At 47.1% G+C, this 72,089-nt stretch overlaps 1 protein-coding gene across 1 annotated transcript; it reads right to left on the bottom strand.

The window, feature by feature from the left end:
* Window positions 1–19,263: 19,263 nt before the first annotated feature.
* LOC147124754 (leucine-rich melanocyte differentiation-associated protein) lies at window positions 19,264–52,138 on the bottom strand. Its single transcript, XM_086003307.1, has 4 exons — window positions 51,991–52,138; window positions 46,796–46,978; window positions 38,328–38,405; window positions 19,264–20,336 (listed from the first exon to the last, which is right to left on the bottom strand). Exons 1-4 carry the CDS (start codon window positions 52,110–52,112, stop codon window positions 20,171–20,173), a joined length of 549 nt encoding a protein of 182 aa, XP_085859433.1. The 5' UTR covers window positions 52,113–52,138; the 3' UTR covers window positions 19,264–20,170.
* Between the last annotated feature and the right edge of the window lie 19,951 nt (window positions 52,139–72,089).

The raw sequence follows: 72,089 nt of genomic DNA, 5'->3' as shown, positions 1-72,089 counted from the left end.
TGGCGGCGCCATGTAGGTTTCGCGCGCTTCTCCTGCGCTGCTGCCAACGCCGCTCTCGGCGGTCCTCGTGGCAATGGCGGCGCCTCGCGGGTTTCTGTACGTCTCTCTCTCCCTCTCTCCAACGCTGCTCGGCCCCTGAACACCGGCTGCGCCTTGTGCGCTCTGCCCTCTCTCTCTCTCCCTCTATTCGACGCTGCTCGGCCCCTGAACACCGGCTGCACCCTATGCGCACTGCCCTCTCTCTCTCTGCCCCGTCGACGCTGTTCGGCCCTTTGCTGTGCCGCTCGGTCGGGCTCTAGCCCGCCGCTGTCCGGGAAGGGTCTGCGCACTACCTGTTGCCAGCCCGTTTTGCTGGACCGCCTCGACTGGAAAGCCAAGCCTGGCTCTCGACAGCCTCCCCCGCAATTCTCGAGTCTCTGCTGGATGACTGGACGGTTGCCCGTGGTTGACGCCCGAGTCTCTGGCCTTGACCTCCAATCCACTGATCTCCAGGAATGAATCCCCGGGAGGTGATGCAGAGTTGCAGGTAGGTTCGAACTTGCCTCGTCGCCAATGTGGTGTCCGTGTATAATAAGATACAGACTGCAGGAGAAACGGTTCAACAGGTGTTTACTCAACGTGGCTCACAGTGGAACTGATCTGTACAGATTACTACTCAGTGCTATATACAGGTGTGGTCACTGCCGGTACTGCAGTATACATGAGCTGTAAAAGATAGTTCCCCTTAAAGGTATATACATTACAGGAACCACCGTTCCCTCCTAAAAACACAAGAGACTATCCAAGAGCAAATCGATGACAATGCCGCAACTGAATCTTGTCACTCACCACCAGAACAATCTAACACAAACACACATACAGGCTCTCATGAAAACACATCAGACTTACCTGTGCTGAGAAGATCCACACGTGAAGTAAAAAAGCCTGATAGACTTAATCTTTGAGTACAAAGAAAACTATATTGAAAATGTATTGACTGTTGTGAAGATGTTTATTTCGTTATGATTGATTGATATTGATTGATACTGATTTTGTTTAACCTCAAAGAAAGGGGGATGTAATGATCAGTAACATGTCATTCTAGAATGGTACACTAGGTGGAGCTATATGTATATAAGAGTGGGGCTACCCACGAGGCACTAGGTTACCCACAAGGCAGTAGTCAAGATGGATGCCTGCACACGAAGTCCACATGGCTGAATAAAGTGACTAGCTCAAGCTAGCTGTTCATAATGATAATGTCTATTTATTTATGAACATAACATAACTCATGCCTTTACTCCCCCATAGGACCATCGAGAGCCCCCCTTCCCACTGTCCAGGAGGAAGAGCCGGACGACTCCTCAGAGGAACCTGGAGCCTCTGAGGGAGCAGCATCACCAGAAATCAACGCACCCAGCTCCAGCGCAGATACGCACACCTCGGTGGGTCCTTCGCGACATAGAGTAGTGTTGTCATCTCATGTATCACAGCTCACAAGTAAGCATCAGCAGATGGTGGAGACAGGGACAGCAGTGGAGAGTCCTCGTCGGAGGGCGTGGGATGCTCCTAGCTCTGCTCAGCTGCATGTGGACGCTGTGCCTCTGGGGCCATCCAGAAAGAGACTGGTGCTGGAACTCCTCTGATGGGGTTTGCATCCACGGCAACTGCGAGTGTGCAGGGAATGGAGGAGTCCATCTCAAACATGAGCAATGCCGTGCTGCACGCAATGGCAAATGTAGATGCCGCCATGGAAAGGATGGCAACCTCCATGGAGGACATAAATCGCCAGACTCAAATGAGCATGGGGACTCTTCTAAATAAATGATCTGATATGGAGGATAGATGAGCATCTATTGAGGAGAGGAACCAGAGGTACATGGACGTCGCCGTAATAAGGGCTGTCAGTACAGAGACGGGTCCTCATGGCCCCACTGATGTGCAGCAAGGTGCTCTCCAGCTACTTGCTAGCAGTGAAGTGCAGGCGACCCATGAGAGGGATGTTGGTGGTCGACAACCAGGAAGTGTGGGCTCCTCTCCAAGCGCTCACACTCCCATGCCACTGCGGAGCCCTCGGTCAGAGCCCCAGCTTCCTCACCCAACTGAGATGGCCGTCTCAGCCCGTGCACAGCCACAGAGGAGCAGACTGTTGCCGAGCCCTCCCAGGCTCCCAAACCCAGAGGATGCCCGCCAAAGGCGTCTAAGCAGGCGCAGCATAGAAGTGAGCAAGTTGCCTCTACATGCTGAAGCCACAGGGGAAGAACCATGTAGAAGCATGCGTAAGAGAAAGTTAACACACAAATAGTCACAAGGGTAGTCACTTGGGTGTTTTCATCTGATACAAACATTTGTCATCGTTATTATTAATGTATTGAAGAAAAGCAATGGCAAAGATTCAACCTATGTGTGCTCAGAAATGGAAAGTAAGAAAGACTTGCATTTATATAGCGCCATTCATGACCACCGGACATCTCAAAGCACTTTACAACCAATGAAATACTGTTTGAAGTGGAGTCACTGTTGTAATGTGGGAAACACAGCAGCCACTTTGCACACAGCAAGCTCCCACAAGCAGCAATGCGATAATGACTAGATAATCTGTTTTTTTGATCGAAGGATAAATATTGGCCAGGACACCTGCTCTTCTTCGAAATAGTGCCTTCGGATCATTCACGTCCACCTGAGAGAGCGGATGGGGCCTCAGTTTAACGTCTCATCTGAAAGACGGTACCTCCAAAAATGCAGCACTCCCTCAGTACTGCACTGGAGTGTTCAAGTCTCTGGAGCGGGATTTGAACCCACAACCTTCTGACCCAAAGGTGAGTGTGCTACCGACTGTGCCACAGCTGACTCAGCTGAAGTTGCATAGTGAGGGGTCAGGGTGCCTTTCATCTATAATGATGGTGGTGAGAGTGACAGAAAACCACAATTTATTGCACAGATGCTGTATGGTGTATTAAGAAGGTCAGCTAGACATTCATTTCCATGCGCCAGCCATATGTGGTTGATGCGTCACACCACGCGAATCTGGCATGGACAAGTGCATCCCTTGCCTCATGGCCAGCAATGTGTTCGCATGCTGGTGGAATTGGCACATCCGCCCCCGAAAGGTGTCCCTCATCTGCCGCCTCCTCCTCCTCTTCCGAGAAGGCTGTGCGCTGAGCCACTTGTTCCTCAGGCAGTACTAAGCCACGCTGCTGTGTGATGTTGTGCAGGGCACAGCAGACCACGATGATTCTGGAGACCCTGGCTGGTGAGTACTGTTGGTTTCCACCAGATCTGTCGAGGCATATGAATCATGCTTTGAGCAAGCCGATGGTTTGCTCTATGATGCATCTGGTGGAAATGTGGCTCACATTGTAGCGCTCCTCAACTTCGTTTGATGGCCTCCTCATCGGTGTCATTAGCCACTTTTTCAGGGGATAGCCCTTGTCTCCAAGTAGCCATCCAGAAAGTTGTCTTGGTGGATTGAAGAGCTGAGGCACAGTAGACTGCCGAAGGATGAATGATTCACGACAACTGCCAGGGAACTTGGCGCAAACATGCATAATGTTCTTCCTGTGGTTACACAGCAGCTGGATGCTAAGGGAGTGGAAGCCCTTGCGGTTCACAAATACAGCTGGGTTGTGATGGGGGGCCCTAATGGCCACGTGTGTGTAGTCTACGATGCCCTGCACCCTTGGGAAACCTGCCAGATTTGCAAAGCCATCCGCACCGCGCAGTTACACTTGCTTCATCCGTGGAGAAGTGGATGTAATTGTGCACCTTTGCAAAGAGGGCATCGGTAAGCTACGGCAAGTGTGTGCAGCCGACTGGGGGATGCCGTTGATGTCTGTTGATGATCCCTGGAAGAACCCTGAAGCAAAGAAGTTGAGTGTGGTGGTGACTTTGACAGCCACTGGTAGGAAGTGGCCACCCACTCCTCTGGGTTCCAGGTGTTGGTGCAGCATAGTGCAGATGTCAGCGACGACCTCTCGCGAAAGTCTCAGCCTCCTTTGGCACTGCTGCTCACTCATGTTGAGGAAGCTCATCCTCTGCCTGTAAACCCTGTGTTGGGGTATCTCCTGCGGCGAGGTGCAGCCCTGCGCTGACGTCCTCTGCCCTGTGCAGCATCAAGTGAATGAGGAGAAGATTGACGCTCCTGTTGTTGTTGCTGCTGTTGTGGCCGGTTCTACTGCTGTTGTGGCTGCTCTTCCTCCAATTCTAACGACCAGGATGAGAGGATGTAAATGGTTCCTATCCAGCTGGTATATATCTCAGTTGAGGAAGAGATGTTATAAGTGCTCAGTCAATGTGGCCAGAGAGTCTTCCAAGGAGGTCACACTGCATATGGATCTCAGCTTAAATGCTCACAAGCTCAAAATACATGCAAAATGTGTTCCAAAACCTCAAAGCACAAAGTTCTGTCATCTGAAAGTCAGCCATGTTGCCCGGCCGCTCTTATGCTGCAGGAACAGCTGTCAACAATTTAGCTACTTGTTGAACCCGGCACAATCAGCTGGCGTGTTTGTCACACAACGGGCAACATGCTGAAAATTTCTTGAAACGGGAAGAGCCAGCTAAAAAGGCATTATGTAGGCAGTTAACAAGCTGATCGGGACTCGCAGACCCGACACTTTGCAAAGTTACGCGGAGGCGGGATGGCGGCGGGTTAGCAGCCCACCATCAATCATTTTGATTTTTACTCCCGGCCCCCGTCCAAACCCGCCCTCTGAACGCCGGCAAATTCGCGGGCATAGTTTCTGAGCGCCGGCAAATTGGAACATAAAGACCTGCTAGGGGGTCTTTAAAATTATGAAGGTGTTTGATGTTTCCACTTGTGGGGGAGTCCAAAACTAGGGGACACAAATATAAGATAGTCACTAATAAATCCAATAGAGAATTCAGGAGAAAATTCAGAGAGTGGTGAGAATGTGGAACTCGCTACCACATGGAGTGGTCGAGGCGAGTAGCATGGGTGCACTTAAGGGGAAGCTAGATGGATCCCACAAGTGGAAACATCTTCTCTACGTCTACCCTATCAAACACCTTCATCATTTTAAAGACCTCTATCAGGTCTTTATGTTCCAATTTGCCAGACCAAATACTTGAGATGAGAGCATAGAAATTGATCTTGGCAACGTTGTGCGTGTGTGAAGCAAGGTTCAGATAAAATTGAAGAGAGCACAAAATGTATCCCTTTTGTTTTTCAGGTGGTGACCTTTCACAGAATGTTCAGAGAACACAGTTAAACAAACAGAAAGTACTGCAGCTATAAAAAAAAACTTCAAATTTAAGACCAGAATTCTTAGTTAATACGAGACGTTACACACTGGGGGAGGGAAATTTGTCTCGGCCTGTTTCCAGGCCTGAAGGAGCTGGCGTGCTCCTCGGGCCAAAACCCATCCGAAATTGGGCCTCAGGCCTCATCAACATATGGCCGGTGAGCTGCGAATGTCAACCGGGCATCCAGAGGCAGCTCACCAGCTCTATGAAGGTATAGTTGGGCCTAGGGATTGCCAACTCTAGTTGGACATATTCCTGGAGATTTTACAACATGACCTGCCACCTCCAGCTGCCCCGCCCCCACACGCTCCCGCCATTGGTTGCCTGACATGTCCATCCTTGCCACGACCCGCCTTCCCACGGACAATTGGACAGCGAACTGACTCTTCGTTACCCAATTGGATGATTCTTGACTGTCAGTTAAACAGCCTTTTTTCCCCATCTCCAATATTGAAAGAAAAAAGAAAGACTTGCATTTATACAGCGCCTTTTACGACCTCAGGACATCCCAAAGCGCTTTACAGCCAGTGAAGTACTTTTGAAGTGTAGTCACTGTTGTAATGTAGGCAGTGCGGCAGCCAATATGAGCACAACAAGCTCCCACAAACAGTAATCTGATAATGACCAGACTACAGGTACGGTAGCATAGTGGTTATGTTCATAGAATCATAGAATGGTTACAGCACAGAACTTACTGGACTAATGATCCAGAGACATGAGTTCAAAGCCCATCACGGCAGCTGGGGAATTTAAATTCAGTTAATTAAATAAATCTAGAATAAAAAGCTAGTATCAGTAATAATGACTGTATAACTATCGGATTGTCACAAATACCCATCTGGTTCACTAATGGCCTTTAGGGAAGGAAATCTGCCACCCTTACCCGGTCTGGCCTATATGTGACTCCAGACCCACAGCAATGTGGTTGACTCTCAACTGCCCTCTGAAATGGCCCAGCAAGCCACGCCGTTGCACCAAACTGCTGTGACAAAGTATAATCCACATGGACTACAGTGGTTCAAGACCTTCTCAAGGGCAATTACAGGTGGGAAATAAATGCTGGCCTTGCCAGCACCACCCACATCTTGTGAATGAATAAAAAAACAGATGTTTTAATAATGTTGATTGAAGGTTGGGCCAGGACACCGGGGACAACTCCCGTGCTCTTCTTCGAAATAGTGCCATGGGAACTTTTACGTGCACCTGAAAGAGCAGACAGGGCCTCGGTTTAACACCTCATCCGAAAGGCAGCACCTCCGACAGTGCAGCACTCACTCAGTACTGCACTGGGAGTGTCAACCTGGATTTTGTGCTGGAGTGGGACTTGAACCCATGACCTTCTGACTGAAGGTGAGAGTGTTACCGACTGCTGACATTATTTTTCTAAGTAATAAATGGAAGTGTTCAAAGAAAATGAAATAAATACACTTTTTAAAAAGGTTGGCCATCTAATTTTTCTCCCGGGTGTTCAGCTCCGCAGTATCCTGGAGATTAATCTAGAATTCCTGGAGACTCCAGGGCTATCTTGGAGGGTTGGCAACCTTGGCTGCCTCCATGTCAGCAGCCATCGGTAGGGGAAGGGGGGCGGGGGACAGGAAAACGGGTAGGGGGAGGTGAGGTGGGGGGGACGTGATCGTGGGCCGCAGCAGTCTTCAGTAACGCTGTGGATCTGGGAGGAGCACACCTCCTCTCTTCGGCTCCCGACCTCATTACAGCCTTGGTCCAAACATGGACAAAGGAGCTGAATTCCAGAGGTGAGGTGAGAGTGACTGCCCTTGACATCAAGGCAGCATTTGACTGAGTGTGGCATCAAGGAGCCCTAGTAAAACTGAAGTCAATGGGAATCGGGGGGAAAACTCTCCACTGGCTGGAGCACAAAGGAAGACGGTTGTGGTGGTTGAAGGTCAATCATCACAGCCCCAGGACATCGCTTCAGGAGTTCCTCAGGGCAGTGTCCTAGACCCAACCATCTTCAGCTGCTTCATCAATGACCTTCCCTCCAACATAAGGTCAGAAATGGGGATGTTCGCTGATTACTGCACAATGTTCAGCGCCATTCACAACTCCTCAGATAATGAAGCAGTCCATGCCCGCATGCAACAAGACCTGGACAATGTTCAGGCTTGGGCTGATAAGTGGCAGGTAACACTCGCGCCACAGAAGTGCCAGGCAATGACTATCTCCAACAAGCGAGAGTCTAACCACCTCCCCTTGACATTCAATGGCATTACCATCACCGAATCCCCCACCATCAACATCCTGGGGGTCACCATTGACCAGAAACTTAACTGGACCAGCCACATAAATACTGTGGGAACAAAAGCAGGTCAGGTGCTAGGTATTCTGCGGCAAGTGTCTTACCTCCTGACTCCCCCCAGCCTTTCCACCATCTATAAGGCACAAGTAAAGAGTGTGATGGAATACTTTCCACTTGCCTGGATGAGTGCAGCTCCAACAACACTCTATAAGCTCGACACCATCCAGGACAAAGCAGCCCGCTTGATTGGCACCCCATCCACCACCTGAAACATTCACTCCCTCCATCACCAGCGTACCGTGGCTGCAGTGTGTACCATCTACAAGATGCACTGCAGCAACTCACCAAGGCTTCTTCGGCAGCACCTCCCAAACCCGCGACCTCTACCATCTAGAAGGACAAGGGAAGCAGGCGCATGGGAACACCACCACCTCTAAGTTCCCCTCCAAGTCACACACCATCCTGACTAAGAAGTATATCGCCGTTCCTTCATCGTCGCTGGGTCAAAATCCTGGAACTCCCTCCCTAACAGCACTGTGGGAGTACCTTCACCACACGGACTGCAGCGGTTCAAGAAGGTGGCTCACCACCACCTTTTCAAGGGCAATTAGGGATGGGCAATAAATGCTGGCCTTGCCAGCGACGCCCGCATCCCATAAACGAATAAAAAAAAAGTTAAGCTTTTAGAAAATGCACTTAGCTTGAGGCCGCGTGTAGAACCAATTTCACTGTAAAGTCCTAAAACAGGCGTTCGGCCCATCTTCTGGGGGCCCAACACTTGCTTTAGGCATCCGCTTGGGATGCCTTAAAAAACGGACCCCACAGATTTAGCAGTGGGACCAACGCCTGAGCAGATTGGGCACAGGCTGTCCCAGTGCTAAATTGGTGTGCTTTGCACCCGTTTTACGCCTGCACCAATTTCTACCCCTGGTGCACTTACTTAAACTGAAAGGGGGGTTACCAGATTTTAAAATGTTCCAGAAAACCCCAAAGATTCTCTAACCACGTTTACTGACGTGGACTCTGCGCTGTACAATTTAACTTACATTCATTTAATTTGAAACACCATAAAGAACTCACCTTAAACATCTGTCAATCTGCTGAGCTGGCAAAGTAGGCTGGGGCTCTCTTCCCTTGGCGTACACTGTCCTGTATCAGTAGCACTTACACTTTAAAGACTCAGCTCGGAGGAACACGGCCCTTTCCTAGCCAATTGGTAAGTAACGTTATCAGCTCAATTCGCTAGGACTTTGCTCAGATTGGCTGAAAACTGAACGGGATATCATCAGATGAGTAGACCATCAACCTCCTCCTGTATGAATGAACTGAGCAGCTTTTGGACCGGGCTGCCTGGACTGCAGCCAATGTAACGACTGCAGCCTTCATATACGCACAACTATATAGCAAACAACAAATTCCTTTTCTCGTTTCCAGTCTCAGGAGGATGAAGGACCCATGGGTTGTAGTTCTTCTCTCCACTTAAAGGGAGCTTAAAAGCAGCCAAAATGAATCCTTTTTAAAGGGCCTTCATTTTTGTTTAAGCTGTTTGGTTAATAACTTTTATTTTTTTGAGGAAGCCTGTGTCACTTTCACCGCAAGGGTGTCAAGTACAAGTAGCGCGGGTACGCATTTTTACCTCACTCACAACATGAACGAAAGAGGGGAAGGAAGGAAAGACAGTCAGACAGACTGACTTACTTGAATTTATATCACGCCTTTCACAACCTCAGGATGTCCCAAAACAATTTAAAAACAATGATGTACTTTTGAAGTGTGGTCACTGTTGTAATGTAGGAAACGCGGCAGCCAATTTGCACACAGCAAAATCCCACAAACGGCAATGTGATTATCACCAGATAATCTCTTTTTAGTGGTGTTGGTTGAGGGATATTGGCCAGGGCACCAGGATGAACTCCCCTGCTCTTCTTCAAAATAGAGGCTGTGGGATCTTTTACATCCACCTGAGAGGGTAGACGGGGCCTCGGTTTAAAGTCTCATCCAAAACTCAGCACCTCCGACAGTACAGCACTCCCTCAGTATTGACTCTCCGACAGTGCAGCACTCCCTCAATACTGACCCTCTGACAGTGCAGCACTCCCTCAGTATTGACTCTCCGACAGTGCAGCACTCCCTCAGTATTGACTCTCCGACAGTGCAGCGCTCCCTCAGTATTGACTCTCCGACAGTGCAGCGCTCCCTCAGTATTGACCCTCCGACAGTGCAGCACTCCCTCAGTATTGACCCTCCGACAGTGCAGCACTCCCTCAGTATTGACTCTCCGACAGTGCAGCACTCCCTCAGTATTGATTCTCTGACAGTGCAGCACTCCCTCAGTATTGATTCTCCGACAGTGCAGCGCTCCCTCAGTACTGCCCCTCCGACAGTGCAGCGCTCCCTCAGTACTGACCCTCCGACAGTGCAGCACTCCCTCAGTACTGACCCTCCGACAGTGCAGCGCTCCCTCAGTACTGCCCCTCTGACAGTGCAGCACTCCCTCAGTACTGACCCTCCGACAGTGCAGCACTCCCTCAGTATTGACCCTCTGACAGTGCAGCACTCCCTCAGTATTGACCCTCCGACAGTGCAGCACTCCCTCAGTATTGCCCCTCCGACAGTGCAGCACTCCCTCAGTATTGACCCTCCGACAGTGCAGCACTCCCTCAGTACTGCCCCTCTGACAGTGCAGCACTCCCTCAGTATTGACCCTCCGACAGTGCAGCACTCCCTCAGTACTGCCCCTCCGACAGTGCAGCACTCCCTCAGTATTGACTCTCCGACAGTGCAGCACACCCTCAGTATTGACTCTCCGACAGTGCAGCACTCCCTCAGTACTGACCCTCTAACAGTGCAACACTCTCTCAGTATTGACCCTCTGACAGTGCAGCACTCCCTCAGTATTGCCCCTCTGACAGTGCAGCACTCCCTCAGTACTGCCCTTTCGACGGTGCAGCACTCCCTCAGTGCTGACCCTTAGGCAGTGCAGCGCTCCATCAGTATTGACTCTCCGACAGTGCAGCACTCCCTCAGTATTGATTCTCTGACAGTGCAGCACTCCCTCAGTATTGACTCTCCGACAGTGCCGTGCTCCCTCAGTACTGACCCTCTGACAGTGCAGCGCTCCCTCAGTATTGACTCTCCGACATTGCAGCACTCCCTCAGTATTGACCCTCCGACAGTGCAGCACTCCCTCAGTATTGATTCTCTGACAGTGCAGCACTCCCTCAGTATTGAACCTCCGACAGTGCAGCACTCCCTCAGTATTGATTCTCTGACAGTGCAGCGCTCCCTCAGTATTGATTCTCTGACAGTGCAGTACTCCCTCAGTATTGATTCTCTGACAGTGCAGCGCTCCCTCAGTACTGACCCTCCGACAGTGCAGCACTCCCTCAGTTTAGACCCTCCAACAGTGCAGCACTCCCTCAGTTTAGACTCTCCGACAGTGCAGCACTCCCTCAGTATTGATTCTCTGACAGTGCAGCACTCCCTCAGTACTGACCCTCTGACAGTGCAGCACTCCCTCAGTATTGACTCTCCGACAGTGTAGCACTCTCTCAGTATTGACTCTCCGACAGTGCAGCACTCCCTCAGTACTGACCCTCCAACAGTGCAGCGCTCCCTCAGTACGGACCCTCTGACAGTGCAGCGCTCCCTCAGTATTGACTCCCCGACAGTGCAGCACTCCCTCAGTATTGACTCTCCGACAGTGCAGCACTCCCTCAGTATTGACTCTCCGACAGTGCAGCGCTCCCTCAGTATTGACTCCCCGACAGTGCAGCGCTCCCTCAGTATTGACTCCCCGACAGTGCAGCACTCCCTCAGTATTGACTCTCCGACAGTGCAGCGCTCCCTCAGTATTGACTCCCCGACAGTGCAGCGCTCCCTCAGTATTGACTCCCCGACAGTGCAGCACTCCCTCAGTATTGACTCTCCGACAGTGCAGCGCTCCCTCAGTATTGACTCCCCGACAGTGCAGCGCTCCCTCAGTATTGACTCCCCGACAGTGCAGCGCTCCCTCAGTATTGACTCCCCGACAGTGCAGCACTCCCTCAGTATTGACTCTCCGACAGTGCAGCACTCCCTCAGTATTGACTCTCCGACAGTGCAGCGCTCCCTCGGTATTGACTCTCCGACAGTGCAGCGCTCCCTCGGTATTGACTCTCCGACAGTGCAACACTCCATCCCACTGATGCACTTTTAACCCTGAAGAATGTTGAAGGGCTGTAAGTTCCTGACATTTGGAGCTTTTACTGTTGGGTTTGGTGGTCTTTGTTGCTATCTTGTTTATGCCGTTGCCAGATTTATTTCTGATTGTAGGTCAAGAATCTTTGCGCACCATTTAGGGATGCTATGTGTGGGGTATTTAGAGAATCACTCAGTGTTCCCAAACTTTTCTGACCTGGATTCCTCTGTGTGCAGTGACACTAAATCAGCACTAGTGTGGACAGACTGCATATGTTTCTATGGGCAATAATGCATTTATGGTCATTGACAACATTATCTGGCTGCATTTGCAAAAAGAAACAAATAGTTTATAAGTGTAACCCTTTGTCAAAACTGAAAGATAAGCAAGCATTTTAGTACATTGTTGAAAAATAAAAGTTATACCCATCAGGAAAGATTGAACAGGCTAGAGCTCTTTTCTCTAAAAAAAGAACTTGCATTTATATAGCGTCTATCACAACCTCAGGATGTCCCTGTGCTTTACAGCCAACAAAATACTTCTGAAGTGTAGTCACTATTGTAATGTAGGTAACGTGGCTGCCAATTTGGCACAGCATGCTCCCACAAACAGAAATGTGATAATGACCAGATAATGGCCCAAAATTTGCAATCGGAGGCTTCCCGCGGGTGGATGCCTCCGACCTGTAAAAAATCTACGCATTTACCTGGTGGCCCGGGAGGTACGGAGGCTTACGATCCTGGGCCTCTCCAGGTACGCACGGGCAGACGCCCACGTATCCCAGGGACGCAGGCAGTTCGCAAGCACCCCAGGGATCACGTGGGTCCGCCCAACCAGTAAAAGAAGGGAATCCCCATTCATACTTATGGGAGTTCCGTACTTAAAAAATACTTGAACAAAATAAATAAATGGAAAAAAAATTACATATTTAAAATGAATTAAAATGCCACTTAATTAAATATTTTAAACTAAAATGTAATTGTTTGAAAAAAAAATGGGGGAAAATTAGCTCACACCCCCTTTGGGGCGCTAACTTCGCCCGGGCGCTACTTTTAGCACCCTGAAAAATTTAGCGCCCCCGCACCCAAAATTTAATGGCAGCGCCCCAAGCAGGAGTCGGGGTGCTACTGGAAGCACTCCCCCTCCCCCTTGGGGTGCTCTCATTGAATATCGCAATTGAATATCGCAGCGCTACATGCAGCAGCGCCACGCACGTCGGCACGTAGCACCGCAGTACCGCAGGCCTCCCTCCCCTGATTAAAGGAGAGGGGCCTAGCGCAGCATACACCGGGACCCTGCTGGACCACCGGGGAGCAGGGTGCCGGCAAAAGAGCCCGGCACTCAAGAGGAGTGCCGGGCTGAAGGCACCCCGCAGGAGGAGGCCAGAGGGGGCAGGTGGTGGTGGGCGGCCCAAAAAAAATGGCCGCCCGGCACCTGCCCTTTAATTATCGTCGCTCCGGCTGCAAAAATGTCACACTGACCCTGTTGGACGTTTTTAATGTATAAATGAGTGATAAAATTTTATTTTTCTATTTTTTAAAACTCTTATTCTGGTAAAAGCAAGCCTTACGCCTGCTTTTACTAGGCTTAAGAATTTCACAGGCATTCAGCAGGTGCAAGTTAGGCAAATAGCGCAACTCTCCACCCGCAGAGGCCCATCTCCTGGGGATGTGGAGGATCTGTCAACAGAATTCTTGACAGATCGCAAGTTCTGGGTTTTAGCGCATGCACTTCGCATGCCTAAACCCAGAGCTTGTGCGGCCCCTATGGGCGCGTACGCACCTCGTACGCACCCGTAGGGGTCGCAAAATATGGCCCAATCTGTTTTTCAGCAATGTTTATTGGGCAGGACACCAGGGCGAACTCCCCTGCTCTTCTTCAAAATAGTGCCATGGGATCTTTTACGTCCACCTGAGAGGGCAGACGATGCCTCGGTTTAATGTCTCATCTGAAAGATGGCTGAGGGGTGATCTGATAGAGGTCTTTCAAATTATGAAAGGGTTTGATTGGGTAGACATAGAGAAGATGTTTCCACTGTGGACACCACTGGCAAGGCCAGTATTTATTGCCCATCCCTAGTTGCCCTCGAGAACGTGGTATTGATACAACTGAGTGGCTTGCTGGGCCACTTCAGAGGGTAGTTAAGACTTAATCGCGTTGATGTGGGGCTGGAGTTACGTATAGCCCAGACTACGCAAGAACGGCAATATCCTTCAGGGAAGGAAACCTAAGTTATACAGCACCTTATCACATATGTCACCACTTCACCTTTAATTACTTTAAGTGCAGTGACCGTTAAGTAAACAGGCAGTTTGTACACATTAGGATAGAATGGTTTTAGGGATTCCATTCGGCCCAACTAGTTCATGCCAGTGTTTAGGCTCCACAGGAGCCTCCTCTCACTCAGCTGTGGCTCAGTTGGTAGCACACTTGCCTCTGAATCAGAAGATTCAAATCCCACTCCAGGGACTTGAGCACATAAAGTGACTATACTTCAAAAGTACTACATTGGCTGTAACGTGCTTTGGGTCAACCTGAGGTTGTGAAAGGCGTTATATAAATGCAAGTCTTTCTTTTACAGGAGTAGCACGTAATGTTCCCTGTAATTTTTTTTGTGCGTGGGCCCTTTAACTGGCTGCGTGGCCCATTCAATTTTTCGCGCATGCACGGTTATTTCCATTGTAAAGCTGGTGAGCGACCTGCGCGGGACCTCCCGATCGCGGCATGGCCACGCAGCCGCGTAGCTTAGCGGAAACGTTGGTAGTGTGATATTGAATAATCGCTATTGAATAAACTAAAGAAGATTGTATGGAGTGCAATAACTTTATTTAAACCACAGCTTCTTAAAAAATCAAAAACATGTGTTAAAAAATGTTAAACGGTAAAAAGGTTATGAAAATAATGAGTTCTGTATTAAAAATGATAGGAAGCCACTGCCACGCGCATTCTGAAAACAGCGGAGTGGTGGCCTCCTCCCCATCAGTACTCTCGACTTTCCTTTTACTGTTTGGATTGACATTCTGCTGCCATTGGCCGTACAGCTCTTCATGCTGTTTCAGCAAGTCCAAGATGGTAGATTATGGAAGACCGAGGGGCTGTGTCGGGTCGCGCTGGCTCATCTTGGGGCAGCTGGTCGAGTTTGTTCAGGAGGTCGAATTTTAGTGCTGTGATTCATGGCTTTCCTCTTTCTAGTCATGTTCGCTATGTCTGAGTATAGTGACGTCGCTATTCCCGGTCGGAATGGAGATGATGGGATAATTTTTCCCCTGTCAATCACGCCTGGAAACCGCTGTAAGTGACTGGGATTGATTTTACGCACATGATTTGTATTATGTAACTATCATAAGAACATAAGAACATAAGAAATAGGAGCAGGAATAGGAAACCTGGCCTCTCGAGCCTGCTCCGCCATTCAATAAGATTATGGCTGATCTTGGGCTCAAAGCCACTTCCCTGCCCGCTTCCCATAACCCTTCACTCCCATATCCTCCACTCACTGCAATTTACTGGAGAAATCACCCTGCTTTTATCGGGAGAAGTTGCTGCAGTTTCAATCACGAGTTCTGTTTGCTGTAGTTCGTGCAGACTCTTTTTAAATAGACTCTTTAAATAGACGTTGTTTGCTCTGCTATTTGCTTTGCTGTTTGCTGTAAAATGCACCGTTTGCCATAAGTCCCGTCCCCACCTCCAACTCATTGGCTGTCACAGTGGTGTCAATAGTCACTCCGGTTTGCTACTGCAGTCAATGCTGAGTTAGTGCAAGCTGTAACCCCCTACCACTTCAAGGTGATTAACTGCACAAGAAAATTAAACATAGAAACATAGAAACATAGAAGATAGGAGCAGGAGTAGGCCATTCGGCCCTTCAAGCCTGCTCCGCCATTCAATGAGAGCATGGCTGATCATCCAAATTCAGTACCCTGTCCCTGCCTTCTCCCCATATCCCTTGATCCCTTTAGCCTTAAGAAATATATCCAACTCCTTTTTGAATATATTTAATGAACTGGCCTCCACCGCCCTCTGTGGCAGAGAATTCCACAGGTTCACCACTCTCTGGGTGAAGAAATTCCTCCTTATTTCAGTCCTAAATGGCTTACCCCTTATCCTTAGACTATGACCCCTGGTTCTGGACTCCCCGGCCATCATAAACATCCTTCCTGCATCTAGTCTGTCCAGGCCTGACAGAATTTTATAGGTTTCGATGAGATCCCCTCTCAATCTTCTAAACTCCAGTGAGTATAAGCCCAATCGACACAATCTCTCCTCATACGTCATTCCTGCCATCCCAGGTATCAGCCTGGTGAATCTTCGCTGCACTCCTTCCATGGCAAGAACATCCTTCCTCAGGTAAGGCGACCAAAACTGCACACAATACTCAAGGTGCGGTCTCACCAAGGCCCTGTACAACTGTAGCAACGAGGTGGACCACAACGAGGTGCAAACTACTTTTTCTTCGTAAAATACACGGAGCGCGCAATGTGCTGAAAGTGGCAAACTTTATATTTGGTTATAATGGACATGGCAAATGGTTGGCACGTTTTGGCCGGTTTAACCGTGAGGGGTTTTAGTGGTGGAGACCGTAATAATTTTTTTGGTCAGTGTATTGCGCACGGAACCCAGTTAATTACAGGCAGCTTTTTGTAAAGACGTGCGTGGTAGTACTTTTCTCAGTGTTGAATAACATAGGCAGGACTCACTTCTCTCTATTAGCTGCCCTTTCCTCTTCACATTTAAAACAAAATCTAATATCCAACAAATTGTGCTTAACCCTCCTGTGTAAACAATGAACCATTTCAGAGTAATAGACAACTTTGCTTTTGAATGTCATCTGCAAAACAACATATATTTCTAATGATGAATATTAAAAGGATGTGCTAGAAATGTGCAGAACCATATAATAATTCTTAATTCATAGCATATTGTATGGGTAGAAATGAGAAATAGCAAGGGGAGGAAAACGTTAGTGGGTGTGATATATAGGCCTCCAAATAGTAATATGGAGGTGAGGGAAGGCATAAAAAGGGAAATTAGAGAAGCGTGCGATAAGAGCACAGCTGTCATCATGGGTGACTTTAATTTACATATTGATTGGACTACCCAAATTAGTAAAAATTCTGAGGAGGAGGAATTCCTGGAATGTTTTCGGGACGGTTATCTGGACCAATATGTCGAGGAGCCGACTCGAGATCAGGCCATTTTAGACTGGGTATTGTGCAATGAGAAGGGACTTATCAGCAATCTTCTTGTACGAGGCCCCTTGGGTCAGAGCGATCATAATATGATCGAGCTCTCAGTCGAGATGGAGAGTGAGGAAATTGAATCAGAGACTAAGGTCCAGAACTTAAATAAAGGGAATTACGAGGGTATGAGACGGGAATTGGGTAAGATTGATTGGGTGGTGTTTCTGGGGGGATTGACAGTGGAGAGACAATGGCAAGCATTCAAAGATAGAATGGAAGAATTCCAGAACATGTTTATACCGGTTTGGCATAAAAATAAACCTAAAAAGGTGACTCAACCGTGGATAACGAGGGAAATTAGGGACAGCATAAAATCAAAAAAAAGGGCATATCAACTGGCAAAAAAAAGCACCAGACCGGAAGATTGGGGGCAGTACAGGATACAGCAAAAGAGGACAAAGGGATTAATCAGGAAGGGGAAAATAGAATACGAAAGTAAACTTGCAGCAAACATAAAGACAGACTGCAAAAGCTTTTATCGGTATATCAGGAGGAAAAGACTGGTAAAATCCCAAGTCGGTCCCTTGCAGTCCGATTCGGGAGAATATATAATGGAGAATAAGGAAATGGCAGACCAATTAAACTCATACTTTGGTTCTGTATTCACAAAGGAGGACACAAATAACCTCCCAGGAATATCGGCAAACATAGGGACTAATGAGAGGGAGGAGCTGACAGAAATTAGTATCTCTAGGGATATGGTGTTGGGTAAGTTGAGGGGACTGAAGGCCGACAAATCCCCGGGGCCTGATAAACTACATCCTAGGGTACTTAAGGAGGTGGCCCTGGAGATAGCAGATGCTCTAAGGATCATCTTCCGGAACTCCATTGACTCGGGAACAGTACCCGTGGATTGGAGGGTAGCTAATGTTACCCCAATATTTAAAAAGGGGGGTAGAGAGAAAGCAGGGAATTATAGACCAGTAAGCCTTACATCGGTTGTGGGCAAAATGCTAGAGTCCATTATTAAGGATAAAATAGCGGAGCACTTGACAAATGGGGAAAGGATCGGACAGAGTCAACATGGATTTACAAAGGGTAAATCGTGTTTGACTAATCTGCTGGAATTTTTTGAGGAAGTAACTGGTAAAATAGATGGGGGAGAGCCAGTGGATGTGGTGTACCTTGACTTCCAGAAAGCCTTCGATAAGGTTCCACACAAAAGATTATCATGCAAAATTAAGGCTCATGGGATTGGGGGCAAAGTATTAACGTGGATAGAGAACTGGCTGGCGGATAGAAAACAGAGAGTTGGAATAAACGGCTCGTTTTCGGAGTGGCAGGCAGTGACCAGCGGGGTGCCGCAAGGATCTGTCCTGGGACCCCAGCTGTTCACAATATATATAAATGATCTGGATCAGGGAATTGGATGCAATATTTCCAAATTCGCTGATGACACTAAACTAGGAGGAGGGGTGGGCTCTGATGAGGATGTCAGGAGGCTACAGTGCGATTTGGACAGGTTGGGGGAATGGGCAGATACGTGGCAGATGCACTATAATGTGGATAAATGCGAGGTTATCCACTTTGGGGGTAAAAACAGGAGGGTAGATTATTATCTAAATGGCAATAGATTGGGAGATGGGGAAGTGCAGAGGGACCTGGGTGTTCTTGTGCACCAGTCACTGAAGGAGAGCATGCAGGTGCAACAGGCGATCAAGAAGGCAAATGGTATGTTGGCCTTCATATCAAGGGGGTTCGAGTATAGGAATAGGGATACCTTACTACAGCTGTACAAGGTGCTGGTGAGACCGCATCTGGAGTATTGTGTACAGTTTTGGTCGCCCCATCTGCGGAAGGATGTTCTTGCCATGGAAAGAGTGCAACGGCGATTCACCAGGCTGATACCTGGAATGGCGGGAATGACCTACGAAGAGAGATTAAATAGTTTGGGCTTGTACTCACTGGAGTTTAGAAGATTGAGAGGGGATCTCATCGAAACATATAAAATTATGGCAGGCCTGGACAGGCTGAATTCAGAGAGAATGTTTCCAATGGCCGGGGAGCACAGAACCAGGGGCCACAGTCTAAAAATAGCGGGCAAATCATTTAAAACAGAGATGAGGAAGAATTTCTTCACTCAAAGAGTGGTGAGCCTGTGGAATTCCCTGCCACAGAGGGCTGTGAAGGCTAATTCAATAAATATTTTCAAGAGAGAATTGGATATATTCCTGAAGGCTAAGGGGATTAAGGGTTACGGAGAAAAGGCGGGGACGGGGTACTGAACTGGTAAGATCAGCTATGATCTCAGACGAAGATCAGCCATGATCTCATTGAATGGCGGAGCAGGCTCGAAGGGCCGAATGGCCTACTCCTGTTCCTATCTCTATGTTTCTATATTCATATAAAACTAGTTAGATTTTTGATCTTGGTTCGGAGATGTGTTACAGTCCTGTGTTAATATGTCGATGTGATTTCCACCAGGATATCCCAATTAACTAACTGTAATGGTACCTTGGAACATCCACGGTTATGTTAAACTTGTATAGAACCTTGGTTAGACCACACTTGGAGTACTGTGAACCGTTCTAGTCGCCATATTATAAAAAGAAAATAGAGGAACTGAATATGGTGCAAAAAAGATTCACAAGAATGATATCAGAACTGAGAGGTTATACCTTTCAGGAAAGATTGACCAGGCTTGGGGCTCTCTCCTCTAGAAAAGAGAAGACTGAGGGGTGACCTGATAGAGGTCTTTAAGATTATGAAAGGGTTTGATAGGGTAGACATAGAGAAGATGTTTCTACTTGAGGGCGAGACCAGAACTAGGGGCCATAAATATAAGATAGTCACTAATAAATCCAATAGGGAATTCAGGAGAAACTTCTTTACCCAGAGAGTGGTTAGAATGTGGAACTCGCTACCACATGGAGTAGTTGAGGCGAATAGCATAGATACATTTAAGGGGAAGCTAGATAAACACATGAGGGAGAAAGGAATAGAAGAATATGCTGATAGGGTGAAATGAAGAGGGGTGGGAGGAGGCTCATAAACACTGGCAATGACCCATTGGGCTGAATGGTCTGTTTCTGTGCTGTAAATACTTTTTAATACATCCAATTAACTGGTCTCTTGAAGAGAGGTTTAGCATTAGTTGAAATAACAACCTGTTTAAAGACAGAGTAGCACAGCAGTAGTTTACAAGAACCGATCTTCTTATCAGTGTGTGGATATTGCCATATTCCTGCCTTCATTGCTGTACATTTATGCACCATTGCATAGAGAGGCAATGTTTAGAGAATGCGTAAGCTATGCATTATATATATTGGAAATGCTCTGCTTAGCTCCTTTATTTCTTGACGTGCCCTTTGAACGTTTGGGCCGATAGATTCGTTCTGCTTCCATACGCTCCTCGGGCATTACTTCTTTGTCATCCAGCACTTTCAGTGATGGTATTTGGCTAATGACATAGTGCCTGTATAAAGCAGAGAGGGCAATGACAATTGTGTATTCACGAGCTCCTTCTTTGCAAAGTGCAATATCTGACAACTCTTTGTATTATCATTTGAACTAATTGTTGTTACAAATTTTTATTTCAGAATGTAAAACTTTAATTTCAAAACAAGAGTTAACACTTCAGTTTGCCCAATCACTATAAATGTAACAAAAACAGAAAATGCTGGAAACACTCAGCAGGTCAGGCAGCAGCGGTGGAGAGAGAAACAGAATGAACGTTTCAGGTTAATGGCCTTTCATCAGAACCCCGACTATAAATGTAAAGTTAGTCCAATGTAACGTTGCTCAACCAACATTGTAATTTCTCCTTTCGTGGGGTCCAAGGGAAGGTCCTGAGCCCAAACGTCAGTGTGGAATATTCTTTGTGCACTATGTGTAAATCCACCCACCTGATTGTTCCAGGATTCAAGCAGACCACCCACATGAGGCACACAGTTTCCAGTGGGCATCCCCAGCCCTATTTAAAGCGAGCATGCATCTTGTAAGGAAATGGTTAATTCTTCATTTTTAGCTGTTGCCTGTTAAGTAAGTTTCTGTTAGAAGGAGCATAGGACGAGGAGTAGGCCAGTCAGGCCCTCGAGCCTGCTCCACCATTCGATGAGATCATGGCTGATCTGTATCCTAACTCCATCCACCTACCTTGGCTCCATATCCTTTTATACCAAAAATCTATCGATCTCATGGATTTAAAATAATTAATTGGCCCAGCATCTACTGCTTTTTGTGGGAGAGAGTTCCACACTTCTACCACCCTTTGCGTGAGGAAGTGTTTCCTAACTCCTCTCCAAAGGACAGTTTAAGTTCAAAGGAATTGCAGTCAGAGAGCTTTAGCTGATAACAAGTTACTGCACCGACACAGAACAAGCAGGGACTGTCTTTGCTGATAAGAGATTCAACAAGGCAACAAGCCGTGTTAGCTCTAGCCTTGAAAAGGCACCTGCCAGAGATGTGGAAAATTAGGGAGTGTGAGTTAAGTTATGGGGAGTGATTCTTGTTAAAACATGAAGTCTGGCTAATTTTTTTTTAATTCGTTCCTGGGATGTGGGCATCGCTGGCAAGGCCAACATTTATTGCCCATCCCTAATTGCCCTTGAGAAGGTGGTGGTGAACCACTTTTGAACCGCTGCAGTCCGTGTGGTGAAGGTACTCCAATAGCGCTGTTAGGGAGGGAGTTCCAGGATTTTGACCTAGCGACGATGAAGGAATGGCAATATATTTCCAAGTCAGGATGGTGTGTGACTTCGGGGGGAACTTGGAGGTGATGGTGTTCCCATGCACCTGGGAACCTGAGAGTAGATTCAGAAGGGAGAAAAGCAAAGCTGGAAATTGAAGGCAGAAAATTAGTAAGCGAGTTTGGAAGGCAGAGGAAACAAAGGCTAGAAAATAGACAATAAGGGAGTTTGGCAGTGCTAAATGCTACATACTTCAAAGCAAGGAGTCTAGGGAATAAAGCAGATAAGCTGAGGGCACAGATAGACACATGGGAATATGATATTATAGCTATTACTGAGACATGGCTGAAAGAAGGGCAGGAATGGTAGCTCAACATTCCTGGTTACAGGGTTTTCAGATGAGATAGAGAGGGGGATAAAAAATCAATATCTTTAATATTGATTAAAGAAACAATTACAGTAATGAGGAGTGATGATACCTTAGAAGGATCATCCAATGAGGCCATATGGGTTGAACTGAAAAACAAAAAGGAGGCAATCACACTGCTGGGATTGTATTGTAGACCCCCAAACAGTCGGAGGGAGATAGAAGAGCAAATATGTAGGCAAATTTCGGAGATGTGCAAAAATAGGGCAGTAATAGTAGGGGATTTCAACTTCCCTAATATTAACTGGGATAAAATTAGTGTGAAAGGTATAGAGGGAGCAGAATTTTTAAAATGCATTCAGGAGAACATTTTTAGCCAGTACATAGTAAGCCCAACAAGAGAGGGGGCAGTTCTGCACCTAGTTTTAGGGATTGATGCTGGGCAGGTGGAAAGGGTATCAGTGGGAGCGCATTTTGGTGGTAGTGATCATAATTCAGTTAGATTTAGGGTAGTTATGGAAAAGGACAAGGGTAGACCAGGAATAAAAGTTGATGTGGATGATGTGGAATCTGTATGGGTAGAGCTGAGAAATACCATGGGGCAGAAAACGTTAGTGGGAGTTGTATACAGACCTCCAAAAAGTAATGCTGAGGTTGGGGATGGCATTAAACAGGAAATTAGAGACGCGTGCAATAAGGGCACAGCAGTTATCATGGGTGACTTAAATCTGCATATAGATTGGGCTAACCAAATTAGTATCAATACTGTGGAGGAGGAATTCCTGGAGTGTATACGGGATGGTTTCCTGTACCAATATGTCGAGGAACCAACTAGAGATCAGGTCATCTTAGACTGGGTATTATGTAACGAGAAAGGAGTCATTAGCAATCTTGTTGTGTGAGGCCCCTTGGGGCGGAGCGATCATAATATGATAGAATTCTTCATTAAGATGGAGAGTGAAGTATTTGACTCAGAGGCTAGGGTCCTGAATTGAGTGGTGCTGGAGTTTTGCTAAGTGGGAGAAAAATCATTTAAGTGTATTTTGTGAATTTTAGTGTGTTAAGAAGTCAATTATTTGAAGTAAGTTTCATTTTTTAAGGGTTTTTTAAACTCTTGGGCAGTTTAAACCGGAAGTAGAATCCGGGTATAAAAGGGGAGGGGCTAGTGCAGCGCACGGAGTGCCTTGTGCATTGAGTAGTGCTGGAGTTTTGCTAAGTGGGAGAAAAATCATTTAAGTGTATTTTGTGAATTTTAGTGTGTTAAGAAGTCAATTATTTGAAGTAAGTTTCATTTTTAAGGGTTTTTTTAACTCTTGGGCAGTTTAAACCGGAAGTAGAATCCGGGTATAAAAGGGGAGGGGCTAGTGCAGTGCACGGAGTGCCTTGTGCATTGAGTGGTGCTGGAGTTTTGCTAAGTGGGAGAGTTCGGATAAGTGGGAGGTGAGGGTGTGTTTTTTGCTCTGTTTTGTTCCCCACTCCCAGGCTTGGACAACACTGTGGAGGCGGAGCAGCGAGACAAGTCAACCAAACAGGCCCCACAGACAGTATTCAAGGAGGAGGTTGGTGATCAGCTGGTTGGTTGGTTTTCTTCCTTCTCTTCTCTTTTATACCTTTAAGTTGGTAAGTCCTTTGAATAGTGGTGTGACATTATCATCTATATCCGGGCAGGGTCTTCATAACTAATAATAAGAAATTTAATTAATTATATAGAATGGAGCAGGTGATGTGTTACTGTTGCGAGATGTGGGAGCCGGTGGTCCCCATTGAGGCTCACGGTGATTACATCTGCGACAAGTGTTTGCTGCTAGAGGAACTCAAGTTCCATGTTATGGAGCTTGAGACCGAGCTTCAGACACTGCGACACATCAGGGAGGGGGAGAAGTTCCTGGACTCTATGTTTCAGGAGATGGTCACACCTATGAAGTTAATTACTGCAGATGTAGTCCGTGGTCAGGGACAGGACAGTGTGACTACGAGTGAGGAAGGTACAGGGATCCAGGATGTAGTGTTGAAGGAGACGCAGCCCTTGTTCTTGTCCAGCAGGATCGAGGTACTTACTCCCTGTGAGGGCGGGAGCGGGGACTGCAGGGAGGATGAGCAACCTGGCCACAGCACCGTGGTACAGGGGGCCATTCAAGTGGAGGGAGTAAAAAGAAATGTTGTAGTGGTAGGGGATAGTATCATTAGGGGGATAGATAGGGTTCTCTGCAGTCAAGAGCGGGAGTCCCGAAGGCTGTGTTGCCTGCCCGGTGCGAGGGTTAAGGATATCTCTTCTGGGCTGGAAAGAAACTTGGAGTGGGAGGGGGAGGATCCAGTTGTCGTGGTCCATGTTGGTACAAATGACGTAGATAGGACAAGGAAGACGGTTCTGTTAAAGGAGTATGAGCAGCTAGGGGTCAAATTAAAAAACAGAACCTCAAGGGTAATAATCTCTGGGTTATTACCTGAGCCACGAGCGAATATGGCTAGGATAAATAAAATTAAAGAGTTAAATGCGTGGCTCAAAGACTGGTGTGGGAGAAATGGGTTTTGCTTCTTGGGACACTGGCACCAATACTGGGACAGGAGGGAGCTGTTCCATTGGGGCGGACTCCACTTGGCCAGTGCTGGGACTCGAGTCCTGGCGAATCATATAACTAGGGCTGTAGAGAGGGCTTTAAACTAATTAGTGGGGGGGAGGTTTCTAGAGAGCAAATAATAGAAATGACAACAGAGAAGGTCATAGACTTAGGTAGCAGTGGGGGAATTAAAAAACAGAATGTGTCAGGAAGGGACAGAAGGTATGGAGCAAAAAGTAAAGTACTAAAAAGGGAAAAAACAGGAACTAAGTGTTACAACCATATTTGAAAGTTCTTTATCTGAATGCACGTAGCATTCGTAACAAAATGAATGAGTTAACGGCACAAATAACGACATATGGGTATGATCTTGTGGCCATTACAGAAACATGGCTGCAGGGTGACCATGACTGGGAATTAAACATACCAGGTTATTTAACAATCAGGAAGGACAGGCAGGAAGGGAGAGGAGGTGGGGTGGCTATGTTAATAAAGGAAGGAATCACTATAATACAGATAAATGATATTGGGTCAAAGGAGCAGGATAGTGAAACAGTTTGGGTGGAGATAAGGAATGATAAGGGGAGAAAAACACTAGTGGGCGTAGTCTATAGGCCTCCGAACAGTTGCAACTCTGTTGGATGGAGTATTAATCAGGAAATAGTTGAGGCTTGTAATAAGGGAACAGCTATAATTATGGGGGATTTTAATTATCATATTAACTGGACAAATCAAATTGGGCAGAGCAGCCTTGAGGATGAGTTCATTGAGTGTATTAGGGATGGGTTTCTTGAGCAGTATGTAACTGAACCGACCAGGGGCAAGCAACCTTAGATTTGGTCCTGTGTAATGAGACAGGATTAATTAAAAATGTCCTAGTAAAGGATCCCCTTGGAATGAGTGACCATAACATGGTTGAGTTCCATATTCAATTAGAGGGTGAGAAGGTTGGATCTCAAACAAGCGTGCTGAGCTTGAATAAAGGAGACTATGAAGGTATGAGAGCGGAATTGATTAGAGTGGACTGGGAAAATAGATTAAAGGGTAAGACGGTACATGATCAGTGGTGTACATTTAAGGAGTTATTTTACAACTTCCAAAAAATATATATTCCACTGAGGAAAAAAGGGAGTAAAAGAAAAGATAGCCATCCGTGGCTAAGTAAAGTAATTAAGGATAGTATCCGACTAAAAACAAGGGCATATAAGGTAGCCAAATCTAGTGGGAGGATGGAAGATTGGGAAGTCTTTAAAAGACAGCAAAAAATAACTAAAAGATTGATTAAGAAAGGGAAGATAGATTATGAAAGTAAATTAGCAAAAAATGTAAAAACAGACAGTAAAAGTTTCTATAGTTATATAAAAAGAAAAAAGGTGGCTAAAGTAAATGTTGGTCCCTTAGAGGATGAGACCGGGAAATTAATGGTGGGTAACATGGAGATGGCAAAAACACTGAACAATTATTTTGTATCAGTCTTTACAGTAGAGGACACTAAGAATATCCCAACACTGGACAAACAGGGGGCTCTGGGGGGGAGGAACTAAATACGATTAAAATCACTAAGGAAGTGGTACTTGGTAAAATAATGGGACTCAAAGCGGATAAATCCCCTGGACCTGATGGCTTGCATCCTAGGGTCTTGAGGGAAGTAGCGGTAGGGATTGTGGATGCATTGGTAATAATTTTCCAAAACTCACTGGACTCAGCAAAGGTCCCGGCAGATTGGAAAACTGCTAATGTAACACCCTTATTTAAAAAGGGTAGTAGGCAGAAGGCTGGAAACTATAGACCTCTTAGCCTAACATCTGTGGTTGGTAAAATGTTAGAGTCCATTATTAAGGAGACAGTAACGGGACATTTGGATAAACATAATTTAATAGGACAAACTCAGCATGGTTTCATGAAGGGGAAGTCATGTTTGACAAATTTGCTGGAGTTTTTTGAGGAAGTAACATACAGGGTGGATAAAGGGGAACCAGTGGACGTAGTGTATTTAGACTTCCAAAAGGCATTTGACAAGGTGCCACACAAAAGATTATTGCTCAAGATAAAAAATCACGGGATTGGGGGTAATATTCTGGCGTGGGTGGAGGATTGGCTCTCTAACAGAAAGCAGAGAGTTGGGATAAATGGTTCATTCTCAGATTGGCAACCAGTAACTAGTGGTGTTCCGCAGGGGTCAGTGCTGGGTCCCCAACTCTTTACAATCTATATTAACGATTTGGAGGAGGGGACTGAGTGTAACATATCAAAGTTTGCAGATGATACAAAGATGGGATGGAAAGTAGTGAGTGAGGAGGACATAAAAAACCTGCAAAGGGACATAGACAGGCTAAGTAAGTGGGCAGAGATTTGGCAGATGGAATACAATACTGGAAAGTGTGAGGTTATGCACTTTGGCAGGAAAAATCATAGAGCAAGTTATTATCTTAATGGCAAGAAACTGGAAAGTACTGTAGTACAAAGGGATCTGGGGGTCCTGGTGCACGAAACTCAAAAAGTTAGTACGCAGGTGCAGCAAGTGATCAAGAAGGCCAATGGAATGTTGGCTTTTATTGCTAGGGGGATGGAATATAAAAACAGGGAGGTATTGCTGCAGTTGTACAAGGTATTGGTGAGACCGCATCTGGAATACTGCATACAGTTTTGGTGTCCATACTTAAGAAAAGACATACTTGCTCTCGAGTCAGTACAAAGAAGGTTCACTCGGTTAATCCCGGGGATGAGGGGGTGGTCATATGAGGAGAGGCTGAGTAGATTGGGACTCTACTCATTGGAGTTCAGAAGAATGAGAGGCGATCTTATTGAAACATATAAGATTGTGAAGGGGCTTGATCGGGTGGATGCGGTAAGGATGTTCCCAATGATGGGTGAAACTAGAACTAGGGGGCATAATCTTAAAATAAGGGGCTGCTCTTTCAAAACTGAGATGAGAAGAAACTTCTTCACTCAGAGGGTGGTAGGTTTGTGGAATTTGCTGCCCCAGAAAGCTGTGGAAGCTACATCATTAAATAAATTTAAAACAGAAATAGATAGTTTCCTAGAAGTAAAGGGAATTAAGGGTTACGGGGAGCGGGCAGGAAATTGGATATGAGTCTAGGTTCGGAATGGTCATGGCCCTGTGGGTAGTGGAGTGGGCCCAGGGGCTGTGTAGCCTGGTTCTGCTCCTACTGTGTTCTAATTCTGTGTTAGATTTCAGGAGATGGTTTTATTCCTGTTCCTGGCTGGGGTGGAGATCGCCTTTACAGAAGGTAAGTACTGTAGAAAATATAGGGACAGAGTGATCTCCTGGAAGAATTTCGATCGCCTAGATGGGTCGGAGAGGAATTTCCCAGATTTTTTTCTCCCAAATTGGCCATTGGGTCTTTATCTGGTTTTTCGCCTCTCCTGGGAGATCACATGGGTTCGGGTGGATGCACAGTGATAGAAGATTTGAGGTTAGGATCAGATCAGCCATGATCTTATTGAATGGTGGAGCAGGCTCGAGGGGCCGATTGGCCTACTCCTGCTCCTATTTCTTATGTTCTTATGTTCTTATGATGGTATGAGGCACGAGTTGGCTAGGCTGGATTGGGGAATGTTATTTATAGGGTTGACGGTGGATAGGCAATGGCAAACATTTAAAGATCGCATGAATGAACTACAGAATTTGTTCATCCCTGTTTGGCATAAAAATAAAACAAAAAAGGTGACTCAACCGTGGCTAACAAGGGAAATTAGGGATAGCATAAGATCCAAGGAGAGGACATATAAATTGGCCAGAAAAAGCAGCAAAGCTGAGGATTGGGAGCAGTTTAGGATTCAGCAAAGGAGGACAAAGGGATTAATTAAGAGGGGGAAAATAAGAGTATGAGAGTAAGCTTGCAGGGAACATAAAAACTGACTGTAAAGGCTTCTATAGATATGTGAAGAGAAAAAGATTGGTGAAGTCAAACGTAGGTCCCTTGCAGTCAGAATCAGGGGAATTTATAATGGGGAATAAAGAAATGGCAGACGAATAAAATACATACTTTGGTTCTGTCTTCACAAAGGAGGACACAAATAACCTCCCAGAGATGTCGGGAAAGATTGGGTTTAATGAGAGGGAGGAACTGAATGAAATCAGTATTTGTAGGGAAATGGTGTTAGGGAAATTGACGGGATCGAAGGCCGATAAATCCCCTGGGCCTGATAATCTACATCCTAGGGTACTTAAGGAAGTGGCCCTAGAAATAGTAGATGCATTGCTGGTCATCTTCAAAAATTCTATAGACTCTGGAACAGTTCCCATGGATGGGAGGGTAGCTAATGTTACTCCACTATTCAAAAAAGGTAGTAGAGAGAAAACGGGGAATTATAGACCGGTAAGACTAACATCGGTAGTGGGGAAAATGCTAGAGTCCATTATAAAAGATGTAATAGCAGAGCACTTGGAAAACAGTGACAGGATCAGACAAAGTCAACATGGATTTACAAAAGGTAAATCGTGCCTGACTAATCTACTGGAATTTTTTGAGGATGTAACTGGTAGAATAGATAAGGGAGAACCAGTGGATGTGGTGTATTTGGACTTTCAGAAGGCTTTCGATAAGGTCCCGCATAAGAGATTAGCGTGTAAAGTTAAAGCACATGGGATTGGGGGTAAGGTACAGGTTTGGATAGAGAACTGGTTGGCAGACAGGAAGCAAAGAGTTGGAATAAACGGGTCTTTTTCCGAGTAGCAGGCAGTGATTAGTGGGGTACCACAGGGATCGGTGCTAGGACCCCAGCTATTCACAATATATATTAATGATCTAGATGACACAAAGCTGGGTGGGCGTGTGTGCTGAGAGGAGGATGCAGAGAAACTCCAGTATGATTTGGACAGGTTGGGTGATTGGGCAGATGCATGGCAGATGCAGTATAATGTGGATAAATGCGAGGTTATCCACTTTGGTGGCAAATACAGGAAGGCAGATTATTATCTGAACGGCAATAGATTGGGAGAAGGGGAAGTGCAACGAGACCTGGGTGTCCTTGTGCACCAGTCGCTGAAGGTAAGCATGCAGGTGCAGCAGGCTGTTAAGAAGGCAAATGGTATGTTGGCCTTCGTAGCGAGAGGATTCGAGTACAGGAGCAAGGATGTCTTGCTGCAGTTGTACAAGGCCTTGGTGAGACCACACCTTGAGTATTGTGTGCAGTTTTGGTCACCTTATCTGAGGAAGGATGTTCTTGCCATGGAGGGAGTGCAGCGAAGATTCACCAGACTGATACCTGGATGGCAGGAATGATGTATGAGGAGAGATTGGGTCGATTGGGCTTATATTCGCTGGAGTTTAGAAGAATGAGAGGGGATCTCATTGAAACTTATAAAATTCTAACAGGACTAGACAGACTAGATGCAGGAAGGCTGTTCCCAATGGCGGAGGAGTCCAGAACCAGGGGTCACAGCCTAAGGATAAGGGGTAAGCCATTTAGGACTGAGATGAGGAGGAATTTCTTCACCCAAAGAGTGGTGAACCTGTGGAACTCTCTACCACAGAAGGCGGTGGAGGCCAGTTCATTAAATATATTCAAGAAGGAGTTGGATCTATTTCTTAAGGCTAAAGGGATCAAGGGATATGGGGAGAAAGCAGGGACAGGGCACAGAATTTGGATGATCAGCCATGATCTCATTAAATGGCAGAGCAGGCTCGAGGGGCCGAATGGCCTACTCCTGCTCCTATCTTCTATGTTTCTATGTTCTCAATTGGGGAAAAGCTAATTTTACTAAGCTGAGATGTGATTTAGCCAAAGTGGACTGGAGACAGAAACTTGAAGGTAAATCAGTGTCAGAACAGTGGGAGGCATTCAAGGAGGAGATAGTAAGGGTTCAGAGTAAGTATGTTCCCTTAAAGAAAAAGGATGGGACTAACAAATCTAGAGTTCCCTGGATGTCAAGGGGCATACAAGGTAGGATAAAGAAAAAAACGGAAGCTTATGACAGGTATCTAGGGCTCAATACTACAGAAACCGTAGAGGAGTATAGAAAGTGCAGGGGTGAAATTAAAAAGGAAACTAGGAAAGTAAAGAGAGGGCATGAAAAAATATTGGCAAGTAAAATCAAGGAAAATCCAAAGATGTTTTATAAATACATTACGAACAAGAGGATAACTAAAGTAAGAGTAGGGCCTATTAGAGACCATAAAGGTAACCTGTGTGTGGAGGTAGAAGACATGGTTATGGTTCTTAATGAACACTTTGCATCTGTTTTCACAAAAGAGAGGGACGATGCAGACATTGCAGTCAGGGAGGAGGAGTGTGAAATATTAGATGAAATAAACATAGTGAAAGAGGAAGTATTAAGGGGTTTAGCATCTTTGAAAGTGGATAAATCCCCAGGCCCGGATGAAAGGTAACCCAGACTGTTAAGAGACGTAAGAGAGGAAATAGCAGAGGCTCTGACCATCATTTTCCAATCCTCTCTGGCTACAGGTGTGGTGCCAGAGGACTGGAGGACTGCTAATGTGGTACCATTGTTTAAAAAGGGAGAAAGGGATAGATCGAGTAATTACAGGCCAGTCAGCCTAACCTCAGTGGTGGAAAAATTATTGAAAAAAATTCTGAGGGACAGGATAAATCTTCATTTAAAAAGACACGGATTAATCGGACAGTCAGCATGAATTTGTTAAGGGAAGGTCGTGTCTGACTAACTTGATTGAATTTATTGAGGAGGTAACAAGGAGGGTCAATCGGGGTAGCGCATTTGATGTAATCTATATGGATTTTAGCAAGGCTTTTGATAAGCTCCCGCATGGCAGACTGGTCACAAAAGTAAAAACCCATGGGATTCAAGGCAAAGTGGCAAGTTGGATCCAAAATTGGCTCAGAGGCAGGAAACAAAGGGTAATGGTTGAAGGGTGTTTTTGTGACTGGAAGGGTGTTTCCAGTGGGGTTCCGCAAGGCTCAGTACTGGGTCCTTTGGTTTTTGTGGTATTTATCAATGATTTGGACTTGAATGTAGGAAGTATGATTAAGAAGTTTGTAGATGATACAAAAATTATCCATGTGGTTGATAATGAAGAAGAAAGCTGTAAACTGCAGGAAGATATCAATGGACTGGTCAGGTGGGCAGAACAGTGGCAAATGGAATTCAATCTGGAGAAGTGTGAGGTAATGCATTTGGGGAGGGATAACAAGGCAAGGGAATACACAATAAATGGTAGGACACTGAGAAGTGACGAGGATCAGAGGGACCTTGGAGTGCATGTCCACAGATCCCTGAAGGTAGCAGGACAGGTAGATAAGGTGGTTAAGAAGGCATATGGGATACTTGCCTTTATTAGCCGAGGCATGGAATATAAGAGCAGGGAGGTTATGCTTGAACTGTATAAAACACTAGTTAGGCCACAACTAGAATACTGCGTGCAGTTCTGGTCACCATATTACAGGAAGGATGTGATTGCACTAGAGAGGGTGCAGAGGAGATTTACGAGGATGTTGCCTGGGCTGGAGAATTTTAGATATGAGGAAAGATTGGATAGGCTGTGGTTGTTTTCTTTGGAACAGAGGAGGCTGAGGGGAGACCTAATTGAGGTGTATAAAATTTTGAGGGGCCTAGATAGAGTGGATAGGAAGGACCTATTTCCCTTAGCAGAAGGGTTAATAACTAAGGGGCATAGATTTAAAGTAATTGGTAGGAGGTTTAGAGGGGAGTTGAGGAAAAATGTTTTCACCCAGAGGGTGGTGGGGAATGAGGAAATCTACATGATATAAGGGGTTAATTTCGGGTGCTTGCTGGGTAAAAGTTTTCAGACTTGACACAGGTCAAGAGTCGATGTGTAACTAGAGCTATTGCACGTACCTGGATCATAGCTAAGAACAGATGACTGCCCTCTTAAGTAGAATGTAGGAGTGAGACAATGGGCTCCGTTTGAAGTACCCAGTGACCTAATAACTTGTTAGACCTAGTCTCCAGATACATGATTAAGATTAAAGAGGACCTCCGGTTACACGATTCATATTCTGTTATAGATTAACAGTTGACTTATGTGTCCAGGATCCTTCTGTCAATATGTCATAAGACCTAATGATTAATCTAAAATGTATCCTGATTGAGGAACAAAGGAATGTCAATTAAATTTATTTGTTACACTGTATAAATATGGAACGCTTACGCTGTATCATTGGAATAGTAGCCTCACCCCTTGAGTGGAGGTACTGATTCCCCTTGCAAGTGAAATAAAAGGCCTGTCCGTCTGACGAATCCAAGAGTGTATTGAGTCATTACCCAGAGCTAAGAAAAAGGCACTTCAACAGGATCTGGAACTCACTGCCTGAAAGGGTGGTAGAGGCAGAAACCCTCATCACATTTAAAAAGTATTTGGATATGCACTTGAAGTGCCATAACCTACAAGGCTACGAACCAAGTGCTGGAATGGGGATTAGGCTAGATAGCTCTTTGTCAGCCGGCATGGACAAGATGGGCCGAATGGTCTCCTTCTGTGCTGTAAATTTCTGATTCTATGATTCTAGGTGGTAGAAGCTGCAGGTTTGGGAGGTGCTGTCGAAGAAGATTGGATGAGGTAATACTTTTGAAACATGCGTTGGAGTGAACAAAAGGTATAAAAAGGGGTGTTTTTTTAATTCATTCACGGGATGTGGGCGTCGCTTGCAAGGCCAGCATTTATTGCCCATCCCTAATTGCCCTTGAGAAGGTGGTGGTGAGCTGCCTTCTTGAACCACTGCAGTCCGTGAGGTGAAGGTACTCCCACAGTGCTGTTAGGGATGAAGTTCAAAGATTTTGACCCAACGACGATGGAGGAATAGAGATATTTTTCGAAGTCAGGATCGTGTGTGACTTGGAGGGGAACTTGAAGGTGATGGTGTTCCCATGCACCTGCTTCCCTTGTTCTTCTAGGTGGAGCAGGTTGTGGATTTGGGAGTTTCTGTCGAAGAAGCCAATCTTCTTCAATGCAAGGATTCTAAATTTCCAATATCTGTTAGACCTGCCCAACTAAAGCCCTCGAGCTCGAAATCCGTGACGTGTGAATTCTCCAGTACCTTGTACCGCAAGCGTGACCCTGAGTATATGTGTAGTTATTATTAATAATAGTTTATCATTATACATGTGTGATTATTGGTAATAATAGTTATCATCAATGTTCCCTTTAAGCCATGCGACCGCACAATGCACTGCAAGTCCCGTGCAGCCGGCTCACCGGCTTTTAAATGGAAAAACCGCGCATGCGTGGAATTTTGAATGGGCCGTGCAGCCTGTTAAAGGGGCCACACAGCCCAAAAAAAATTAGAGGGAATCTTGGTTATCATTGTATGCTTAATTCTTATGAAAGTCAATAAATGCCTTTGTACCCATTGGGCTAGAAATTCATTATAGCCAAGAAATGGGCAGTGTTTAGACTAAAAATGGTTAAGTAGTGCCAGGAGAAAATCATCTAGACTGCATGCAAAATTCATGCTCACTCCTCATTAAAATGATTGCAATCATAAATCGAGACTAAAAACCCAAGCTCATTGGCGTTACACTGAAAAGCTGGACCAATATCGGGGGCAGTCTAATTGCAAGTCATGATTGCCACAGGCTTTTTTCACTACTTAAAGGGGAGGTTCATTGATGCTGCAGCACGTCATTCTCAGCATTGCTGGCTGTGCAGCTGCCCCAACAATCCTAACAAGAAGAATCAGAAGGAGAAGGAGAACGATCCAGAGCAGTGAATAAGTTGTTGTGATGGCAGATCGCCTCCCCAGGGAGAGAGCCCAAAGGTTCTCTGATGAAGCTTTGGAGGCATTGGTTTTTGTGGTGGAGAGAAGGAGGGCGGTCCTGTACCCGGCAACTGGCAGGAGGCCCTCGCCACAAGTGTGCCGCACCATGTGGAGGGAGGTAGCGCAGCACATCTCGGGCAGCACTGTGGTCCCCAGGACCCAGACACAGTGCAGGAAGAAGTTTAACAGCCTCACACGGGTGGTCAGGGTGGGTGAATGCTTCAACAAATGCTACATACCACCATCTGTACCACAAGCTTCACACACTTCTCAAAGCACCACACCACTAGCATTCACCCACCAACAATCTCTACCTAGCAACATTCACACCCACATCTCTCACCTAGCACACAATGACAGCTATTCAACTATGGCAGGCACTTCAGCCAAACACATTGCACCGCATTCACTCACACACTCTCCTTTCTCTTGCAGACCAAGGTGGCTCACAACTGGAGGGAGAAGGAGCGAACCGGCGGGGACCAAGCCCACATTGAACATCTGATTGACCTGGAGAATCGAGTGCTGCAGATCACTGGGTGCCAGCTCCTGGGCAACGTGGCCACCACTGACGTTGACCCCCTTGGGGACAACAACAGTATGTTCATGCCTATTGCTTCTTCTCCCATCCCAATTCCCTCTCAGCCCACAATCGTTTTGCACTTTCAAGCTACTCATGCTGTATACATGCAATTCTGCCTTCCCCCTCCCCTCACCACAACCCGACTCATGGGCCTTTCTGCTTTCAGATAATCAGCAAGCACCTGAGTAGCCTGTCCCTGAGGGCACTGCAGAGAGCGAGGCGGGAGAAGAGGAGCAGGAAGAAGACACCACGTCACTGCATCTCCCACCCACAGACACCAGCTCAGATATTGCCACGAGGCATTCTTTAGAGGCTAGAAATAGTAGATGCATTGCTGGTCATCTTCCAAAATTCTATAGACTCTAGAACAGTTTCCATGGATTGGAGGGTAGCTAATGTAACCCCACTATTCAAAAAAGGTGGTAGAGAGAAAACGGGGAATTATAGACTGGTGAGCCTGACATCGGTAATGGGGAAAATGCTTGAGTCCATTATAAAAGATGTAATAGCAGGGCACTTGGAAAACAGTGACAGGATCGGACAAAGTCAACATGGATTTACAAAAGGTAAATCATGCTTGACTAATCTACTGGAATTTTTTGAGGATGTAACTGGTAGAATAGATAAGGGAGAACCAGTGGATGTGGTGTATTTGGACTTTCAGAAGGCTTTCGATAAGGTCCCGCATAAGAGATTAGCATGCAAAGTTAAAGCACATGGGATTGGGGGTAGGTACTGACTTGGATAGAGAACTGGTTGGCAGACAGGAAGCAAAGACTTGGAATAAACGGGTCTTTTTCTGAGTGGCAGGCAGTGACTAGTGGGGTACCAGTTATTCACAATGTATATTAATGATCTAGACGAGGGAACTAGATGTAATATCTTCAAGTTTGTAGACGACACAAAGTTGGGTGGGCGTGTGTGCTGTGAGGAGGATGCAGAGAAACTCCAGTATAATTTGGACAGGTTGGGTGATTGGGCAGATGCATGGATAATGTGGATAAATGCGAGGTTATCCACTTTGGTGGCAAAAACAGGAAGGCAGATTATTATCTGAACGGCAATAGATTGGGAAAAGGGGAAGTGCAATGAGACCTGGGTGTCCTTGTGCACCAGTCGCTGAAGGTAAGCGTGCAGGTGCAGCAGACGGTTAAGAAGGCAAATGGTATGTTGGCCTTCATAGCGAGAGGATTCAAGTACAGGAGCAAGGATGTTTTGCTGCAGTTGTACAGGGCCCTGGTGAGACCACACCTTGAGTATTGTGTGCAGTTTTGGTTACCTTATCTGAGGAAGGATGTTCTTGCCATGGAGGGAGTGCAGCGAAGATTCACCAGAATGATACCTGGGATGGCAGGAATGACGTATGAAGAGAGATTGGATCGATTGGGCTTGTATTCGCTAGAGTTTAGAAGAATGAAAGGGGATCTCATTGAAACTTATAAAATTCTAACAGGACTAGACAGACTAGATGCAGGAAGGATGTTCCCGATGGCCGGGGAGTCCAGAACTGGGGCCACAGTCTAAGGATAAGGGATAAGCCATTTAGGACAGAGATGAGAAGGAATTTCTTCACCCAGAGAGAGGTGAACCTGTGGAATTCTCTACCACAGAAGGCAGTTGAGGCCAATTCATTAAATATATTCAAGAAGGAGTTAGATATATTTCTTAAGGCTAAAGGGATCAAGGGATATAGGGAGAAAGCAGGGACAGGGTACTGAATTTGGATGATCAGCCATGGTCTCATTAAATGGCGGAACAGGCTCGAGGGGCCGAATGGCCTACTCCTGCTCCTATCTTCTATGTTTCTATGTTTCTATGTAGTGTAGTAGCGGGATCTTCACAGGGTGAGGCACCGGGAACGAGCGGGCTACAGCAAGGCCAGGGGGAAAGGGCAGCTTGGGGGCCAGCTCGACGGAGGGTGAGTTCACACGCGAGTTGAGGACCTCGATGCGGAGGCCATTAGAAAAAGGATGATGGGCAAGCACACAGAAATGATATGTGCAATGGCAAGACTGCCAGAGAGCCTCTCGGCAATGGCAAGGAGCGTGGAGGAGTCCGCCTCCAACATTGCACAAGTCTCTGCGCAGAGCATGGAGCCCATCATTTCCAGTCTGCAAATGATGGTAGACTCCGAGAGACCGTGGTGACCCAGACATGATGGCGTGCATGATGGGCGATGTCACAGCTTCCATTGCAGCACAGGCGAAAGCGCTGCAGCAGAAGCTCAGACTGCTCTCATGCAGTCTCTGCTTGGTAGCATCCAATCTCTGGCTGCTCTCATGCGGTCTCAGTGTGATGCCACCCAAGCTCTTACTGCTGCCATTGTGGCTGGGTTGACCACTGTCCACCGGGACTTTCACGGTGTCGCAACAGACCAGCAATCTGTGCTCCAGCAGATTGCTAAGGATGCTAAGGTGCTGCCCCGGGGAGTGGCAATGGGTCGGTGGAGCAGGAACCTGTTGTCCTCTCTCAGGATGACAGCATTCCTGCTCCCACCACTGCCACTCCACCATTGCCCTCGTCAATGGCTGTCATCCAGCCAGCCAGACTGCCGCCGCCCATGCCTAGGTGGTGCAGTCTACAGCCGGCTCTTCTAGGTCCAGAGTTGGTCAAGGTCGTCCTGCAAGTCCATCTAAAGTGGCCTGCACGGAAACTCAGCAGCCTTCCACCAGCCATGCTGCAGCCACTTCGTAGGAGCACTAGACTAGGAAAAGGCACACGAACGAGAGGCACTAAGGGATTGCACAAGCGTGATTAGTTAATAGTATTGATGTTATATGTGTATAGATAAATTTATTAATTCTGTTTAGATTCTTTTGTGGTGTCTCTCATTTCAGCTTTGTGCTGTGAAATGGCCTGCGACAGGGATGGAATGATGGGGATGTGGTGAGCAATGGGGATCTGGGGTTTAATTCATTCGAATCGAAGTCTGATGAGCCAGTCATGGACTGCCCTTCGGAAGGCTGATTGAGTGGCTTCCTCCTCCTCTGCGTCCTCGTCTTCCTCTTCCTCCTCATCCTCCTCCTCCTCTCCCTCGTCTTCCTCCTAAGGTGATCCCAAAATCCATGGTGGCAAGCCCTCATCATGGCCAAGTTGTGGAGCATGCAGCAGACCACCTCGAAATGGGATATCCCCTCAGCCAAGTACTGGAGGGCTCCTCTTGAGTGGTCTAATCTGAAACCGGGTAGATGGAGTTAAGATACAGATCAGCCATGATCTAACTGAATGGCGGAACAGGCTCGAGGGGCTGAATGGCCTCCTCCTGTTCCTATTTGCTGATGGAGTCTCTGAGCGATTGCTCAGCCACTGGCAGAGAGGTCCTTCCCTCTTCTTCATCATCACCTTCAGCTTCCGGAAGCAGCAAGATTTTCCACATTGGGATATCATGCAGAAAGCATTGAGCTACAATGATTCTTGCAATGTATTGCAGGGCTCCACCAGATTTATCTAGGAACATAAAATTGGGGTTTCAAAATGCGAAAATTCTGCTTCATGCACTCGTCTCATTCTTTTGGTTGTCCCGTCTGCCTGCGGAAGTCTTACCTCTTACCTATAATCTACGTAGTCCTGCAGACTCCCTCCATTAAAATAGCTTGGTGCAGCCTCATTGTTCATCATGCTGAGAATCCTAAAGGTAAGTTTCATATGCAAAATAACGAGTCATTAAACTGGTCGCACACACCCTCAAAATACTGCAACAAGCAGACAGTTAAACAAATATTCAACAAAACGTTCATAAAAAGACAACTGTAATCTCTGTCAGTTTTCAAACTGGTCGTAAATTGACCCATACCCCTAAGTCTTTGATTTTTAAAAAATTATCCTGTAGTGGGTCCTAAATTTTTAGATGCTTGCAGCCATTGCAGTGCTCCCACCTTCATTTTCAGAATGTTATTGTACCCCCTCAATGATATAATTAACCACTTTAATAACGATAATTTTAATAATGATAATCGACTCCCTGCACAGATTGGCCTTTGGGAAAGGAAACCATTGTGTGTGTGGCTGAGATACTGGCAAGTCAAAAGCAGCTCTTTAAACACTGCTGCTTGTAGTTAATGTGGAGCTGCGCACTGAGGACACTTGAAGGATTGCTCCTTTTGAGTATGATGCCCTGGAGTTTCTTATCCCAGAAGGTGCAACAAAGGAAGGTGCCCTCTCTGGAGGTAAGGGGCGCCCTCCCCTACATTACAACAGTGACCAAAAGCACACCATTGGCTGTAAAGCGCTTTGGGACATCCTGAGGTCGTGAAAGGCACTAAGTAAATACTAGCCTTTCTTTCATTCTTTCTTTTCCCCTTGTATCTTTAACGTTGAAAAATGAAAGTATGAAAAAGAAGCATAATCAGTCAAAACTCAACAGCAAGTTAGTAGGAGATATTAGGAGGTGTGACTAAAAGCTTAAAGAGGTGGGTTTGAAGATGTCTTAACAGAACATAAGAAATAGGAGCAGGAGTAGGCCATATGTCCCCTCGGGCCTGCTCAGGCATTCAATAAGATCATGGCTGATCTTCAACCTCAACTCCACTTTTTCGCCCTATCCCCATATCCCTTGATTCCCTTAATGCCCAAAATCTATCGATCTCTGTCTTGAATATACTCAACTAGCTGAAGTGCCCGGCGGTGCTGAGGGTCTTTTGAGGGCATGTTGTTGTTGGAAGAGAGAGAGAGAGTGACTGGGGGGAAGAGAGAGAGCGACTGGGGGGAAGAGATAGAGCGACTGGGGGAAGAGGTAGAGCGACTGGGGGGAAGAGGGGGGAAGCGGGGGGGAGGGGGAGAAAGGGGGGGAGAAGGGGGGAAGAGGGGGGAAGGGGGGAAGAGGGGGGAAGGGGAGGGGGGGAAGAGGGGGGAAAGAGGGGAAGGGAGGGGAGGGGAGGAGGGGGGAGGGGGTGGGGAGGGGGAGGGGAGGGGGGAGGGAGAGGGGGAGGGGGGAGGAGGGGGAGGGGGAGGGGGAGTGGGGGGAGGGGAGGGGGAAGCGGGGGGGAAGGGAGGGGGGAAGCGGGGGGGAAGGGGGGGGAAGGGGGAGGGGGAGGGGGGAGGGGAGGGGGAGGGGGGAGTCTCCGAGCCCCGCCCCCGATGTCCCGAGCCCCGCCCTCCCGAGGCCCGATCTCACGAGGCCCAATCTCCGGAGTCCCGCGCCCCGCCCCCCCGATCTCCCGAGGCCCGATCTCCCGAGCGCCGATCTCCCGAGGCCCGATCTCCCGAGCGCCGACCTCCTGAGGCCCGATCTCCCGAGCGCCGATCTCCCCCCGATCTCCCGAGGCTCGCCACCACCCCCCCCGATCTCCGGAGGCCCGATCTCCCGAGCCCCGCCCCCCGCCCGAGCCGGCTTCAAGAGCAGAGAGAGAGACGCCGCCGCGCAACCTACTGCGTGAGGCCCGGCCGGACTCAAGTCGCGTGCGCTGACTCCTGCCCCACCTACCTTTACTAACATGGCAGCGGTGGCGATGCTCGGCTCAGGCCCGCCCCCTCCAGCCTTCACAAAGATGGCGGAGATCGCGAGCCGCTTGTTCAGGGAGGTGCCTAGCTCGGGCGTGGTTGGGCAACAGAGGCCCAGGCTTACAGGCCTGGAAAAACGGTTAAAGGTAGGAAAATTCTAGATGTTACAGAAAAGATTTACAAATTAATTAACTTTTTTTAAAACAATTTGTGTTTTAAAAGCAACTTTTTTTTTGCTGGACATGTAGATTTGAAAAGAAACACGCAGAAAGCGGGAAAAAGAAATGAAAAGTTTGGAATCAAGATGGCGGTGACTCACCTCGGTTCAGAACGATAAGGCCCGCCCACACACGCACCGATTGGTCGACCGTCAGGTCACCAAAGCGTAGGATTGGTCAATCGTCCCGTCACTCGACTCTAGGAGGGCTCGCCCGCAAGCGCCAGGAACCCGCCCCCGCCACGCAGCGATTGGTCGACCGTCGGGTCACTCGACCGTACGATTGGTCGACCTCGACGTCACTCGATGCTAATGAGCGGATAATGAGCGGAATGTTGAACGTTTTTTGGATACCGCGGGCGCAATTTTTGTCTGGCCGAAACGTAAATATGCTTATGACGGTTCTGGAATCGTAAGCTTTCTTTCGATGTAATACACGTGTAGGTATGCTCTATAACTTTCAAGTTTATTCAATACAGACAGACAGACAGACGGAATGACAGACTGATCGACCGCTTTATATATATAGATAGATGACTAAGCATCCACAACCATCTGGGTAGAGAACTCCAAAGATTCACAACCCTCTGAGTGAAGAAATTGCTCTTCATCCCAGTACTAAATGGCCGACGCTTTATCCTGGGTCTATGATCCCTAGTTCTAGACTCTCCAGTCAGGGGGAAAAGCCTCTCAGCATCTACCCTGTGAAACCCTCTAAGAATTTTATACGTTTCAATTAGATCACCTCTCATTCTTCTAAACGCCAGATAATATAGGCCCATTCTACTCAACCCTCTCATCCCAGGAATCAGTCTAGTGAACCTCCATTGCGCCCCCTCTAAGGCAAGTATATCTTTCTTTAGGCAAGGAGAGTAAAAATGTACACAGTACTCAATGTATGGTCTCACCAATTCCCTATTATTGCACCAAGAATTCCTTACTCTTATGCTCCAGCCCCCTTGCAATAAAGGCGAACATACCATTTGCATTCCTAATTGCTTGCATGTTAACTCTTAAAAGAGGAGAGGGAGGCGGCGAGGCAGAGGGATTTAGGGAATTAATTCCAAAGCTTGGGGCCTAGACAGCTGAAGGCAGAGCCGTCACTGGTGGGGAAAAGGGAGTGGGGGATGCCAGACAGCTGAAGGCACAGCCGTCACTGGTGGGGAAAAGGGAGTGGGGGATACCAGACAGCTGAAGGCACAGCCATCACTGGTGGGGAAAAGGGAGTGGGGGATACCAGACAGCTGGTTTATGGAGGGTGACGGGTGGAAAGGATATGCGATGGAAACTCAGCTTTGGATCAGATAAGATGCCGAGGTTGCAAACAGTGTGGTTGATCCAGAGACAGTGGCCAGAGAGGGGGCATAGAATCGGTGGGGAGAGTATGGAGTTTGTGGTGGGGGCCAAAGGCGATGGCTTTGGTCTGACCAATCTTTAACTGGAGGGAATCGCGGCTCACCCAAGACTGGACATTGGACAAGCAGTCTGACAACACAGTGGCAGTGGAGGGGTCAAGAGAGTTGGTGGAGAGGTAGAGCTGGGTGACATCAGCATACATGCGGAACGTGAACCCATGTCTTCAGATGATGTCGCCCGTGAAGTGATGCGTTACTGCCTAATGAACTGCAGGCCACCATGAAGGGGAGGGTACCCCTGGGGCATCTAGTGCATTCTTAAGCCCAGGTGCATTTTATCTAATGAATGCTCTAACGGGGACTACAGACACTTTGGGGGGGAGGGGGCAATTTTAATCTAACCCGCAATTTTAACCTAACCCGCCCATCAGGAAAGTTACAGGATTGGATGCAGCACTGGTTTTACACCCTGCCCAATTTTTTAAATTAATTCGTAGTTTGCTGGCAAGGCCAGCATTTATTGCCCATCCCTAATTGCCCTTGAGAAGGTGGTGGTGAGCCGCCTTCTTGAACCACTACAGTCCCATGTGGTGAAGGTACTCCCACAGTGCTGTTAGGGAGGGAGTTCCAGGATTTTGACTCAGCGACAATGAAGACACGGTGATATACTTCCAAGTCATGATGGTGTGTGACTTCGAGGGGAACTTGGAGGTGATGATGTTCCCATGCGCCTGCTGCCCTTGTCCTTCTAGGTGGTAGAGGTCACGGGATTCAGAGATGCTGTCAAAGAAGCCTTTCCATTGAAGTCAATGTAGAGTAATATTGGGGGAGGGGGGGTGGGGGGAGGGTGTAAAACCGGTGTTCCACCCGATCCCATGGGTTTCCCACCTGGCAAATTAGGTTAAAATGACCTTCTTGGGCTACAAAGTACAGCAGCATCTCTTGTCTGGTTTCAACATGATGAGGGATTGGATTGAGAGAGCCATTATGCAATCCCGCTCTGACAAGTCACTGGACATGCTAAGGGCACGTAACAGCAACTGAGGAATAGCAGAAATTGACACAGATGAAGGAGCTGTCTCGAAGGGTGAGGTCGCACCTGCCCAACACATTCGCCACCTGACCTGACAGCTTGCCATGTTCTAGATAGCGTGAAGGACCAGGCAACAACCGCAGCAATAGATGTAGGGCCATCTCATGGCCCAACAGAAGATGAGACCGGACCACCGCCACCCTAAGAGCCACGGGCTGACATCCAGCAGTTAGCTCACCATACTTTCTCCTCCCACTGGGGAATCATGTAGGTAGAACACATTCACAGAGCAGCAGGAAAAGACACACTGAGCACTCACGCACCTCGCAATACGAGGGAGAATAAAAGTATCGAATGCCAATAAACCATGCTTTTTAAAGAAAAAACAAAGAAAGAAAGTAAATGATTAACCTCTGATTGACCTTAAAATGTCCTTATTTGCAGTAAATAGGCCTTGTGACCTTAAAGGAATGGCGCAAGTTAAATATTCTCTTCCTTAGCAACAGAATAATATATTATGGGCCCGATTTTGTGGATTGTGTGGGAAATGGTCGGATTCCCCGAATGTGGGGTTCTGACCCGAAAAAAAATGGGTCAGCCAGCTGCACGCAATTTTCCCTCAAATGGCCAATTAATTTCCAGCGTGTGGACAGCCTTGCTAATTGTCCATTGATGCGCCATCAATTACTCAAAAGACTGAAGTTGAGCGAGTAACAATCAGGCTTTTATTAACTAAAGAATGAAGGTCTTGTCTCGAGTGGTCGACCCGTCCAGAATACTAAGGGACTGGGAGGTAGTCACTTATATACCTGGAATAGTGGGAGGAGTCAGCCGAGGCATGTCCAGACCTGTACCTAGTGGAATACACATACAGACACAGACAGGTATGACAGTGGTTTACCACATCCATTTCTAGTCAGAAAGCCCCACAGTATGATGTCATCATTCGTGGTGCTTTCAAGGTGCACAGCAAGCATTGCTTCCTCTGTTGGCTTCCAAACGAACCATACAGGATGGCAGAGGAGCCTGCAGCAGCTGTGGCCACAGCCAGACCCCGAGCTGCCTCCAAATTCGACAAAGCTTCACTGCAGGCATTATTGGATGGGGTTAGGGCCCACAGGGAGGTCCTCTTCCCTAGGTCAGGCAGGAAGAGGCCTCCCACTGAGACCAAGGCTGCATGGATGCAGGTGTCAGCAGATGTCAACTCGAATGTGCATGTAACCTTGACATCACATCTCTAACTCCTTCCTCTACTCCCCCACAGGACCATCCAGAGCCCCCGTCCCCACTGTGGAGGAGGAAAAGGCTGTGCAGCCAGACTCCTCAGAGGAAGCTCCAACATCTGAGGCCGCAGCGTCAGCAGACACTCACACCTCGGGGGGACCTTCGGGACATAGAGTAGTGTTGTCACCTGGTGTTTCACAGCTCACAAGTGAGCCTCAGCAGATTCTGGAGACAGGGACAGCAGTGGAGAGTCCTCGTCGGAGGGCGCAGGACTCTGCCAGCTCAGCTCAGCTGCGCTGCATGTCGACCCTCTGCCTCTGGGTCCATCCGCAAGAGAAGAGGTGATGGATCTCCATGCACAGATGCAGGAGTCTCTGGCAGGTTTTGTCTCCAGGGTCGCTGCGAGTGTGGAGCGAATGGAGGAGTCCACAGCGACCATGAGCAGAGCCTTTGTGGAGTCATTGGTGCATGAATGCATCACCATGGAAAGGTTGGCAACCTCCATGGAGGAGATAACTCGCCAGGGTACGGAAAACATGGCAAGTGCTCATAAGAGAATGACATCTCTTGAAGAGCGTTGGCCATCTATTGAACAGAGAAACCAGACCTTCATGGAAGTCCTTCTGAGTAGGACTGCCAGTGCAGGTCCCCATGGCCCCCTAAAGCGCAGCAAGGTGCTCTCAAGCCACTTCCAAGCACTGGCCCCTTCTGGCCTGTGCAGCTTCAGGTGAGTGAGCAGCAGCCTGGTGCTCATCCTGCTGTTCCTGGTTCTGCTGCTGCCGCCTCTGCTGCTGGAGATCTTCTAATGGCAAGAAGGGAAGGAAAAAAGGCATCCCATGCTTCTGGTAGATGCCTCCGCTGAGGAAGCGCTGAGTGAGGGTGGCGAGAGGAGCTTCCCAGGAGATCACATTGGAGAAGTGTGTGAGGCTCCAATCTTCCACAGCTGTGCCTAAGCCTTGAAGAAGTAGCCCCAAGCCTGCAACAACAAGGTCCTTCAACATATAAATGCTCTCCGATTAAATCGCAGCTTTCCCGAATGACCTGCAGCTGAGAGCAAGCAAGCCGGCAAGCTTCACGCCAGGTTTCATCAGCAGGGTTCCCCGCAGGCGTGTTTAGCGTGGGGAACCCCTGAAAATCGCAAGGGCCCCTTAAAATGGAAATAAACATGCCAATAATTGGTGATTAGGGTCCCGACGGCCAGTCCCGCCAGCGGCGGGCGGGATTGATTCGGGTCGCAGAGAAATGGCGGTCCAAAAGTCGGATGGGGCGGGGAATCAAGCGGGGGGGTCGCGACCCCCTTTACAGCACAGAAACAGGCCATTCGGCCCAACAGGTCTATGCCAGTGTTTATGCTCCACACGGGCCTCCTCTCACCCTACTTCATCTCACCCTATCAACGTATCCTTCTATTCCGGTCCCAGCAATCAGAGGAAACCTTTCTATTTTATTTATGACCAGTTGAAGGATTCCCCTCAAAATCTAGAGAGTGGCAACACCTAGTGGTTTGTTTCAGTTTTTTCACCACAGTCAGAACTTGGAAAGTTGGGAAGACCATGATCAACAGTTGCTGCAGAGTTCTTCAGCTGTATCCGCAGGCCAGAAACAGAGATGCAAATTATCTGATTCAATTGTAACATATATTCCTGTCACAACCACAGAATAGCACCAGGGATGAGGGACTTCAGTCATGTGGAGAGACTAGAGAAACTGGGGTTGTTCTCCTTAGAGCAGAGACAGTTAAGGGGAGATTTGATAGAGCTGTTCAAAATCACAAAGGGTTTTGATGGAGCAAATAAGGAGAAGCTGTTTCCAGTGGCAAGAGGGTGGGTAACCAGAGGACACAGATTTAAGGTAATTGGCAAAAGAACCACTGAGGAGATTTTTTTTTACGCAGTGAGTTGTTATGATCTGGAATGCACTGCCTGAAAGGTGGAAGCAGATTCAATAGTAACCTTCAAAAAGGAATTAAATACCTGAATGGGAGAAAATTGCTGGGCTATTGGGAGTGGGACCAATTGGACAGCTCTTTCAAAGATCTGGCACAGACATGATGGGCCAAATGATCTCCTTCTGTGCTGTATGATTCTATGATTCTATGAAATAAAATGAGAATTGAATCTGACCATTTGCATCACTTTTTCAGGTCTGCGTGGTCTTATCCTACTTTAGCTGCCATCAATTCAAATTACAGTCCTCACCATTTACACCATCCCCGCTTATCATGGGCAGCAGCCTATATTGGGCAAATGGTGCTGACCATTTCCCATCACCATAGGCATCAATGACAAAGGTGCCATTTAAAACGTATTAAGCACGTCAACTATTTCGGGCAGCTCAAGCAAAATATTCCTTCGCCTCAGCTTTTCGCACCTTGTTAAAGTGCGATTACCATTCAGGCCTTTCATGGTTATAGGAACATAGGAACAGGAGGAGGCCATTCAGCCCCTTGAGCCTGTTCCACCATTCAATGAGACCATGGCTGATCTGTGTCTCAACTCCATCTAACTGCCTTGGTTCCATAACCCTTAATACCCTTGCCTAACAAAAATCTATCAATCTCAGTTTTGAAATTTCCAATTGACCCCCAGCCTCAACAGCTTTTTGTTGTTGTTCTTGAACATACTGCAGATCAGATCAATCCTTCCAATTGATCAGCGGAACCTCCGCAATCTGAAATGCAACTAAAATTCAGGTCGTCACAGCCAGGACATCATAAACAAAAATATTCTTTAAATATATTGATACCTCACCTGATTTGTGGAAAGTTTTTAGCTATCTCTGCAACAAAGATAGCCAGGTTAGTAATTTTGCTTTTATTTATCCACAAGGTGATGAGACTCGGCATATAAGCAAACTTAACGTGAGACGTGAAACTGTTGCCATCCAAAATCAACGTTGTTAATTTTTTCAGCTCTCCAAGCTGTGAAAGGTTTCTACAATGTCATAGCTGAGGAACGCAAATGTCATCAGTGGTTAGGCTGAATAAAATGAGTTGACTGATTGACCATGGCAATACGCATTCATATGCATGATGAAATTCTGCCTTCCTAAACTAATCATGGTATCAGCGATGTTCTGGCAGGTTTTAAGCTGACACAAGGGAACTGAGAGCTAATTAAAGCATGAGGTGATACTCCTCATTTGCTACTTCAAGACAAGTGGAACATTCATCATTATAAAATCACCATCCCTTTCCAATTATTGGAATTTATATATAAATGCTAAACACTAGGCTATTCGACAAAGGCTATGACAAGAGGTAACCTAAAATTGCTGTAGAAATTGCATGTAATTTGGATGAATTTGGTATTCATATTACAACAAAAGCAAGGAAGTTACACTAAACCATTATAAATCACTGGTTAGGCCTCAGCTGGAGCATTGTGTCCAATTCTGTTCACCACACTTTAGGAAGGCTGTCAAGGCCTTGGAGAGGGTACAAAGGAGATTTACTAGAATGGCACTAGGGATGACGGACTTCAGTTACGTGGAGAGACTAGAGAAGCTGGGATTGTTCTCCTTAGAGCAGAGACGGTTAAGGGGAGATTTAATAGAGGTGTTCAAAATTATGAAGGGTTTTGACAGGGTAGATAGGGAGAAAATGTTTCTACTGGCAAGAGGGTCGGTAACCAGAAGACACGGAATTAAGGTAATTGGGAAAAGAACCAGGGGGGAGATGAGAAGAAATTTCTTTGCGCAGCGAGTTGTTGTGATCTGGAATGCACTGCCTGAAAGGACGGTGGAAGCAGATTCAATAATAACTTTCAAAAGCGAATTGGATAAATACTTCAAAAGGAAAAAAATTGCAGGACTATGGAGAAAATGCAGGGAGAATGGGAATAATTGGATATCTCCTTCGAAGAGCTGGCACAGGCACGATGGGACGAATGGCCTCCTTCTGTGCTGTAAGATTCTATGATTCTATTCTATATAGTAATTTCACAACAATGACTTGCATGATATACGTAAAAATGAAATACCATTGATATACGGTAAGATGTTTACCCTTTTCTTTTGTGTTCATCAAGGCAAGGAAGGTTGGTGTTGGGGAATGGATGGCTTTCTGATTCTAGGCCAGTGTCAGCATCAAACACTCCCAGGTCAAGAACAACACAGCCAACTGCAGTGTAGCAAGTAGGGAGAGTTTTACGCTGTGGGCCTGCCCTACACCCACTCGAAACTGGGTAATACTGTCAAATAGGGTTGCCAACTCTCCAGGATTGGCCTGGAGTCTCCAGGAATTAAAAATGAAAGACCAATTTCGAGGACACTGCTCCGGGCAACCCAGGAGAAAAATCATAGGGGCATTTAAAAAATGGTGTTTTAAAAAAAAAAATTCTTTGAACACTTTTGTCTACTAGTTATAAAAATATTGGACATTGGAAAAAAGGCTGTTTGATTGACAGCCAAGAATCATTCAATCAAGTAGTGAAGAGTCTGTTTGCTTTCCAATTGGCCATGGGAAGGCGGGGTGTCGCGAGGATGGACATGTTGGGCAACCAATGGCGGGATTGTGTTGGGGTGGGGGTGGGGCCGATGGAGGAAGGAGGTCATGTGATGAAACCTCCAGGAATATTTCTAACCAGAGTTGGCAACCCGACTGCCAAAATCATTTCACATCGGATCCTGACAGAGTGACGAGACTTTCATCCCATAACTTTGCATTGGATTTCAACCCAGGTCCTAGAAGTGATACGTGCGTACCAGTCAGTGTACTGCTCCTGACATCCCCCTAATCTAGCCCTGATTCCTCGTCACTCTACAGTTTCTTCCCCCATTCTCCAATTTCTTTTCCAGGTTCATCTCTTCCATGAATCCCACTCTTGCTCCCTTAATGCCCTCCCCACTCAACTCCTGACCAGTCAACATTCCTTCCTGGTCCCTATGCTAGCTGGCATTAATAGCTTTCTTTCCTCATTTACTATCCACTGTCTTTCAAAACCACCATCATCATGGCTCTCCTCAAAAGATCCGCCCTTGAACCATTTATTCTCTCCAATACCACCCTGTCTCTAACTCACGTTTCCGATCTTAAATCTTCACGTGCATTGTCCCAGTTTCCTGTGTCAAGAATTTACCCTGTCTGCATGGCAGGCTCCTGGTGGAATTTCCAATGCCACAACGGAGCCCATTATTGCCAGGGTGGCCAAATCCTAGTGAGACCACCATTGCCTAAGCGCAAGGGGCAGTTGGGGCAGTTAAAGGAGCAGAACATAAGAACATAATAAGAACATAAGAAATAGGAGCAGGAGTAGGCCACATGGCCCCTCGAGCCTGCTATGCCATTCAATAAGATCACAGCTGATCTTCGACCTCAACTACACTTTCCCGACCTGTCCCCATATCCATTGATTCCCTTAGAGTGTATAGATCCCTGTCTTGAATATACTCAATGACTGAGCATCCACAGCCCTCTGGGGTAGAGAATTCTGAAGATTCACAACCCACTGAGTGAAGAAATTTCTCCTCATCTCAGTCCTAAATGGCCAACTCCTTATCCTGAGACTATGCCCTCTAGTTCTAGACTCTCCAGCCAGGGGAAACAGCCTCTCAGCATCTACCCTGTCAAGCCCTCTAAGAAATTAAGAAGCAGCTCGAAGATTAAAAGGTCGGCATCTTTGGCATAGACTGAGGGTCTATACAAGAAGGCAAGTGGAGGCTGGAATGGAGGAAAAAGGAGGCTGCTACAAAGTCCTCTCCCCTCACCTGGTGAAACCCAGGGTCATTACTGCCACTCCTCGGGGCCCACTGTCACCTTCCCCATGGCAACCTCGGGAAGCAGTGGTAACCGGGGCTGACAGGAGGGAAATGCATTTACTCAAATTTAATTTATCATTAAACTTTATTCAGAGGGGGATATAGCCCCAAGTATGAGTGACTGGAGATTTATGTGTTTTAGTGTGTATGTTTAATTAACTCCTTTTCCCCCCACCAATTTTGTAATGTTGATTTTGTCCTTTCTTTACATTCTTTCTCCTTCCCCCTTTCCTCCCCTTCTCAGGGACACACAGCAATCCCCAACTGAGAGAATGTGAGGTGCCCACTCCCAGGCTTCTGTCAATGTAGAACAGGCTTGAGGTGAATGGCCCACTCCTGTTCCTATGTCCCTAATGCTGCTTCATAGTTGACTGCTAGGAGATGTGCAAATCATCTCTACCATAAAATTCTTGTCTGTCCTTCTGGAAAACAAACTTTACATTTGGCACTATTTGCCGATATCATGACTGAAATCAGTATGCACTACTAAATATTACATAGGATTACATAGAATATACAGCACAGAAACAGGCCATTTGGCCCAACCAGTCCATGCCGGCATTTATGCTCCACTAGAGCCTTCTCCCATCCTTCCTCATCCAACTCTATCAGCATAACCCTCTATTCCCTTCTCCCTCATATGCTTATCTAGCTTCCCTTTAAATGCATCTATAGTATTTGCCTTAACTTCTTCCTGTAATAGCAAGTTCCACATTCTTTGGGTAAAGAAGTTTCTTCTGAATTCCCTATTTGATTTCTTGCTGACTATCTTATATTGATGGCTTCTAATTTTGCACTTCCCCACAAGTGGAAACACTCTCTCTGTGTCTACTCTATCAAAGCAGATGATACAGGAATTGGCCGTGTGGTTGATAGTGAAGAAGAAAGCTGTAGACTGCAGGAAGATGTCAATGGACTGGTCAGATGGTTAGAAAAGTGGCAAATGGAATTCAATCTGGAGAAGTGTGAGGTAATGCATTTGGGGAGGGCTAACAAGGCAAGGAAATACACAATAAATGGTAGGATACTGAGAAGTGTAGAGGAACAGAGGGAACTTGGAGTACATGTCCACAGATCCCTGAAGGTAGCAGGACAGGTAGATAAGGTGGTTAAGAAGGCATACCGGGTGCTTTCCTTTATTAGTCGAGGCATAGAATATAAGAACAGGGAGGTTATGCTTAAACTGTATAAAACACTAGTTAGACCACAGTTACTGTATTGCGTACAGTTCTGGTCACCACATTACAGAAAAGATGTGATTGCACTAGAGAGGGTACAGAGGAGATTTACGAGGATGTTGCCTGGGCTGGAGAATTTTAGCTATGAGGAAAGACTGGATAGGCTGGGGTTGTTTTCTTTGTAACAGAGGAGGCTGAGGGGAGATTTAATTGAGGTGTATAAAATTATGAGGGGCCTAGTTAGAGTGGATAGGAGGGACCTATTTCCCTTAGCAGAGAGATCAATAACCAGGGTGCATAGATTTAAAGTAATTAGTTGAAGGATTAGAGGGGAGTTAAGGAGAATTTTTTCACCCAGAGGGTGGTGGGGTCTGGAACTCACTACCTGAAAGGGTGGTAGAGGCAGAGACCCTCATCACATTTAAAAAGTATTTGGACATGCACTTGAAGTGCCGAAACCTGCAAGACTACGGACCAAGAGCTGGAAAGTGGGATTAGACTGGATAGCTCTTTTTCGGCCGACACAGGCACAATGGGCCGAATGGCCTCCTTCTGTGCCGTAAACTTCTATGAAAACCTTTCATAATTTTAATGACCTCTATTATTCGAGCACTCCACAGTGTACTGACATTCTGCAGCTTCAAGCTGACTCCCGGTTACATAGAACGACACAGAATTTACAGCACAGAAACAGGCCATTTGGCCCAACTGGTCTGTGCCGGCATTTATGCTCCACACGAGCCTCCTCCCACCCCTCTTCATCTAACCCTATCAGCGTATCCTTTTATTATTTTCTCCCTCATGTACTTATCTCGCATCGCCTTAAATGCATCGTTAAACCTAACAAGCACAAGTGACAGGACCCAAGAAATATTACACAAATTAATATGTCAGGCGAGAAAAATTCATTTTCACAAACCCACAGGTTTTGCAGTGACCTCCTTAGTAATCTTGGCAGTTAGTATAGTTAGCAATCAAAATATTAGACAGAAAATATTTATAAAGGATACTCATCGAGACAGTTGTGGCTGAGGTCGAGTTCTTCAAGACTGTCTGCATGTCTAAGTATTTTGATGAAAGGCATTTCTTGTAGGTTTTGATGAGCGAAAGACAGTCTTTGTATTTGCATCATTAAAAATACCTGGACAGAGGCACCTGCCACACAATTACCTTCTATTAATTTCTTTAATCTCTTCCCACAATCGAAAATAATTCATCGCTCAAGTATTGAAAGGAAATTCTTGCACAACCACATAGCTAAGAACAAATGAGGCAGATCAGTATAAAACTTTGAAAAAAACACACAAACATGCTACATATTCAGCAGGTTGACAATGATAATTAATGTACAATTATTAACAAAACATTAAAAAAAGCAAAATTAAGAAATACCTTTTGCTGCAGCTGCTAAAACTTTTCCACTGTGCCTATCAGTGAAAACAGAGCCACTATTGAGTGCTCTGCAATCTGTTGCACTGCTTTTCATCAGAAAACATCACATGGTCTTTATACTCCATGCCCAAACAAAAAGTGTCACAAGACTGGCAGAGGGGAAATTATCTAGAAGGCTGTATGACTGGGAAACGTCTCACAGAACAGTGAGAACCCTGTTACGATAGCAAAATACTGCAGATGTTGGAAATCCGAAATAACAACAGAAAATGCTGGAAAAACTCAGCAGGTCAGGCAACATCCGTGGAGAGAAATTTGAGTTGACGTTTCGGGTTGGACCCTTCTTCAAAACTGGAAAGAAAAGAAACTAGATCGGAGGCAGGGCTGCGATCGGACAAAAGAATAAAAGAAACAAAAGAAGTAAAAGAGATTAGAAGCTAGACGAGATAGTAATAGGCTGGGATTGGGTGTAAAGTGTACTGGCAGGGCAAAAGATAGCTGCCAGGTGTGAGAGAGAAACAAAAGGAAAGGGGGGGGGGGGAAAAGGAGTGGAACAATTACAAGAGAAAATGAAATGGGGGCCGAGCTTATGATCTGAAATTGTTGAACTCGATATTGAGTCCGGAAGGCTGCAGACTGCCTAATCGGAAGATGAGGTGCTGTTCCTCGAGTTTACGTTGAGCTTCCGTGGAACAATACAGGAGGCCAAGGACGGTGAGGTCCGAGTGGGAATGGAGCGGTGAATTAAAATGACAGGCGACCGGAAGCTCAGGGTCACCCTTACGGACTGAACGGAGGTGTTCCGCAAAGCGGTCACCCAATCTGCGTTTGGTCTCCCCAATGTAGAGGAGACCGCATCGTGAGCAGCGAATACAGTATACTAGGTTGCGAGAAGTACAAGTAAATCGCTGTTTCACCTGGAAGGGGTGTTTGGGGCCCTGGACAGTGGGAAGGGGGGAGGTATAGGGGCAGGTGTTACATCTCCTCCGCTTGCATGGGAAGGTGCCAGGCGAAGAGGAAGGGCTGTTTGGGGTGATAGAGGAGTGGACTAGGGTGTCTCGGAGGGAGCGGTCCCTGCGGAATGCTGAAAGGGGAGGGGAGGGGAAGATACGTTTGGTGGTGGGATCACTTTGGAGGTAGCGGAAATGCCGGAGGATGATCCGTTGAATGTGGAGGCTGGTGGGGTGAAAGGTGAGGACAAGGGGAACCCTATCGTGGTTCCGGGAGGGAGGGGCAGGGGTGAGGGCAGAAGTGCGGGAGATAGAACTGACACGGTCGAGGGCAGTGTCAACCACAGTAGAGGGGAATCCTCGGTTGCGGAAAAAGGAAGACATGTCTGAAGCACTGGTGTGGAAGGTGGCGTCGTCGGAGCAGATACGGCGGAGGCGGAGAAACTGGGAGAATGGAATAGAGTCCTTACAGGAAGCGGGGTGGGAGGAAGTGTAGTCCAGGTAGCTGTGGGAGTCAGTGGGCTTGTAGTAAATATTGGTCGATAACCTATCCCCAGAGATGGAGACGGAGAAGTCGAGGAAGGGAAGGGAAGAGTCGGAGATGGACCATGTGAAGGTGAGGGAAGGGTGGAAATAGGAGGCAAAGTGAATGAAATTGTCAAGTTCGGGGCGAGAGCAGGAAACGGCACCGATACAGTCATCAATGTATCGGAAAAAGAGGTGAGGGAGGGGACCCGAGTAGGACTGGAACAAAGATTGTTCCACATAGCCCACGAAAAGGCAGGCATAGCTAGGACCCATGCGGGTACCCATGGCAACACCTTTGATTTGGAGGAAATGAGTGGAGTTAAAGGAGAAGTTGTTCAATGTGAGAACAAGTTCAGCCAGGCGGAGGAGGGTCGTGGTGGATGGGGACTGGTCGGGCCTCTGTTCAAGGAAGAAGCGGAGCGCCCTCAGGCCATCTGGGTGGGGGATGGAGGTGTAGAGGGATTGTACGTCCATGGTGAAAAGGAAGCGGTTGGGGCCAGGAAACTGGAAACTGTTAAAGTGGCGGAGGGCGTCCGAAGAGTCGCGGATGTAGGTGGGAAGAGACTGGACAAGGGGAGAAAAGATAGAGTCAAGATAGGAAGAGATAAGTTCTGTAGGGCAAGAACAGGCCGAAACGATGGGTCTACCAGGGCAGTCCTGTTTGTGGATCTTGGGAAGGAGGTAGAAGCGACCGTGTCAGTTCTATCTCCCGCACTTCTGCCCTCACCCCTGCCCCTCCCTCCCGGAACCACGATAGGGTTCCCCTTGTCCTCACCTTTCACCCCACCAGCCTCCACATTCAACGGATCATCCTCCGGCATTTCCGCTACCTCCAAAGTGATCCCACCACCAAACGTATCTTCCCCTCCCCTCCCCTTTCAGCATTCCGCAGGGACCGCTCCCTCCGAGACACCCTAGTCCACTCCTCTATCACCCCAAACAGCCCTTCCTCTTCGCCTGGCACCTTCCCATGCAAGCGGAGGAGATGTAACACCTGCCCCTATACCTCCCCCCTTCCCACTGTCCAGGGCCCCAAACACCCCTTCCAGGTGAAACAGCGATTTACTTGTACTTCTCGCAACCTAGTATACTGTATTCGCTGCTCACGATGCGGTCTCCTCTACATTGGGGAGACCAAACGCAGATTGGGTGACCGCTTTGCGGAACACCTCCGTTCAGTCCGTAAGGGTGACCCTGAGCTTCCGGTCGCCTGTCATTTTAATTCACCGCTCCATTCCCACTCGGACCTCACCGTCCTTGGCCTCCTGTATTGTTCCACGGAAGCTCAACGTAAACTCGAGGAACAGCACCTCATCTTCCGATTAGGCAGTCTGCAGCCTTCCGGACTCAATATCGAGTTCAACAATTTCAGATCATAAGCTCGGCCCCCATTTCATTTTCTCTTGTAATTGTTCCACTCCTTTTCCCCCCCCCCCCTTTCCTTTTGTTTCTCTCTCACACCTGGCAGCTATCTTTTGCCCTGCCAGTACACTTTACACCCAATCCCAGCCTATTACTATCTCGTCTAGCTTCTAATCTCTTTTACTTCTTTTGTTTCTTTTATTCTTTTGTCCGATCGCAGCCCTGCCTCCGATCTAGTTTCTTTTCTTTCCAGTTTTGAAGAAGGGTCCAACCCGAAACGTCAACTCAAATTTCTCTCCACGGATGTTGCCTGACCTGCTGAGTTTTTCCAGCATTTTCTGTTGTTATCGTGAGAACCCTCTGATGGACAGCCAGAACTCGACGTCCCAACCTTTGTACTCCAATACAGTCAGGAAAGACTGAACAGGCTGGGGCTCTTTTCTCTAGAAAGGAGAAGGCTGAGAGGTGACCTGATAGAGGTCTTTAAAATTATGAAAGGGTTTGATAGGGTAGACGTAGAGAAGATGTTTTCACTTGTTGGGGAGTCCAAAACTAGGTGGCATCAATATAAGATAGTCACTAATGAATCCAAAAATGAATTCAGGAGAAACTTCTTTACTCAGAGAGTGGTTAGAATGTGGAATTCGCTACCACATGTATTATGTCCGTGAATGATTGAGACACGGACAGCAGGAGCTGAACAAAGCACGTCTTTACTGGTGGAAGTCAATAGTGAAACTAAAACAACAGAGGCTCACTAGCGCCTTTTATACAGGGGTGGTCACTGCCGGTACTGCAGTCTGAGACCAGTTATTCTCTTAAAGGTACATACACAACAATTCCTCCCCTTTTAGATAAACAGTACATAACATTCATTTAACAACTAAATGATAACTAATTACAATCACAATTACTGTTGCAAGATACATTGGTTAAGTTTAAGCAATTATAAGTTCAGTCTTTGAGGAGGCTTCCTGATTCTGTCTGGATAACGCCTCTTTGGGGTATCAGGTTCTTCTGGCAATGTTGAGTCGGGATCAATGTCGTTGTTTGGTTCATCTGCTTCCAATATTACCGGTTCTGCGGTAGCTGCAATTGGAACGTCGATTTCATTACCAGGTGTATCAGATCATGGTGTGGAGTTGACGCTTTCCAGTGACTCTAGAATCTGGTCAGCATGGCGTCTTACAATGCTCTCCCCAATGTCCACAGTATACATGCGAGGTCCTTGTCGTGTACAAATCGTTCCTGGCTGCCATTTCTCAGTGCGGTAGTCCCGGGCCAAAACTGGTTGACCTATCTTAAAACTCCTGGTCGGCCTTTCATTCATATTCTGAAACTGCCTGTTCTCCACATCTCTTCGGATGTTTGGCTTAACCAAATCCAAGCGGCATCGTAGTCTTCGATTGAAGAACATCATGGCTAGAGTTTGGTTGGTAACCGCATGTGTCGCATTCCAGTAGGCAAACAAGAAGTTGTCCACCTTGTGTTGTAGGGGTATATCTTCATTACACATTGCCTTGATAGCCTTCTTGAATGTTTGGACAAACCTCTCAGCCAATCCATTAGTGGCTGGATGATATGGGGCAGATGTGTAATGCTTAACACCATTGTTCTTTAAGAACCTCCGGAACTCTTCAGACACAAACTGTGGTCCATTGTCAGAGCAAATCTGTTCAGGCAGCCCATTCCTGGCGAATATGGTTCGTAAAACTGTGATAGTTTTTTCCGTGGTGGTTGAGGACATTTTTATTACCTCTGGCCACTTTGAATGTGCATCCACCGCAATTAAAAACATCGAGTCCATGAAGGGACCAGCAAAATCAATGTGCACCCTTTGCCATGGAGATGAGGGCCACTCCCATGGATGCAGAGGAGCTTGTGGTGGGGCGTTTTGAACCTTCTGGCATCCTGCACAGCTCTTGGTCATCTCTTCGATTTCTCTATCGATTCCCGGCCACCACACAAACCAGTGTGGCATCGGCAGCGGGTGGAGGCGGAGCTGAGCGGCAGAGCGACTACAAGAGGCCCCAGAGGCTCAGGTAGGCCCCAGTGCGGCATCGGCAGCGGGTGGAGGCGGAGCTGAGCGGCAGAGCGACTACAAGGGGCCCCAGAGGCTCAGGTAGGCCCCAGTGCGGCATCGGCAGCGGGTGGAGGCGGAGCTGAGCGGCAGAGCGACTACAAGAGGCCCCAGAGGCTCAGGTAGGCCCCAGTGTGGCATCGGCAGCGGGTGGAGGCGGAGCTGAGCGGCAGAGTGACTACAAGAGGCCCCAGAGGCTCAGGTAGGCCCCAGTGCGGCATCGGCAGTGGGTGGAGGCGGAGCTGAGCGGCAGAGCGACTACAAGAGGCCCCAGAGGCTCAGGTAGGCCTCACCAATCTCCAATCTCAGGGAAGGAGAGAGGTAAAAAGTATTCAAGGTGTGACGTCACCACAAAGCGGGTAAGTGATTGGTTGGTAAGTATTTCTCCCTTTTTAAGCTTAAATCTCCTTGGTTTATAGTTTCTAAGGTGTGATATTCACCATCTAGAATCGAGGCAGAGGGTATTTAAGAATAATATTAATAAATTTAATTAATTACATAGAATGGGAGATCAGGCGATGTGTTGCTGCTGCAATATGTGGGAGCTGGTGGACACCATTGATGCTCACGGTGATCACATTTGCAGTAAGTGTTGGCTGCTCGAGGAATTCCGGCTCCGTGTTGAAGAGCTGGAGTCCGAGCTTCAAACACTGAGACACATCAGGGAGGGGGAGAGTTACCTGGACTCTGTGTATCAGGAGGTAGTCACACCAATTAGATTAATTAATTCAGATGTAGTCCGTGGCCAGGGTCAGGATGGTGTGACTAGAAGTGAGGCAGGTACGGGGATCCAGGAGGTAGTGTTGGAGGAGCCGCAGCCCTTGCACTTGTCCAACAGGTTCGAGGCTCTTACTCCCTGTGAGGATGGGAACAGGGACTGCGGGGAGGATGAGCAACCTGGCCACAGCACCGTGGAGCGGGGGGCCATTCAAGTGGGGGGAGTTAAAAGAAATGTTGTAGTGGTAGGGGATAGTATCGTTAGGGGGATAGATAGAGTTCTCTGCAGCCGAGAGCGAGAGTCCCGAAGGCTGTGTTGCCTGCCCGGTGCCAGGGTTAAGGACATCTCCTCTGGACTGGAGAGAAACTTGGAGTGGGAGGGGGAGGATCCAGTTGTCGTGGTCCATGTTGGTACCAATGACATAGATAGGACAAGGAAGGAGGTTCTGCTGAGGGAGTTTGAGCAGCTAGGGGCCAAATTAAAAAGCAGAACCACAAGGGTAATAATCTCTGGATTATTACCTGAGCCACGAGCGAATTTGGCTAGGACAAATAAAATTAGAGAGTTAAATGCGTGGCTCAAAGACTGGTGTGGGAGAAATGGGTTTTGCTTCCTGGGACACTGGCACCAGTACTGGGGCAGGAGGGAGCTGTTCCGTTGGGACGGGCTTCACTTGGCCAGTGCTGGGACTAGAGTCCTGGCGGATCATATAACTAGGGCTGTAGCGAGGGCTTTAAACTAACTAGTGGGGGGGAGGTTCCTAGAGAGCAAATAATACAAATGACAACAGAGAAGGTCATAGACTTAGGTAGCAGTGGGGAAATTAAAAACCAGAGCATGTCAGGAAGGGGCAGAAGGTATGGAGTAAAAGGTAAAGTAATAAAAAGGGCAAAAGCAGGAACTAAGTGTCACAAAACATCTTTGAAAGTTCTCTATCTGAATGCACGTAGCATTCGTAACAAAATAGATGAGTTAATGGCACAAATAACTACATATGGGTATGATCTTGTGGCCATTATAGAAACATGGCTGCAGGGTGACAATGCCTGGGAATTAAACATACCAGGTTATTTAACGATCAGGAAGGACAGGCAGGAAGGAAGGGGAGGTGGAGTGGCTATGTTAATAAAGGAAGGAATCACTGTAATACAGAGAAATGATATTGGGTCAAAAGATCAGGACAATGAAACAGTTTGGGTGGAGGTAAGGAATAATAAGGGGAAAAAAACACTAGTGGGCGTAGTCTATAGGCCTCCGAACTGTGGCAACTCTGTTGGACGGAGTATCAATCAGGAAATAGTTGAGGCTTGTAATAGGGGAACATCTATAATTATGGGGGATTTTAACTATCATATTAATTGGACAAATCAAATTGGGCAGGGCTGTCTTGAGGATGAATTCATTGAGTGTATTAGGGATGGGTTTCTTGAGCAGTATGTAACTGAACCGACCAGGGGGCAGGCAACCTTAGATCTGGTCCTGTGTAACGAGACAGGATTAATTAAAAATGTCCTAGTAAAGGATCCCCTTGGAATGAGTGACCATAACATGGTTGAATTCCATATTCAATTAGAGGGTGAGAAGGTTGGATCTCAAACAAGCGTGCTAAGCTTGAATAAAGGAAACTATGAAGGTATGAGAGCGGAATTGAGTAGAGTGGATTGGGAAAATAGATTAAAGGGTAAGACGATACATGATCAGTGGTGTACATTTAAGGAGTTATTTTACATCTTCCAAAAAATATATATTCCACTGAGAAGAAAAGGGTGTAAAAGAAAAGACAGCCATCCGTGGCTAAGTAAAGAAATTAAGGATAGTATTCGACTAAAAACAAGGGCATATAAGGTAGCCAAATCTAGTGGGAGGATAGAGGATTGGGAAAACTTTAAAAGACAGCAAAAAATAACAAAAAGATTGATTAAGAAAGGGAAGATAGATTATGAAAGTAAATTAGCAAAAAATATAAAAAGACAGTAAGAGTTTTTATTAGTTATATAAAAAGAAAAAGGGTGGCTAAAGTAAATGTTGGTCCCTTAGAGGATGAGACCGGGAAATTAATGGTGGGAAATATGGAGATGGCAAAAACACTGAATGAATATTTTACATCAGTCTTTACAGTAGAAGACACTAAGAATATCCCAACACTGGACAAACAGGGGGCTAAATGGGGGGAGGAGCTAAACACGATCAAAATCACTAAGGAAGTGGTACTCGGTAAAATAATGGGACTCAAGGCGGATAAATCACCTGGACCTGATGGCTTACATCCTAGGGTCTTGAGGGAAGTGGCGGTAGGGATTGTGGATGCATTGGTAATAATTTTCCAAAACTCCCTGGACTCGGCAATGGTCCCGGCAGACTGGAAAACTGCTAATGTAACACCCTTATTTAAAAAGGGCAGTAGACAGAAGGCTGGAAACTATAGACCGGTTAGCCTAACATCTGTGGTAGGTAAAATTTTGGAGTCCATTATTAAGGAGACAGTAACAGGACATTTGGATAATCATAATTTAATAGGACAAAGTCAGCATGGTTTTATGAAGGGGAAGTCATGTTTGACAAATTTGCTGGAGTTCTTTGAGGAAGTAACATATAGGGTGGATAAAGGGGAACCAGTGGACGTAGTGTATTTAGACTTCCAAAAGGCATTTGACAAGGTGCCACACAAAAGATTATTGCTTAAGATAAAAAATCACGGGATTGGGGGTAATATTCTGGCATGGATAGAGGATTGGCTATCTAACAGAAGGCAGAGAGTTGGGATAAATGGTTCATTCTCAGACTGGCAATCAGTAACTAGTGGTGTTCCGCAGGGGTCAGTGCTGGGTCCCCAACTCTTTACAATCTATATTAACGATTTGGAGGAGGGGGCCGAGTGTAACATATCAAAGTTTGCAGATGATACTAAGATGGGGGGGAAAGTAGTGAGTGAGGAGGACATAAAAAACCTTCAAGGGGACATAGACAGGCTAAGTAAGTGGGCAGAGACTTGGCAGATGGAATACAATACTGGAAAGTGTGAGGTTATGCACTTTAGCAGGAAAAATCGTAGAGCAAGTTATTATCTTAATGGCAAGAAACTGGAAAGTACTGAAGTACAAAGGGATCTGGGGGTCCTGGTGCACGAAACTTAAAAGGTTAGTATGCAGGTGCAGCAAGTGATTAAGAAGGCCAATGGAATGTTGGCTTTCATTGCTAGGGGGATAGAATATAAAAATAGGGAGGTATTGCTTCAGTTGTACAAGGTATTGGTGAGACCGCACCTGGAATACTGCATACAGTTTTGGTGTCCATACTTAAGAAAGGACATACTTGCTCTCGAGTCAGTACAAAGAAGGTTCACTCGGTTAATCCCGGGGATGAGGGGATGGACATATGAGGAGAGGTTGAGTAGATTGGGACTCTACTCATTGGAGTTCAGAAGAATGAGAGGCGATCTTATTGAAACATATAAGATTGTGAAGGGGTTGGATCGGGTGGATGCAGGGAGGATGTTCCCGATGATGGGTGAAACTAGAACTAGGGGGCATAGTCTTAGAATAAGGGGCTGCTCTTTCAAAACTGAGATGAGGAGGAACTACTTCACTCAGAGGGTGGTAGGTCCATGGAATATGCTGCCCCAAAAAACTGTAGAAGCTACATCATTACATAAATTTAAAACAGACATAGACAGTTTCCTAGAAGTAAAGGGAATTAAGGGTTATGGGGAGCGGGCAGGAATTTGGACATGAGTCTAGGTTCGGATCGGTCATGGCCCTGTGGGTAGCGGAGTGGGCCCAGGGGCCGTGTAGCCTGATCCTGCTCCTATTTCGTGTGTCTAATTCTGTTAGATGCAGGAGATGGTTCTGTGATAGTGGATTGGCAGTTAGGATCAGATCAGCCATGATCTTATTGAATGGCGGAGCAGGCTCAAGGGGTCGATTGGCCTACTCCTGCTCCTATTTCTTATGTTCTTATGCTTTGGCTAAGTTCTTCATTTTTACCCCACCCAGATGACCCTCATGAAGCTCATTGAGCACTCTATCCGTCAACTTAGGTGGAATTACTACTCTGGATCCACACATCAAGGTTCCTCTGCACACTGACAGCTGTTCTCTTCTCGGCGAGAATGCTGGCAGCAGTGGTTCGCCATGTGCTGGCCATCCCTTCACCGTTAAATCATAGACCCGTGATAGTGTCGGGTCATTCTGTGTTTCCTTTTCTATGTTTGCATTCGTCACAGGGAGACATTCGACTATGGTCGAGCGGAATAACTCCATTGGATCCACTGCAAGGTCTTCTTCTTCCACCGTCGGCAACGGTAGGCGTGACAATCCATCAGCATTTCCATGCTGTTTAGTTCCTTTGTACTCGATGTCATATTGGTGTGCCCCTAGGAAAAGGGACCATCTCTGCAGCCGTTGCGCTGTCATTATCGGTACGCCCTTCTGAGGGTTGAAAATGGAGACAAGAGGTTGATGATCGGTTAGTGGAGTAAATTTTTGACCGTGCAGGTAGTGATTGAACTTCTTCACCCCCCACACTAGGCTGAGGGCCTCTCTGTCAATCTGAGCGTAGTTACGCTCGGCAGAAGTTAACGAGCGTGACGCAAAAGCTATCGGCCTCTCTAAACCATCAAGGAATTTATGTGACAGTACCGCCCCAATGCCGTAGGGAGACGCATCACACGCCAGTCTGATCGGCAGTGCTGGGTTGTAGTGAGACAATACTTCCCTTGAAGTGATTAAGTCCTTACTCTTCTGAAAAGCACGCTTACAATCATCGCTCTATTTCCATGCTACCCCCGTTCATAGCAGGGCGTTCAGTGGGTGCAAAATTGTCGACAAATTCGGCAAAAACTTATGATAGTAATTCACCAATCCGAGGAATGACCTCAGTTGCGACACATTTTCAGGCGCTGGGGCCTTAACAACTGCTTCAATTTTGTCAGGGGACTTATGTAACCCCTCTTTATCAATCACGTGGCCACAATACGATATCTGTTTCTTTAAAAATTCGCACTTGGGGCAGTTGGCTCACAGCCCATGTTCCCGTAGTCTAGTGAGCACCTGTTCCAGGTTGTTAAGGTGTTCACTGTCATCTTCACCTGTCACAAGGATGTCGTCCAAGGAACACTGAGTCCCCGGAATCCCTCGCAGGACTTGTTCCATCGCTCTTTGCCATATCGCCAGAGCCGATGCTACTCCGAATATCAATCGATGATACTGGTAAAGACCTTTGTGAGTGTTTATCGTGAGATACTTCCCAGAGGACTCTTCAATCTCCATCTGCAAATATGCTTGTGCTAGGTCAATTTTTGTAAAACGCTTCCCTCCAGACAGTGAGGTGAAGATGTCTTCTATCCTTGGAAGAGGATATTGTACTGTGTGAAGGACTGGGTTCACCGTCACCTTGAAATCCCCACAGATGCGAATCTTCCTTGGCTCCCCGGACTTATTGCTTAACGTTTTCTTCATGACAGGAACGATGGGTGTCGCCCACTCGCTCCAGTCGACCTTAGACAACACGCCTGCCTTCTCCAGATTCTCCAGCTCTGCCTCGACGGCTGGGCGAATTGCATATGGTACTGGTCTTGCATTGAAAAACTTGGGAACTGCATTCTCTTCTATTTTTATCGAGGCGGTTACGCCTTTAAGCGTGCCCAGTTCTTGTTGAAATACCTCTTTGGCGTTAGCTAAGATTGTTGACAATCGTCCAGGAGTGACGTCTTCATCTTTTTTACCGTCCACCGTCATTGCATGAATGGAGTGCCAATCTAAGTTTATCTTCCTGATCCATTCCCATCCCAATAACGGTGGTCCACCATTTGGCAGTATGTAGAGATACAATTTCCGTATTTTCTTGCCGTTGTATTCGACAGGCGCCCTTATTTTTCCTCTGGGGTATACTTTTTGCCCCGTATACGTCGTCAAGACGATGGATGTCTCTCTAAAGGGTATGTGTGAAAATAGCCGCTCGTAGTCTCGTCGATTCATGACGGTTAGCGCTGATCCTGTATCCAATTCCATTTTAACTAGGGACCCTGCTATCGTGAGGGTGACCCAAATGGTTCAGTGATCCTCTTTTGCGATTACATTGTGAAGTTTGAGACAGCTTAGTCTCCTGTTCCCGGATTCACTATCGCTCATCTGGTCTTCGGAACTACTGTCCGTCATCTTTTGTACTTTCTTGTACGGTTCCTTAGTAGCCTTTTTGTTGTCGCTGGTCTTCTTCCCAGACCTGCAAACTCGTGCAATGTGTCCCATCTTCCCGCATTGCCTGCATATTTTGTCTTTGGACCAGCAGTCCTTCTGGTCATGGTTAGTTGTGCCGCAGCGATAACATTTTGCAAATCCCCGTGTCATTTCGTGGGTGCCGTATTCCTATGGTTTTTGTTGAATTTCTGCAACTCCCCTGGCTGCTGCTTCGTACGATACTGCCACGCTGAAAGCCTTATCTAGCGTCAGCTCTTTCTCTGATAGTAACTTCTTCTGTGTTCCTTCACTCAGGAGCCCACAGACAAATTTGTCCCGTAGGGTATCTGCCAGTCCTGCTCCGAACTGGCAGTGCTTTGATAGCTTGCGTAGTTCCGTAAGATACTCAGCATTGCTCTCATCTTTGTGCTGAGTTCTCCTGTGGAATTTAAATCTTTCTGCTATCAACAGCGGTGCAGGGTTTAGGTGTTCCTGTAGGACAGCAACAATTTCGTTAAAACTCTTCGCCTTCAGTTTGGCTGGAGTGATCAGGTCCCGCAATAGGCCGTACGTTCTAGCGCCCATTAAGTTTAACAATATCGATGCCATTTTCTCCTCCGCTATTTCGTTTGCCTCGAAATGTACCTCGACTCTTTCCACATACGTGGTCCAGTCCTCTATTGTATTATCAAAAGCAGTGATACAGCCAGTCTTCGGCATCTTGCAAATCTAAAATGGCGCCTCCCGCGCTTTGCCTTCTTCCCCGATTTAACAAAATGGCACCTCCCGCACTTTGCCTTCTTCCCCGCTGATTAAGATGGCGCCTCCTGCGCTTTGCCTTCTTCCCCGCTGTTGTTAGCGCTGCTTTCCGCGGTTCCCGTTGCAACCTGCAGCTCCTCGCGGTTCCTTGCGCGTTTAATATTTCTTTTTTTTTTATTAGTTTAACGTCGTGGAACAACCCTGTGGGACTCTTGCCTCTCTCTTCGCGGGTCTATACGCAGCCCGGCTTCGTAGCACCGGCCGCGCCCTGTGTGCTCCACCCTCTCTCTCTCTTCTTCCCGACAACGCTGCTCGGCCCCGTTGCAAACCACCCGCTCGAGTTCGCGACCGCCGCAGCCCAGGAAAGATCAGTGCACTACCTGCCACCAGCCCGATTAGCTGAAGCACCATCGACAGGAACCAGGCCCCGCATCCTACAGCTTCTCCAGCAATCTTCAACTCTGCAACACAGGGCGGATGCCCACGGTCGACACCCGTTTCTACTGCCTCTTACTTTCTTTTCTTTCTGGCCTCGACCTCTGCTCACTTCGCTGTAGGAATGGATCCCAGGAGGTGGTGCAGACTGTAGGTAGGTTCGTATCTGCTCGTCGCCAGTATTATGTCCGTGAATGATTGAGACATGGACAGCAGGAGCTGAACAAAACACGTCTTTACTGGTGGAAGTCAATAGTGAAACTGAAACAACAGAGGCTAACTAGCGCCTTTTATACAGGGGTGGTCACTGCCGGTACTGCAGTCTGAGACCAGTTATTCTCTTAAAGGTACATACACAACAACATGGAGTGGGTGAGGTGAATAGCAGAGATGCATTTAAGGGGAAGCTAGATAAAGGTGGGGGAGAAAGGAATAGAAGGATATGTGTAGTGTATGTACTTTGCAGAAGGAACTATATTCTGCAGCCCCTGTATACTGTAGTACCAGTAGTGACCACCCCTGTATATAAGCCTGTGTAGTAACTTTGCATAGTAGTTCCAGTTTGTCTCCACTCAGTAAAGACCTGTTGTAACCAACTCCTGCAGTCCGTGTCTCAATTACACACGGACATAATACTGACGACGAGCAGATCCGAACTTACCTACAGTTCTGCACCACCTCATGGGGATCCATCCCTGAAGCGAAGTTGTTAGAGGTCGAGGCCAGAAGGAAGAAAGAAAAAAACAAACAAACAGAAGAAACGGGCGTCGACCGTGGGCAACCGCCTCTGATTCATCGGAGTTGAAGATTTGCAGGAGAGGCTTGGTTATCCTGTCTATGGTGTTCCAGCTAATCGGGCTGGTGGCAGGTAGTACACTGATCCTTCCTGGGCTGCGGCAGGCTAGAACTCGATCGGGTGGCTTTTCAACGGGGCCGAGCAGCGCTGTCGGGAAGAGGAGAGAGAGAGAGAGGGTGGAACACACAGGGCGCGGCCGGTGCTACGAAGCCGGGCAGCGTACAGACCCGAGAAGAGGGAGGAAAGTGTCCCGTACGGTTGCTCTGACGACGGGAAAATAAAAGAAATTAGAAGCGCAGAAAGCCACGAGGAGCTGCAGTTTGCCACGGGAACCGCGGAGAGCGGCGTTAGCAGCAGTGCGGGGGGGAAATGCGCGAAGACCATAGGGCGTCGCCATCAAGGCATAAAACGCCAGCAACAGCGCTAGCAGCAGCGGAGAAGACGGAAAGCGCGGGAGGCGCCATCTTAATCCAGCGGGGAAGAAGGCAAAGCGCAGGAGGCGCCATTTTGTTAAATCGGGGAAGAAGGCAAAGCGCGGGAGGCGCCATCTTAGATTTCCAAGATGCCGGGGACGGGCAATATCACTGCCTTCGATAATGCAATAGAAGACTGGACCACGTATGTGGAAAGAGTTGAAGTATATTGCAAGGCAAACGAAGTAGCCGATGAGAAAAAGGCATCGGTACTACTAAACCTAATGGGCGCAAGAACGTACGGCCTATTGCGGAACCTGATCACTCCATCACCGCTGCTGATAGCAGAAAGATTTAAATTCCACAGGAGAAATCAGCATAAAGATGAGAGCAATGCTGATTACCTTACGGAACTACGCAAGCTATCAAAGCACTGCCAGTTCGGAGCAGGACTGACAGATACTCTACGGGACAAATTTGCCTGTGGACTCCTGAGTGAAGGAACCCAGAAGAAAGAGCTGACGCTAGATAAGGCTTTCAGTGTGGCAGTATCGTACGAAGCAGCAGCCAGGGGAGCTGCAGAAATACAGCAAAAGCCACAGGAATACGGCACCCACGAAATGACACGGGGATTTGCAAAATGTTATCGCTGCGGCAGAACTAACCATGACCAGAAGGACTGCTGGTCCAAAGGCAAAATATGCAGGCAATGCGGGAAGATGGGACACATTGCACGAGTTTGCAGGTCTGGGAAGAAGACCAGCGACAACAAAAAGGCTACTAAGGAACCGTACAGGAAAGTACAAAAGATGACGGACAGTAGTTCCGAAGACCAGAAGAGCGATAGTGAATCCGGGAACAAGAGACTAAGCTGTCTCAAACTTCACAACGTAATCGCAAAAGAGGATCACCGAACCATGTGGGTCACCCTCACGATAGCAGGGTCCCAAGTCAAAATGGAATTGGATACAGGATCAGCCCTGACCGTCATGAATCGACGAGACTACGAGCGGCTATTCTCACACATACCCTTGAAAGAGACATCCATTGTCTTGAAGACGTATACGGGGCAGAAAGTATACCCCAGAGGGAAAATAAGGGTGCCTGTCGAATACAACGGCAAGGAAATACAGAAATTGTATCTGTACATACTGCAAGATGGTGGACCACCGTTATTGGGACGTGAATGGATCAGAAAGATAAGTTTAGACTGGCACTCCATTCAGGCACTGACGGTGGCTGGTAAAAATGATGACGACGTCACACCTGGACGATTGTCAAAAATCTTAGCTAATGCCAAAGAGGTATTTCAACAAGAACTGGGAACTCTTAAAGGCGTAACCGCCTCGATAAAAATAGAAGAGAATGCAATTCCCAAGTTTTTCAAAGCAAGACCGGTACCGTATGCAATTCGCCCAGCCATCGAGGCAGAGCTGGAGAATCTGGAGAATGCAGGCGTGTTATCTAAGGTAGATTGGAGCGAGTGGGCGACACCCATCGTTCCTGTCATGAAGAAAACGTTAAACAATAAGTCTGAGGAGCCAAGGAAAGTTCGCATCTGTGGGGATTTCAAGGTGACGGTGAACCCAGTCCTTCTGTGAGGGTGCCAGTCAGTTCCTTCTGTAACCTCTAGATGGCACCTTCACTTGTTTGTTTTCTAGGCCTTTGTTAATTGTTTCCTAGCCTCCTGTGTTTATGCTTAACGGCCTGTTAGCTGTTCATGGGTTGCACCTGGTTTTCTTGGTATATAAGTTCTGTGGTTACTTCATTCCTTGCTCAGTCCTAGCCGGGTAACCGGGGGGACTAGCCCTTGCTCTGTGGCTCCTGGCTTTAACTAGTTGGTTGCCATAGTTCTCTCGAGCTTTGTATTTAAGATGTATTCTCGAGCTCTGTATTTAAGATGTAACTAACTTTGTGTCCTTGTTTTCTTAGTCTTGATAAGGTGCTGGTCTGGACTGGCGTGTTGCCATGCTGGCGCTTGTCTTGAGCTCTATTGAGAAGCCTGTTACCCCTGCGGCAACCCCTCGTGATAGCTTGTCTCGAGTCTCGTCTCGGCAAGCTGGTTGCGCTTGTGGTAAGCTTATCCCAGCTCAGTATGGACAAGTATGTTGCCTCATGGAAGCTGTCCTGAGTTCCTATTCTTGATTAGCCGTTTTGTAACTTGTCTCGAGTTCTATGTATATTGTTCTTCTCTCGAGTTCTATGTATGATGTGGTGTTCCTGTCTCGAGTTCTTACGTATGTTGTTGTGTTCCTTGTATGAATCTAGTTATGTGTGAATCTAGTTAAGTAATGAATAAAGTACTGTTCCTTAAGATTGTATACCTGCCTTTAGCTTGGTTTCTGCACTTGGGTCCAGAACCTACCTTGCCCGGAGAGCACGGCCCCGTATCTACACGGCCCCGTGGCTCCCCAACCCTGACATTCACACAGTACAATATCCTCTCCCGAGGATAGAAGATATTTTCGCCTCACTATCTGGAGGGAAGCGTTTTACAAAAATTGACCTAGCACAAGCATATTTGCAGATGGAGGTTGAAGAATCCTCTAGGAAGTATCTCACGATAAACACTCACAAAGGTTTTTACCAGTATAATCGACTGGTATTCGGAGTAGCAGCAGCTCTGGCGATATGGCAAAGAGCGATGGAACAAGTCCTGCAAGGGATTCCGGGGACTCAGTGTTACTTGGATGACATCCTAGTGACAGGTGAAGATGACAGTGAACACCTTGCCAACCTAGAGCAGGTGCTCACTAGACTAAGAGAACATGGGCTACGAGCCAATCGCCCCAAGTGCGAGTTTTTTAAGGAACAGATATCGTATTGTGGCCACGTGATTGATGAAGAGGGGTTACATAAGTCCCCTGACAAAATTGAAGCAGTGGTTAAGGCTCCAGCGCCTGAAAATGTGTCGCAACTGAGGTCATTCCTCGGATTGGTGAATTACTACCATAAGTTTTTGCCGAATTTCTCCACAATTCTGCACCCACTGAATGCCCTACTACAAACTGGAGTAGCATGGAAATGGAGCGATGAATGTAAGCGGGCCTTTCAGAGGAGTAAAGACCTAATCACTTCAAGAGAAGTATTGGTTCACTACAACCCATCACTACCGATAAGACTGGCGTGTGATGCATCTCCCTACGGCATTGGAGCGGTACTGTCACATAAATTCCTTGATGGTTCAGAGAGGCTTTTGCGTCACACTCGTTAACTTCAGCCGAGTGTAACTACGCCCAGATTGACAGAGAGGCCCTCAGCCTGGTGTGGGGGGGTGAAGAAGTTCAATCACTACCTGCACGGTCAGAAATTTACTCTACTAACTGATCTTCAACCTCTTGTCTCCATTTTCAACCCTCAGAAGGGCGTCCCGATAATGACAGCACAACGGCTACAGAGGTGGTCCCTTTTCCTAGGGGCACACCAATATGACATCGAGTACAAAGGAACTAAACAGCATGGGAATGCTGATGGATTGTCGCGCCTACCATTGCCGACGGTGGAAGAAGCACCTGCAGTGGATCCTGTGGAGATATTCCACTCAACCATAGTCGAATGTCTACCTGTGACGAATGCAAACATAGAAAAGGAAACACGAAATGACCCGACACTCTCCTGTGTCTATGATTTAACGGTGAAGGAATGGCCAGCACATGGCGAACCACTGTTGCCAGCATTCTCGCCGAGAAGAGAACAGCTGTCAGTGTGCAGAGGAACCTTGATGTGTGGATCCAGAGTAGTAATTCCACCCAAATTGAAGGATAGAGTGCTCAATGAGCTTCATGAGGGTCATCTGGGAGGGGTAAAATGAAGAACTTAGCCAGAGCGTTTGTGTGGTGGCCGGGAATCGATAGAGAAATCGAAGAGATGACCAAGAGCTGTACAGGATGCCAGAAGGTCCAAAACGCCCCACCACAAGCCCCTCTACATCCATGGGAGTGGCCCTCATCTCCATGGCAAAGGGTGCACATTGATTTTGCTGGTCCATTTATGGACTTGATGTTTTTAATTGCGGTGGATGCACATTCAAAGTGGCCAGAGGTAATAAAAATGTCCTCAACCACCACAGAAAAAACTATCACAGTCTTACGAACCATATTTGCCAGAAATGGGCTGCCTGAACAGATTTGCTCCGACAATGGACCACAGTTTGTGTCTGAAGAGTTTCGGAGGTTCTTAAAGAACAATGGTGTTAAGCGTTACACATCCGCCCCATATCATCAAGCCACCAATGGATTGGCTGAGAGGTTCGTTCAAACATTCAAGAAGGCTATCAAGGCAATGTGTAATGAAGACATACCCCTACAACACAAGGTGGATAACTTCTTGTTTGCCTACCGGAATGCGACACATGCGGTTACCAACCAAACTCCAGCCATAATAACAACAGAAAATGCTGGAAAAACTCAGCAGGTCAGGCAACATCCGTGGAGAGAAATTTGAGTTGACGTTTCGGGTTTGACCCTTCTTCAAAACCAGCCATGATGTTCTTCAATCGAAGGCTACGATGCCGCTTGGATTTGGTTAAGCCAAACATCAGAAGAGATGTGGAGAACAGGCAGTTTCAGAATATGAATGAAAGGCCGACCAGGAGTTTTAAGATAGGTCAACCAGTTTTGGCCTGGGACTACCGCACAGAGAAATGGCAGCCAGGAACGATCTGCACACGGCAAGGACCCCTAATGTATATCGTGGATGTTGGAGAGAGCATTGTAAGACGCCATGCTGACCAGATTCTAGAGTCACTGGAAAACGTCAATTCCACACCACGATCCGATACACCTGGTGATGAAACCGAAGTACCAATTGCATCTACCTCAGAATCGGTGATATTGGAAGCAGACGAACCAAACAACGACGTTGATCCCGAATCAACTTTGCCAGAAGAACCTGATACCCCAAAGAGGCGTTATCCAGACAGAATCAGGAAGCCTCCTCAAAGACTGAACTTATAATTGCTTAACTTCAGCTAATGTATCTAGCAACTGTAATTGTAAATATGTTATTTAATTATTAATCGAATGTTATGTACTGTTTAGCTAAAAGGGGAGGAATTGTAGTGTATGTACTTTGCAGAAGGAACTATATTCTGCAGCCCCTGTATACTGCACTACCAGTAGTGACCACCCCTGTATATAAGCCTGTGTAGTAACTTTGCATAGTAGTTCCAGTTTGTCTCCACTCAGTAAAGACCTGTTGTAACCAACTCCTGCAGTCCGTGTCTCAATTACACACATAGGGTTAGATGAAGGGGGGTGGGAGGCTCGCATGGACCAGTTTGGCCAAATGGCCTGTCTCTGTGCTGTACATTCTGTGTAATTTGTTTTCATACCGTGCTGTAAGTTTACAACTGATGCCCTTATATAAGAACACTAGCTGGGGGTGCCCGGCGGTGCCGAGGCTTTTTCGAGGGCATGTTGTTGTTGGAAGAGAGAGAGAGAGTGACTGGGGGGGGTGGGGGGGCGGAAGAGAGAGAGAGAGCGACTGGGGGGGGTGGGGGGGC

The sequence above is a fragment of the Somniosus microcephalus genome, chromosome 1, assembly GCF_052327205.1.
Source record: "Somniosus microcephalus isolate GS21.2 chromosome 1, FLI_Smic_1.0, whole genome shotgun sequence".
In the NCBI taxonomy this organism is placed as follows: domain Eukaryota; kingdom Metazoa; phylum Chordata; class Chondrichthyes; order Squaliformes; family Somniosidae; genus Somniosus; species Somniosus microcephalus.
The sequence above is the reverse complement of the archived record's forward strand: the minus strand, read 5'-3'. Positions and strand labels throughout refer to the sequence as shown.

Bases quoted from the DNA above. Each gene is read 5' to 3' on its own strand.
- LOC147124754 (XM_086003307.1), bottom strand. From the start codon at position 52,112: ATGATGCAAATACAAAGACTGTCTTTCGCTCATCAAAACCTACAAGAA. The intron at 46,979-51,990 runs GTATCCTTTATA...ATGACATTGTAG, and splicing joins AGCCACAACTGTCTCGATGA to AAACCTTTCACAGCTTGGAG. The intron at 20,337-38,327 runs GTAAGAGGTAAG...TGCTTTATACAG, and splicing joins CAGGACTACGTAGATTATAG to GCACTATGTCATTAGCCAAA.